The following is a 72,089-nucleotide window of genomic DNA, read 5'->3' as shown; positions in this document are numbered from 1 at the left end:
ATCAAATGTCTAAAAGCCAAAGCCTGTTTTTTTCTTAACACCGACTATAGTGTGCCACTCACCTCAGCCTCGAATATCAGATCTTGGTACGGTTAATCCCATAATGTTGTAGATTCTCTATTGCTCAGAATCTATGAATCAAGAGCTAAAAGGGTCTAAAAAGAATTTCAGTTTGATGCAGTTGTAGGGTGAATTCTCCAACCCGTGCTATGCCCAGGGTAAAATCCATTGGTCATCAGTGAAGGTTTTTGGCACTTTGTGATGTGGGGATATAATCAGTTCCCATAAGTAAAGACTAAGGTTCAATATCTTCTACTGCATTATCCCTGAAGCAAAAACTGGTGCTTTTTTCTGCATTTTGTGTTGAACAACTCTGAGTACACAGGCAGTGCCTAACAATTAAACTTATAAGAAATACTTGATTTAAACCTTACCATATCCCAGATAAATATACACAGTAGGAAGCAGGGGAGAATTTAGACTGGAATTAACATGAGGACCCTCTAAGACAACAGTTAGCTACATCACAGAGTGACCCTCTACAGCACAGAAATGCCCATCATATCATTTAGACAAAACCCTTTAAATTATGCTGTGGCGGACAATCTCTCTGGTGGATCACAAGTCCCATCTTCAGGTTTTGCATCTTTGATAATAAACACGTCCAGCGTGAAAAAGCTGTGCACCTTTGGGTATGCATGTAATGAATGGCAGACAAATTAGAATTAAAAAATAAGTACCCCAAATCTCTCAGTAAACCACAGAAACTCACAGACACTTTTTAATAAACAGGTCTTTTGTAGTTGTATGTTGCTGTAGAAGGAAACTACTCATGTCATCAGAATTTATAAATGCAGTGTTCAGAAATGGGTTGTAAGATTTTAGATAATTTTTGCATCTCAGAGGAAAAAAAATTCTTTGAAACTAACCCACAACTTAGTCTTACCCTGATATTCATATTTTATCGACGATCTCACTTGACGTACATGTTTTTGCTTGGGATTTTGACAAAGATAGTTATCATTTCTGCAGCAGGCTTTGTAGACCTTAGTGGGTTTAATCTCAGTTTGACATCTTGTGCATTGAGCACATCTTTCTCTTTTTGGGTCTGAAAATCAACGTGTTTCGGAAGCAAGGCTCTAAACAACGTGGATATTTGGGGGCCAAATGAAACTCTATTAATTATCGAGAGGTTAACCTGAAGTACAGTTTGCCTCTATAGTTTTAGGGGAGCATTAGGCATAACAAAGCAGTTAAACCCTATCATATAACACTATGAAACTACTGTTGTGGTAGAGAATATTGATAAGACTTCACTGCTGTACTTTATACTTCAATAACTAATTTCCAAACATCTCATAATTATGAGGGAAGGCTGATTAATCCTTGCAATGCTCCCAGCAGATAAGAAACGTACTAGTACCTGTTCAGAGAAGGCAAAAACAAGACATTTCATGCAGGATTTTCAGAGTGAAGGAAGACACTGTACCATTGTGTTGGGCTGGGACCGATGATCCTGTGCTTCCTGGGTGTTAGACAGTGGCCTGGAGAGGACATGGAGTCTCCCACACTACAGATCACCCCCAGGGACCCTACAGGCATTTTTCCTAGGTCTTTTCTTTGCACAGATGGGGATCAGGCAACTCGACTCAGCTCCTCTGGGAGCACCACTCTTGTCCTCCGTCCTTCTCATGGACATTTACTGCTGTTTTGACTGCAAAAGGCTGCATCCCAAATTCTGCTCCAGCTTGTCTGCTGTTGAAGGCTGTGGGAATGGAGGTGCTGAGCACCCACCAGGCATCTCTGAGAGCTAAGGCCGCAGTCAGACTGTGTACAGTGGCAAGTAGTAACAGCCTCCACAGTTTGGTGCTTAATATATTAAAGAGGATATTTAGAATTGTTCTAAACACACCAGTGGAAAATGTTGACATTTGTTTGATATACTGGAAGGTCTAATTAAAAAATAACAAATGAGAAACAAACCAAAAGCAGTTCTGTCTTTGAAAGCCAAACATTCTGGCTGAGAGCTGAAGGAAATATTTTTTTCAGGAAAAAGTACTTAGCCTTTTTTTTTTTTTTTAAGAAAGGAGGTGCTTCCCTTTAAAGATATTGTTTGACTGTAAGCATGTTTGCACATCAAAACATTTTTCAACAGAAAAAAAAATTGCCTATTCAAATTGCAGCTTAGTAAAGTGTTTCATCTGCAGAGTCACAAGTTCCAAAGCCAGAAGGGACTATTATAATCGTAAAGTTTGACCCCTCTCAGAGCATGGCCTCTCACCTCTTCATGCTTGCATCATAACTTCTGGCTGGCCTCCAGCGTGGGTGGTCAGTCCCCTTGACCTTTCTGTATGTCCAAATCCTCACATGGCCAAAAGCTACCCGAGGTACGTCAGGGAGGGAGCCCCACCGGGAGGTGACCCTTGCTTGGTGGGATCCTACCTCTCTCTCCTCTGGGGGATGTGGTTGGGGTAGGTGGGTTGCAGCCTCCTAGGATGCCTTATGCTCAGCAGTCCCTGCTGATCATGCTCTCGTTTGCATAGCTTACCCAAAACCCATGCGTCAGAGAACATACAAATAAAGGGCCTTTTTTAAAGCTCATTGATACCTATGTAAAGTGCCCCATTGCCTTCAAAAGATCCAGCCCATAGGAAAGGCTTTCCAATAGGCAAGCGTGTTTTTACTGTTTCAATAGATAGCTGTGGGATGTACATTAATGAAAGAAATGTCTGTATAGCAGACATTTGGTTTTAAAGTGGCAGAGAATATTTGTGGGCAGGTTTACATTTTCAGTGCTAAATAGCCTCCTCGTATCCTGGCTGTATGAGGATTAAAACTCTCAGACATAAGCTTTGTCAAGTGCAGGGGACAGCATAAATGACTGTTGATTCATATTCTTTTAGGCCTATAAAGTTATAACTATGTAATATGAACACAGGCTCTTTAGGGTAGTTTAGAGCCAAACTGGAATCATTCCAGCCTGCACCGAAGGATTTAATGGCATAGTTTTTATTTTCTGCTTAGTGCAGTGTACCATTAATTGAAGGTAATTGTCAAGAGGAGACTGGCTTTCAAAAACTACATAGCTCTCAACTGTTCTGGTGCAGAATGGATGCCCTGAGTTTAGGATCACATTTCCCCAGTGTTCTACATTGCATTTGTCTTGTCACACAATTGTGTGATTGTGTTCGACTAAATAGTTATTCCATGCTATTACAGCATTTCAAATTGGGGACTCAAGTAACACTGCAGGGAAAGACAGAGGGAGAGGGGGAGACAGGTTTACACTGGGACGAGGACTTGCCCGCTTGAGCTAAACAAAACCCTGAAAGGTATCACAGGTCTAAAGCATTTAATGGAGCAGTGCATTTGAATTGCCAAAGGAGGAAGCCTCGCAGAGGGAGAGAAGCAGCTTGTGGCGGTGTATGTTAAAGGGAAGAATTAGCTTGTTAGTAAAGCTATTCTGCAGTCACAAAATGTGCTGTGAGACCTAGCAGTGCTTTCCAGCTCCCAGGAGGACCCCTGAGCATGAGCTATTCCCCTGCGTCCCCTGCTTTTCCTTGCATCAGGACAGGAAAAAGTCATGGTGAGCCCTACCAGGTCCTCCAGCTTGGACAATCAGGAGATAAGGACTACAAGGCAATATAGACACAAAGCTGCACTACTGATCCCAACCCTACTGTTGTATTTGAAGGAATTGCCATAAAAGATCATTTTGTTAAATGCAATAATATTGCTATTTATTATCTCTATGGCAGTAATTCGCAAGAACCTCAGACCTGGTCCAAGTCCCGCATTGTGCTAGGCACTGCACAAATAAAGGACAAAAGCCCTTGTCACAGCCTGAAGGTCATTTGTGTCACAGGGTGTAACTTGGCCCTGAACCTAGAACTTAATTAGAATTGATGTTGATGAGCTGTGAGGCAGGATGGAATCCAGTCCATCCTTCCATAGCTGCACTGGCTTTGCAATGCGAAAACCCAAGATGAGCCAAAAGTGATTAAGAAATTATTTTTGAAACTGGAGTCAGCACATGTAACCGCAGCTAGACAACAGGGAACAGTAGATCTGCAGTGTAAGGAGGTTTGAGTCTTACATCGCTACTTGAAAAGTAAAGTTCCCCTGTGAAAGTCCCTCCTGATTTTATCTGCAAACTGAGCAGCAGCATCAGCTGAGAGGCTGAGGAGTGTGACCAGCCATGGAGGAAGATCTCATTTCTTGTCTCCTTTTTCTTAGAAGTCATTTACTTGGGTTTTGTAAAAAGCATTTGGGTTTGCAGGACATTCTTTGGATGAATATGGGATGGTCATTTGATTAAAGGTATAATAAATGCACCTGTGGCAGTAGAAATGCCATATATCACGGTTTCACTGAAAAATGTGAGTGACCCCTGGCATAAGTCTTTCTGTGTGAACTTCATAGGTGGTCTCTGTGCTTCTGCACGTACAGGCAGCTAAATTCTGGCCAGGATCAAAATGGAAATTCCAGTTAATGTTTTCAAACGCTACCATAGTAAGTGAGTGCTTTTTAAAAGTCCAGACTTCTTGAGCATATAGGGGAACAGTGTTTGTGAGGGCGTATGTGTGTGTGTATACATATATATATATGTATGTATATATATAAATATAATTAGCTTGCAATGGACTCATACATAGATGCTGCATAGTCTGTAATTCATTAGCAATTAGCTTCCCAAAGTTTCCAACCCATGGAAGATAGAAATAATGCTTTACCTGATCAGAGCTATTGGGAATGGAAAGAAAGTTCTTTTATATGTTTTTGAAAGGAAGAAAAAATCAAGTTTACTGGGTGAAATAGAAGAATTCCCTGTGGTGATTTTGTTGTTCCCTTCACTGGACTCAGGTTCTCACTCTTATTATGAAAATGTCTGAAATGCTGTCCCAGTGTGGCCCAAAACCTGTTACCTGATCAAGTACGGAGAATCCCTGCATGCAAACGAATGTCTGCTACGACACAGTTTAATCACATATCCCTCACAAACGCAGAACACTCATTAGCTTCAGAAGGGTTTTGACAGTATTGGACAGCTGTTGAACTCAGTGGAGCAGAGTTTTAAATGGTCTTTTAGGTCCTCAAACTACAGCCCTGAGTCACTTTTAATTTTATCTGACCTTAATAGTCATAGTCACGCAGGACTTGCCGTTGACTTCACCACGATTGTTCATACAAGTATGTGCACTCTTACGTGAGCAGAGGCCTTGAGACCAAACTGAGGGTTCAGGGGGGCTGAACACAGCACAGAGCTTATTAAAATCAACAGAAAAGAACATTTCTGTATGTCTCTGTGTGTGCTTGCATGCACAGGAAATAGCGTGTTGGTTTGTGTGTGCATATGTGTATTTATTTACATATAAAACTGACATCTCCAATATATTTACTTTAGACATGTCCTCTACTATTGTGAAAACATGTGGGGAAAATTATAGCTCGCAAACTGTTCTGACCACTTCTTCTCATGATGCTGAAGAGCTGTGAGTGAAAACAGAAGAGCCCACCTGTATAATAAATTATTTAATAGAGCTTCATAAATCATCAGTGATTGGAAGAAGTTGAACTAATTCTGGTGTATGTTTTAATGAATAACAAAAGCAAATCTCCATCTCCTTTGGTGCCCCCCAACCAAAACAAATGGTGCCAACCAGTAGCTTTTAGTAATGTTTACAGTTGGCTATCTTTTGGGCTCTTTGAGTGATTAATCAGAGATATAGGAATAGTAAACACAGTGCTATTAGCTTGTCTTCACTGTATTCTGATATAGACCAAGCTTTGCAAAACCTAAAGGACATGAAACTCCTAAAAGTTCAGTGTTTTGGAATTTAAGTCATTGAGGAAAGTAATAGCTCTAATGCACTTTGCTACTTGCCATGTACTTTTCTGGAAAACATATTGATAGACTGGGAAAATTCTTGAATAAAAAGATGTTGCAAGAGTTCCTACTGGGGAAGAAAAAGGTCAGAAAGGAAGAGGATTCTTTTGTAAGGATAATAATCACCCTAAGCTTTTGTTCCTATAATTGGGAGAAAAAAATCGAGGTAAAATGATTTAGTATAATGTTGCAATTGTATTCTGAAATTCTTGTCTGCTGGCTGAAACAGTAGTGAGTTTATAAAAATTACAGGCTTTGAAAATAAGAACTCGCTTGTATGTTTTTCTAGATGATTAATTTAGTGCTTCTGAAGAAACTACAATTTATTCACAGATTATGTAGTTTATTTACAGAATGTTTTCATTTTTGTAACCTACCAGTCTCTTACTCCGAAGAGCAATAATGGAAATGTAAAAGTAAAAAGAAACAGTTAAAATGAATGGAACAGAATCAGAAAAGATGTCAGCAAAAATACAGAATTAAAAAAAAAAACAACAGAGAAAGTGCACATTTTCAGTTACCTTGTTTAGCTGGAAATAAACGAATAAAAAATACTCTTTCAATTATAATTCTTTATGAAACAAAGTGAAGAAATCTAGAGATTTGTGCTGATATTCTAGCTTTGCTGAGGTTTCCTTTCAAGTCAGCGTTGTGTCGCTCGATGCATTCAAATATGAACTGAATTTTTTGGAGTAATGACTAGATGTCTTTCTTTTCTGTCTGTGCCCAGTAAAGTAGAATTCTGGTTTAGTGCATTATTATATCATCTGGGGCCTCTGGATACTGCCATAATGCAAATAATATTGTGCCTAAATGGCGAGATCAGAAAAGTCCTTCCTCCTCCCCTGTAAGCCATATACCCCAAACCCCAGATTATTGTTTATGCCCCATATAAGCACATGGTAAAGCTAAAATTTCCTTTAACATCTCCTGCAGTATATTAGTAAGCACGAATAATTATCACACTGGTAAACTGGAAGAGGTTTAATCCAGAAAAGAAAGATATCAGGATGGAATTGGAACAGAGGAGAAAATAGTGGAGTAAAAACAGTATAATGCTATAATTTGTAAGTAAATAAATTATGCTCCAGAACTTAACAGTGATCTTACTGGTCTAGGTAAAAGCCTAGACTATGCACATATTTTAGTATTTTGCAAGTTGTAGCCTAACATTCCCAATACGGTTGGCAGCGGGAATATAAGAAACAAACTTCAAAAGCATTGCCAAATTTGTCTGTGAATTTAATGAAGTGCGGGGAAACCGTAGCGATGGAAAAACTGACTCAACAACTAACAAAATCAACAAGAGCGACAAAAATAAATAAATATCTAGATGTAGGGTTTCCGTTTGCTTCATTCTCAGAAAAGACGGAACATCCGTGCTAACACAGAATTTCTTTGAATTTTTATGTGAGGTATATTGTAGGGCTGATCCATAGTCAGTCGGCATAACTGGGAACTTTTCCATTGTTTTTCACAGTTTTTGGACAAAGTCTTAAATGGTCAGGTGCAAATTTAGGATAAAACATTGCTCAGGCAAACTTTCTGGTGTCCAAGAGAGGAGCTGACAAAGTGGAAAGGTTACCTGCTAAGAAAGAGTCTAGCTAGCCAAAAAAGGGATATATTTTTTTATGGAAAATATCATGAAAATGGTCCCTGGACAGTTTTTCAAGCAGCTCTAAAGAACAGTAATTAAGTCTGTGCAGGGTTTCCAATGAAATATATCTTTAAAAAGAAAATAAAAAGCATCTGGTACATTTCTGAAATTAAAGTCATATTTGAAGAAAAAGTGGCTATGAATCAGGGCTTGTTCTCAACTTAATGTGAATATATGACTCCCATTGGTGACAAAAGGAACTTCACGTGCACACCAGAAGGAAATCTATGGCTATTCCTGCCCAAAATATCAAATGGCCCCTCTGAATCCGTGGAACAGGAATGCATACTAAGAAAAAAAAATGTCTCTTTCTGATATTATTAGCTCAAAAATATCAGCAATTTCTAAGGCAAATTTTCTGAGGTCCTTTTAGTTAGATTATTATTAATAATGACTTGATTTAGTAGAGTACCTGAAATGTGAATTACCCTGTAATAAAAAGTACACTGAGAGAAATAACTGAAGAGTATCAGTCTTGAAGAGTGTCGTAATATCTCATTGAATGGAGTTGATCAGTTTTTATTCACCTACCACAATTGCTACTAAAAATATGTTTGAAATGTCATGTCATCTATTATTCCATTAGTGGCCACAAGTCTGAATTCAGTATTCAAAATCCTACATTAAACTTGCATTTAGAAGCTGCTATACTAAACTAGCATAAGAAAATACTGATTCTACAAAGTGTGTGCAGAGTGAGTTCCACAAATAGTTACTTGTTCAACACACAGTTGAAAGCTTCCATAACATGATTCATTATTAGAAAAACTCTCTAGTGCATTGAGAACCTGATTTTAATCTCATGCAGAGCAGTGCAGAACAGGGCTAACCCTTCTAAAATCAATGGACTTATATCGGTGTGAAGATGAAATTGGATCCATCCATTACAAATGAACTGCCTGCCTCCCCCACCAACTTCTGAGTAAAAAATCTCATGTGTTCTTTCCGTTCTTCATTTGGAAAGAAACAAAAAACACATTTCCAAATTTTCCTCTAATTCACATTCAGACTATCTTTATGTTTCAAAAGATAGTTAAAAAAAATAAAAACAAAAACTTTCAATAGTTCCATCCTCTGTAAAGATGCCTAAGAACCACTCTGGAAATTCAATTAAAATTGCATCTCAACCCAAACCATCACCTCAATATGATCTTAAACCCAATCATAAAACAGTTGTTTCCAGATATTGTTTCTTCATTGTTTTTCTAAAAAATAATACAAATCTGACACATTTTGTAATTATTTTTACACTCTGCTACTTACTATGGGGAGATAATGCAAGGAAGGTGAGCAAGGGGGAGATGAACATTATCAATATATGTTCTAGTCATTCACAGACTATACTTAGTGTAGAAGACACTATCTTTCTTGACCTTTTTCATACTTTTTAATACTTTTTTACCAAGGACCGTGCTTTCAGTCATAACTGAGTCTCATATCTACCACAAAAGTCTCTTTCCTGAAATGTCCAGCGTCTCTGCTGGGAGTTCAAAAGGATGGCAAAAACCATTTCATAAGGGAAACTGCGTGGAGACTCACTGCTTGAGAAGGAGGAAAGATGATCACTCATAAAAACACAGGTAGGAAGTGACAGGAAAGATATCAGATCCAGACGTCTTCCATGAATAGAGGTTACCAAAGCAAACACACCAAAAAAAAAAAAAAAAAAGAGGAAATCATTGACTTTTAGTCAATCAGGACAGAACTGACTGCAGTCAGAGCCTGAACTGCCGTGACGCACAGAGCTAGGCAGGAGAGCTGCAGAGGGCCAAATGCCAGCAAAAACACGGGATATGTTTGACTTCATTAAGGTTAAGCAGACTTCACACCCTCCCTCCCTGCGGCTGCTCCACCGATCCTGGTGTAACTACATATGCGCAACTGCAGCTTCTACGGCTGCTACTGGATCTCTGAATTTCTCCTCCTGCTTTGACTGTCCCCTTCCACCCACCTCACCCCCCTCCCAGCCTTACTCCCTCTGGTGCATCTCTTGCAAAAAAAAATCCCTTTTTAGGCTTCGTGACAGCTCCCCACCGTGTCTGTACAGCGGAAATCTCACCCCCAACTCCATGTACACAGCCAGACTGGGGCTTTTAAGATGCCTTAATAGCACAAATGAGTTAAAAGGGTAATAAGAGGCCAGGCCAGGGCGAGGATTTCACCTAAAGATATTAACATCCAGAAGGACTATTATCATCCCTCCAGCTGAACTTCTGCCTAGTCCTGACTATGGAATTTCACCAGTAATAAGTTTACTGAGCCCCCCTTGAATTGTCCTGAAAGTTGAGGGTATTTTTCACAATGGCATTTAGTCCTGATTTTAAAAGTGCAAATGGATGAGACTCTACTCCTCTTGATAAGCTGCAAAAATGATTAATTACTCACACTTAAAAAAAAAACGCGCACACACACACACACCCTCACATGGTTTGTTGGAGGTATTTTGGAGGTCAGAATCTCGTCTGAGGTCATTTCAATGGAACTCCCTTAATCCTAAGAAGCATTTCTGGATTATTTTAAACCTCTCTGTTGCAGAATCCAGGTTGTATCTCATTCTTAAATTCCTTCTCAAAGGCATCATTATTTTGATGATATAGAGTTTAAGTTTCAAGTTATGTGACTACAGTTTTATATAATCAACGCTAAACATTGACCTATCAGTTACATACCTCCTTTCTTTACCACACAGCATGTTTTATTAAAGTTACAATATTATTAATGTATTTATAACCATACATTAATATTACCCTTGTTTCTAATGTTTCCACATTAGTTAGCGCAGAGGAGGTACAACTGAGCCAAGGTCTCAAAAAAAAAAAAAAAAAGAAAAAAAAAAGAAATGTTAAGTAAAAAGAATTTCAATACAGCCACCCTGCAATATCGAGAAATCTGAAGCTGGAAAACTTTACTGAAACTGATTCATATACGAAAATATGTACGCCAGAAGGTATAACTGTTTGATAGAAAGAGAAGACATTTTATCTTCTCTGTAGCAACACTTTTAACCCAGTTGTTGATTCATGCTTTTCTATGTGTGCATTTAAGATTCTAATCCTTCAAAGTGGATCGCAACCATCAGAGAGAATTGTATGAAATGCACGAAGTCCTATTCCAGTTACGTACTATGCATGAGCATAGTCATAAAAAAGAGAGTGTAGAAGTATATGATAGATACATAGATAAACAGACAGATAAAAAGTGTATTCTCATTTGCAGAAGTCTAAATAAGTGCATTATTTACTTCTCTTTTACTTATTCAGATATCTATTTCCAGAGCAAAAATGTAGAAAAATCATTTACTTTGAGAATTCAACTCTTTCTCAAATTTGTCCAATGAGTCAAAACTTGCCAAAGGGTTCAAAAAGTTACCATGAACATCTCACAGACACGTATGAACACAGCAAAGGTTCACAAAATCCGCATGTCCTTACAAAATGAGACTAAAAATGTGCACATTTGTAAATATTTCTACAGAGCCAGACTCAGGTGTGGATCCAGTGCAGATCAAGGAGAGTTTCATGCCAAAGGCTCCATGTGATATGGTTTTTGATCCTGCAGTTAGAGATGTGGACACAACTGCGCAGCCTTTTCTTTCTCTCATCATTTGGATCTGCCTGTACTTTCTTCCTCCCTCTTGTAGTACTGGACATTGTTTTTGTTCCCCAGCTCGGAGCTCCAGAAATGAGATGTTGTATTACAAGGATGCTGTCATATTTATCAAACTTCTCAACCTAGAATCACAGAATCTTCGAATCATTCAGGTTGAAAGGGACCTTATGAAGTCTCTAGTTCAATCTCCTGCTTCCAGGGTAGATCAGGTTGTTTAGGAACTTGCCCAGAGAATTTTCGAAAAACTCCAAGGATGGAGATCCCACAACCTCTCCAGGAAAATTATTCCAGTGGCTAAGAGATTCCATGGTGTGGATATTTTCCTTATGTTAGAATTTCCTTGTTGCATCTTGTGACTGTTGGCTCTTCTGTTGTGCATCTCTGACAAGGGTCTGGCTCCTTCTTTCTATAAACCCCTTTAAGTAGTGGAAGATGGCTCTACATAGCCTTCCCTTCTTCTAAACAAATGCAGTTCCCCTAGCCTTTTCCTCTCTTCTTCCCCAATTGTTGTGCAAGAATCCATGTGTTGAGCTACAAAACAGAAAAGTGTAGCCAGTGTATCGCATCACATCACATCATCACATCACATCACATCACATCACATCACATCACATCACATCACAGAGGTTTACCTGACCACGTGCTAAGTGGCTATCTGGGGCACCTGGTCCTGTGATACAGGAGGAAATGACATGATGCTGCACCTGGGGAATGTGCTTTCTACTGTGGATTTTCCAAGTGCAGGATCCCACCTATGTGATGTTGCACCTCTCCTTGCAGCGCAGTACCCAGCCTTTATGCCTCTTATCGACTCCAAGTGCCAAGCAGAGCTCATTACCAGGCTACAAATCAGGCCAAAAGCTGTGTCATGGAGATGAGAGAAGTCCACTTATAGGCAAATGTTAGACAGGGAGGCTCATACGCAGTCTGTGAGACCGGACGAGTTCACTTCAAAAACATGTTAGCCTGTGTAAACCAGAGTAATTCCTATGCTCATGCTGATCTTCACCAGAAGACAACCTGTCCCATTCTGGCTAAGTCATCAACCTTTCATGACATTCTCTTTGAAACAAGTGAAGAAAGTACAGTTTCAATTCTGTGAAGTTGTTCAGAGAAGTTCAAAAAAGTAGGAATAGCTCTAGTCACTCCAAAGCTGCTGGTAGCTCGGTGACAGCTGCTTAGCTAATCCTTTCTCCTCATTCTCAGTGACGAGATCATGAGAAAAGACAAGCCACAAACACACAAAATCACTCTTCCTGAATGCAGCTGCGTGACTTTGAAGATGCGTGCAAACTTACACATGCAAAAGTTACGTACCTAAGTCTGAGCTGATCACTCCAAGACCCTTTAATATCAGATGAGGGACAGAGCAGCACATACAGAGAGTGATTCAGCTCATTGTAAAATAGGCATCTGAGATCGATCAGATAATTTCCCCTCTGTTAGTGCCTCTTCCTCTCCACTGGGAGAGCTTGATGTGATTAAAACAAGTACAGAGACTAACTTTCAGATATTTAAAGTGGTTGTGAGATTCTCCCCATACTAAGATATGATCTGCATCACAAAGAAGTTCAAGAATTCTTGAGTCAGAAGGATTGATCTCTGCACGCCATCAAAGACACAGCCTGGATAGTACCTGATCTCACCAACAAAAGACCAACAGAAGCTTCTCCCAACACTGCACATTTGCTGCAGACCTTTTACTGAATGTCCATATTAAGCCAGATTTTGTATCCAAGAAAACTCCCATACATTTTGAAGGAAGCCCATCTGTGATTCAAGGTTAACGAGAAATAAACGTCTCCATGAAAAGAATAAAATAAGGAAGTGTTTGAAGCAAATTGGGGGCAAAGCAATAATTGTATAGCTAAAGTCTGTAAGTTTTCAACAACTTGCTGAAAACTCTGCCCTTTCTTCCAGCAGCTGGAAGATAGCTTAAAAAACCAACAACCCAAATAGGACAGTTCTGACTTGATGTTGAGGTCGGCTTTGAAAAAACAGAAGCTTTGACTATTTCAGAAAAACTCCTGAAACTTGAAGGCTTTGCCTCAGCCTGAATCCCTGAGCCATTCAAGGTTCATCACTCACTGAGCTGAACTGACTAATCACCAGCCCTTGGACACACTAGTCTAGGATCTTTCTCTCTCCTTTAAAGACATCTCCAGCATCATATTATTGTGGCTTGGAAGAAGAGAGTTAAACCTACTCAAAGGCAGCCCTGTCACTGCTAAGTTCAGAACTTTGCAGAGCAAGTTCATAAATCAAGAGGTGACAGTAAATTTTTAATAGTGTATAAACTCATGCATGAGTAAGAGCCTAGTTTATTTTACGGGTATGATGATAGCTGCGAAGAATGCTGCAGAGTGATATGGATAACATGGTGGTGCACCTGTAAACTGCAAGTCTGAAAGAAAGAACTGTTTGCACTTCATCATTCCAGGAAGAAAAAATACCAAGTCCTCCTGCTATAACACACCCTAAATGGAGCCTTGCTGTCCCGAAGAAAAAAAAAGAAAAAACATACAAAGTGTACCTTGTCAATCTTATTGTCAATGATTATGTACTTCCATGGTATGTGGAAACTTCATAGAGCAATTGCATCCATTGTGACTTTGTAATTACAGTATTAGGAGGTCACAGACAGAGGAACTTTGCCCACTCTATTGATTTTTAAGACTAGCCTGAAGAGCATATAGATTTGCACTGAACTTGTAACTTTTCAATAAGTACACGAAGTGCAGTCTGCTCGGGAGACTAATATTGATAGGTGATGTTCATAGTAGCAATGGGCCAGATTCTTGTCTCTAATTCTCTTTCAGTATAAATCTGCATTATCACCCTAAAAGAGAGTGTCTTTGGGGAAATTAGTAATTAGGGAAAAGTCCTAAAGACTGGAGAAAAAGGTAAAAATTATTTTTGAATAGCTTGAATAACTTAGCAATCAAAACCAATCCTACTGAATACCTGGAAAGAGGATTGGATTGTTTCTATAGCCCATAATTTTTTATTTTTGGAACCAGCTATTCTACAGCAAAAATTCAATCATGGACAATGATGTAATAGAATAGCTGATCAATTTTTTTAAAGTTCTATAGTGCATTTTCACTAGAGAAGAAAATGTGAGAAAGAAAGATTTTTTTATCAAGTGAGTAACAAAATTGGTTGAGCTATTGAACTGAATAAGACTGAACCGATGTTATTGAAGTAGATAAGGGCTGTGCGCACAGAGCATGGTGGATCTCTACGGCACCAGTGTTAGTGAGAATAATGGGAAACCCTCAGCTATTCTACAGAGTATATATTTTTTATCATAAGTTTATTCATAGAGCTTCTTGATGGTTGGTTTGGTGGTTGATGCACAATAGACCGATTTACTGTAAAATGTAAATAATGTAAAAAAAAGATAACTTTTGGGGGGCCAAGCGTCAAGGTAAATTTAAATTTTATTTGTAAAAATATCCAGAGGAAAACTTTAAAAAAATCATCTGGGAGTGCACAGAACTTTCCACTTTTGTCAGATTTTTGTGTATGTTGTCTTTAATACATGTGAAGAAAAATTACAGAAAAAGATAGATTTGGAAACAACATTTCTATAGAAAATATTGGAAGGTAGTGTTTTAATATTAACCATATTTCAGGGTTTTCTTATTGAATGAACAATATGACAAACTGTAGATGACACCATTAAACATTTTGGTGAAACTGACTGCTTTTTTCACTGAAAAAATGTTTTTTGCTGCCAAATTAACCCCATTCTATTAGACACTCCAAAACTTCAAAAAAGCAAGATAATGTAAACATCTCGCAACATCCCAAGATCTGTTGAGAAACTTTCAATAGCCTTTGAGACAAATTCTCAATACACTTGTGAAAATCTAGAAAAAAACTTGTAAACCAGTGAAACTAGAGGCAATTTGCCTTTATTTTCCTATTGTTTACCCATTCTGATGTGTTCACATTCTAGGAGACATGATCTGCATCTTTTGCCTGCTTAAAATCTGACCTAACCTGTCCCATAGAAATGAATTCTTACGTTGTTTTTAAAGGATGAATTATTTCATAGAACAGAAAAAACACATGAAGAAAATATAATTTGCTTCTCTAGGAGAGCAGAATATAAAAGAGAACCTTTAATTGCTGCAATGGACAGGACTCATTTACGGTAGGGCTACTAAGCACTGCTCTATATAATATAATGGGGACCTTAAATAAGGGTAAGTGTAATTAACATATAACATTAGTAAGAGTCAATTCTCCTTCTCTTCTTGAGGCTGATTGGCATTATTATTATTTTATTTTTTAATTTCCTGGTGATATGTCCTTCTTTACCAGCCTTCTCATATAACTGAGATAAGCAGTTGCACATTTTGATTTGAAAGCAAGATGAACAGCAATTAAGTGATTTGAAAATGAAAAGAGCTTAATCAAGAGGGAGCTTATAAAATATGAAGCTGTGCAGAACCTCCATCTGCCTTTGAGAAACACCTTCCTTCAAAATCTCTCCTAGCAAAACACGATGGCCTGATCCTGCTCTCAGTTTAATCCAAGGGCAAAGCCTCCACTGGTGTCTCTAATGTGAGACCTCAACACATTATTTCTTCAGGGGGATGAAAGACATTTTTTTTAATGTATATTTTTAAGCTGGGAGTAGCAAAGGTGCTCAAGACATTTTGAATCCACAAGTAAATTTGGTCTACAGGGACATCTAGGTGCACCGGGTTGCACACAGAGTTGGTTACACCATTGACACCAAGCTCACTCCGTGCCCTCCTCCAGCCTTCAATCCTGAGCACAGCATTTTTCCCACCCTGCCACCCAACCTGTCCCACACCAGCCTGCTCTGTAATGTACAGAGAGCGCAGCCTGGGTAGGAAGGGTCACACAGGAAGAGACTGTGATGCTGTGAAGCCACCAAGTGCATGACATCTCCTGGACTTCACGTTCAAAGGAGACATGCTAGAAGGCTTTCTTGCCTGCTGCTGCCAAGTGCCATAACTTTCCTCCATCATCTGAGCTTATCATTTCACTACAGAAGCTGATGCTGGAGCTCATACACTAACAGATAAGAAGCTTGGTGACATCTATGAGAGGTGACCATTTACCAAGGGGATCAAGCTGCTACATCTCTCCAGAGAACAGGTAAAAGGTGCGATAGAGATAAGCACAATGAGCCAGACACAGGCAGAACTTGTTTTTCTTCTTGTGTTGTTTGCCTTTGTTACCTTGGAAAGGAGGAACACATACGAAAACAATGCAGGGGAAGAGAACATAGGAAAGGTATTAGTTTTGCCTGGTACTAATTGCACAGGTCTATTCCAGTACCATAACGAAGAAGGCTTCAGCAGGACTCTGCAGCCCAGTGGGTACAGCACTCAAAGGGCAGAGAGGAAGCTGGATTCTGATTCTCACATCAAGGTTTGTTTATCCCATGCTTATAATTTTGAAACAAAAGATAAGCCTGAGGGGGGTCCAAAACCCAAGACTATTTCCTTCTATATGAACATCTTGACAACAAGACTGTAGACACATATGGTTGTGGGGGTCCCCATGGCATGAATCTTCAAATCTGGCATCCACAGTGAAGAAACACATTGCTTTTTTTTGTTTGGTTGTTTTTTTAAATTCTAAAATAGTCTTCTAGCTGGTGATTAGAGAGTGCCCCTGGACCAGAGATGATGTAAGTTTGAAGACCCTTTGCATAAAGAGGGAATGAAATTTGGGTTGTCCACATCCTGGACAAACAATCCTGCATACATAATGCCTGAATAAAGGAGAAAAGAACAAGGTCTTGTTTTTCCTTTCCAACTAATATACATATGTACATTTGTATAGTGAGATACAGATTGTCATGGTCATTTTTCTATACAGATTATGGTAATGATTAAATGAGCATGGATACGGACAACAGAAAATGATAACAAGTAGGGGAAATTCCACCCTATTCTGTATCTCTATCTCTTCTGTGAACATTACTTTGTTATCTGCAATATGCAAGTCTTTTGAATAGGTGCTATTAATTTAATATGCATTTATTCTTTCTGATCTTCCTTTAATTTTAAATTAAGTGAAGTCAGTGATCAAAGAAAGGCCAGAATAATATCCCTGTAGGTTGATATATTTTTTTTCTTTTTTTGGTCCACAGAAAGCAATGAGAAGTAGCAGTGTCTGTTTTTTTCTGGGCCAGTTCTGGAAATTATATGTACCTAGGTGACAATGTGGCCTGCAGTAACACTGAAGCACATGGGAGTCACCCAGATAAACAATTACCAAGTAGAGCAAAGGCCTACGATCAAGCACTAAACATACTTATTTATCATTTATGTTTCAGCAGTTGCTAAGAGCCACAAGCTTATTGCTCTAAGCCATTAAACTTGGAGCAGAAAGGCGATCCCTGCCCCAAAGAATTTACAGTAATGGGTTGTTTAATTCTGTGTAACTTAATCTCATTACGAGTGAAAGATGTTTGCTCACACACCCAGACAGAATTCAACAGAATATTTAACTATGCTCTGCAAGAATCATGTCCGGGACTAGAACAGCCCGAAAGCTACCGAGTTCTTCGTCATCCTGTGGAAACCAAAGTAATGCCTGGTGCAGAATTGTTTTTTGCAAATCAAAGACTACTCAGGAAGAACTGGGCTGAGACCTTACCCGTTCATTTCACAGAAGTCATCGCTAAAGCAAATCGTTTTCAGCCAGACCTTTTAGCACGTCTACAGTTTTATCAGAAAGATTAGTTCTGCAGAGAGAGGGTACAGCTTTTATCAGTCTATGCACGATATTTGGAAAAAAACAAACAAGCTCTGGGGCATACAGGACCTTCATCCAGCCAAAGGACTTGTGCATCAGAAAGCTAGGGGATTTTTTCCGCTTTTTTTGTTTTTTTTTTCCAGATAACTCCATCACCTCTTCCTTCAAAACTTGCCTTACACCCATAGACAAATCCCGCCAGTTGTTTACATGGGCTGCAGGATGCCCACACTCAGGAGACAGTGCCAGACTGAATCACCCCTTTGAAGAGCGAGGTGCCTCCTCGAGGCCGGGAGTCAGGCTCCGGGCTGCGGGGACAAGAAGTGAGTTTAGACATTTCCTGAAGGCTTTCCCTGCTCAGTCTGGTGGCTTCTTGGTTTGCTCTTCACCAGGAAGTTCAAGAGACTAAATACCCAGCTCTAAGGGTTGAATTTTTGGCTCTGGAACAGTTGAGGAGCAGCAGCCAAAGGAACTTCTTATCAATTAGGACAGTTTACAAGGTACCAACTTTTCACTGCCTGAAGCATTCAATAGGTAAATTTAAAAGCCAGAAAACAGATAAAGCTTTTTTATTCTTCCTTTTTGGGAAATGTCATAGAGGATATTAAAATCTTTGAACACTTTTTCTCTCCATTTTGAGTATGTGAAATATATATTAACCAACCATGTCCCAGAACCTGTTCCAGTTTTGATAAGTTGTCATGGTGAATGAAAAAAAAAAATTGTTGCTGAAAGCCTAATTGGCTTTAATGACTAACAGAAAGCCTAATGTCAAAATGTCCGTTTACGCCCTTAAAATCATCAATTCCTAGCCAGTCTTCACTGCTTAGTTTATGATCTATAAGGCTCAGAATGAGCTGTTGCAACAGTGGACTGGCCACATCTGTATTAGATAGTGTTCAGCCCGTGTCTCCTCTTGGCCCTGTAATACCGCTACCTCTATCATCACTTTTTTTTCCAGTTTATAATGCCTAAAATAATGAGAAAATTGTTCTGAGAAAAAAATGCTTAATGAGAAATTTGGGGTTTATTTTTTTTTCTTAAAGAGTTCTTTTTTTCTTTTTTAATAGTGTGACATTGAGGATATAGATTGCATGCCTTGGAGTGTTTCTTAGGGATAGAGGATAGTGTTTCAGAGCACAGGGTCTTCTCTGTTGAAGAACTGGGAAGGCAGAGAGAGACCTACTTTCAGTGTGGCCACCTCGACCTCCTCCATACAGAATAAAAAAAGCCACCCAGAAAGTGATCGTTCCCCAGAACTATGCCCAGGTCTTTTTTTATATGGAATTAGCAAACCAGCAGAAAAGCAGCGTGGACAGTCAGTTCTTTCACAGTGCAGACGGAGCCATTGGGAGTCGTAGCTACTCTTTGAGTACTATTGTGCTTTTCATCTGAGGCCACTGAGAAGCTTAGCAGGAAATTGAATTTTGTAACATCCATTTTGCACAATGGGCAGACCTTAAGTGTCACTGGTTTTGCACAGGTATGTAAAACAATTATTTTCCTCCTCACTGAAATGCAGCTATTTCTGGGGCAGAATGTGGGAGTTGCTCATTTCACTGGTAAATTAAGATGAGAAGTGCAGATTACTTTACCATTTGCAACCACGGGAAGGATGACCTGGGCAAGTACAAATTCAAGCACGAATTTCCGTTTCTGGAAAGCATTATCACCACTTGGAAAACTTTGTGGGTGAAATCCCACAGGGTGTACAGATAAACATCACGTCCTGATATCAGTGGAAATTATCCCCAGTATCAACAATAAGAGTAATTACTTATGGGGAGAGTCATCTCACCTAAATTTAGTTATCTACGAGTCTGGCATCTAATCTAGGCAAACCACCTAGACTCCCTCTGTAATCAGCAGACAGAAATAGGCACCGAGGGAGAGAGACTCATTCCATCCCAAGATAAATGTCCCAAGACAGGTACACTGAATCACCTTCCAGAGGTGCCTATCTCTCTTTATTGACTACAGAAGGAGCACAGATAATTAGCCATGACTAGACACCTAATTTTTAGACACCTAGACACCTAAACTTTAGCAAGATGAATCAGAGCCCAGTGATTACCGCTAGCTAAACTTCCTCCTAGCCATTCATCAGTGAGAGGATGTCTGATGCCTGAAACATAAAGCTTGGATCTTTTCCAAACCCTTTTCTTTTTTCCTTTTCATTTGGAATTTATTATTCTTATGGAGTGCTGCTTTATCTCATATTGCCTCACATTGCAATCTCATATTGCGTATGAGGATATTCTGGTAACGGTTTCACTTGTGCAGTTTGTTACTATTAGACTGCACACAAACTGCTGGTTTTATTGAAACACCTGAAACAATGTGCTTTCAGAATGGAAAATGGCAACATGTGATAAATACATATTTTTAAACATTATAATAGCATCGTCTGCGTTCTATTTGCTTTTCTCCTAAATCTGGTGTAATTTTATGTACAGCTTCTATTTCCTAAAGGATTTAAAAAATTACATCTTTTTAAGAAGATCTGTGCCTACAAATAAATCCAGCTTCATTTTATTGCAGTGCTTGATAAAATTTGTATAAGTTACAGCCTAATAAAAGGTAGGGGAACAAACTTTTCAAGCCACATTATCTATTCCCCCCTCCCCCCCCAGTGGAGATATAAAATTATATTTGTTCTGGTTCTTTTTATGTGGTTCATCAGATTAAGAAATTTTATTAGACCTCCTACTTTGGGCTTGTAACAATAAGATCCTTCCCATGCCAATAAGTGAGGCTTAAAGAAGTTCTGATGCGCTTATAAGCAATGTGAAAAATATAGGCTGGAAAGGCATCCTCATTTATTTAAGCACATACTTAGTACAAGATTAAAGTTATTTGCTTACATGCTGTCCTTAATATGGATAGGCTTAAAGGCATTTCCATGTATTTTCCTGAATGGGAAGCACATTCTCAGATGTGCAATGAATTTTCATTATTATTTATTTGATGTTAAGAATATTAACATTAGATGTGCTAATGCACACCAACGGTGATAGCCCCTGTCAAGTAAAGTTCATAGGCTACGATGTAAGGGCAAAACACTTGAAAAATGGTCTGAGTAAAAAAAAAAAAATTGTACTTTTTGGTTGAAATTTCTATATAAAGTTTCACTCAATGTTGCAGAAGTGAACGCAGTGCAGTTGTTATTTCAGATTCTGGCACATTTTGTCTCATTCCTGGCTATACTTAGGAAAGCAGATTTTTAGGTAGGGTCATGTATGTCCTTCGGAATCAGAACTTCTCCAAGCTTCAGTTATTGGCATAGGAAGGCTCTTGCTCTTACAGGCCTAAACTTGGTTGGTTCTTCCAAGTATCATGAAAGGAAGTGATATTTTTTAAAGGAAACCTGGACAAGCAAAGAGAAGCAAGGAGAGGTGTAGGACTTGATCGTGTGAGCTGGCTGCTCGGTTCCCGATTACAGGTGCTGAGGGATCAAGTTAATATTTTTCTGATAGCCAATATCCTCAAAATCATGTAATCCTCTGGAGTACTTGTAAATACAGATCTCAAGATCCATTAGGCCAAGTCACATACAAAGGGCCACATCAATTGTGTAATACATTCAAAATTATCACAGATCTTTGGGAATTAGTTTCTGCTTTGTCAGCTCTGAAAACAGGAGTGAAACCAAACCGTGAAGTCATTTCAATAAAGGAAGATGAACTTCTGTAACGGACAGGTGGGTATGATTTTTGTGTTTCTGAAAGGCCTCGATCTTTTTCTTCCACGGGGAAAAAAAAAAAAGGTAGTTTTGTGCTTAAGGCACTGAATTAAGTCTAAGCAGTGCTGGACTCTGTTCACAGCTTTACTTTGGTATGAGACTGGGAAAGTCTTTCACATCTCAAACCTGCAGCGATACTTATGTTCATACTTTGAGCCAACCAGCCCAAAGCTCCCCTTGGCCATCCCAATTAGTGAATTAGTCGGGTGCATCCACATCCGCAGGACCGAGACCTTAGTTTCTCTGTGTCTCATTTCCACATGTGCAATTTAGATATAAAATACTTCTCTCTTTTCCCACCTCTATTCGCTCTATATATTTTAATAAAACCTGCGAAACAGCCCTTCGGTTCTGCTCTGCTTCACCTGAAACACTGTGTTCAGTATTGAGGAAAACTGTTTAAAAAAAGGAACAGGAGAGGAGAGCACTAAGAGGAGCCGGAAAAAAAAAAAAGAAAAGACATAACTCTGGGGAGAAGAAAGAAGAAATTGGGTTTGCCTAAGGCTGAGAAAGGAAGAAATATGATATCAGTCATCTGCTGTGTAAAAAGGTAGCTGGAAAAGGTAATCTGTTCTCCCTGCCCGCTCGTCAGCAGGACAAGGAGTGACGGTCGCACCATGTCACCCTCAATGTCCCCTCCAGCCCTCTTGTTTATGATTTCTCAGACTGCAAGTTTTGTTTGGATACAGGATGTTATCGCAGCGGGTCTCAAACTTAGTGCTCACCTCCAGCGCTGCTACAATATGGAAAATCTGGGCATAAACAAGCATCTTTGTGTTGAAGTTGCTTTTGGCCAGAGTTAATAAGAAGTCAGCCATCAAAGAGCAAGAATACTTACAAGTTTTGAGTTGAGAAAGTGCAGCAGCAAGCTTTTGGGGGGATTTCACAATACCGATTTCTTGGTTTGAAGCAAAATATATTTACAAGAGCATCTGTTGGTGTGAGTCTCTTAAATATAGCATATAGTCTGTGTTACTGCTTCATCATCATGTATAATTGGCAATAAACCTATTTAGAATTCAAGACGCATAAAACCGAAAGTCTTTGAAGGGAATAGCTGCTGAGATTATATTTATTGTGCTTTCCCACAATATTTTTCTATGCATAATGTGATAAAACTCCAAGGTGGTTGTAGGCAAAGCTAAAATATTCACAAGTATGCAGTTATTATGAATTTAGACAGGTTGTAAGACATTTTGATATAAAACCTTTAATGAATGGCAGTAAACATATTCTACATTACTTTATTAAAATGCCTATTAAAACATACACATCTGCAGAATGATCACTGGTTGTGTTTATTGGTTAGTAAAAGCCCATGAAGAAAACAGCATGAAAATAAATATTCTTTTTCTGCACTACGATGATAAGAATTAAGGCATGCATTTAAAGTTCATATTATTTCCAGTGTGTTCACAGTACATCCAGATAATCAGATATTCAAAGGCGCATTCCCAGTCAATTCCAGTATGTCCCAACTCACGGAAAAGCAAGTTGTATGGATGATAGTTCTGTATGCCATGGTGATTTTTGAGATTCCAGAAAACCTGCTCCCCTCCAAAAAAAACAACCAAGCAAAACAGAAAATATCCAACAAATACATTTTGGCTAACTTAGTGTTTTTCAAATAAAATATGTCTATATTTTATTTTATTTTTCTAAAAATTTTCTTAGCTAAAATTTAAAAGAAAAAGTCATCTGAGCAGGGGATTTTTTTTTTTTAATTTCCCAGAGTAAATATTGACAGTTTGGAAAAAAAAAATCAAATTATGAGTTGGAAACAGGTAGAAACTTATTCCCTCCTAGTACAAGTTTTATTTTCTTCACAAAGTCCTGGCCAATGCTAACGACAAACACAAAGCCAGGACTTTTCTGTAACAGCTAGTAGTGGTTGCATAGCTCAATAGTCTGCTTTTTATAGGGAGATATTGCAAATCTTAGGTAGGCTGGATATTCTGTTTCTCCTCTAGGCAGCAGACAGTGCCTGTTCTGCTAGTGGAATACCGCTGTTCACCGCCTCCATGCGAGGGATCCACGCCTCAGCGTGAAATAAGTGTCCTCCAGGCTAGCAGCAAGAATAGCACTATTGTGCCACAAATGCACATAAAAAGTTGCTCTAGCTGGAGGCGGGTGACGGACTAGCACATGGTGCCCTGTGACTGAAGAGCTGGAGGGGATGGGAGAAAGGCACAGTGTGGCACAGCCAACACCTCCTTTGGGACAGCAAGCGTCAACGCCTGGAGCTGTTGGGTGGAGGTCTGACAGAAAAAGAGAAGTGACCTTCAGACGCTGGTGCCTTCCCGATGGACGTAGCCTCAGCAGTTATTTGCCCTAAAAATACCATTTTGATATGGGTCTGGCTTTGAAAAACTGCATGTGCTCGTGAGTGCAGCCCACCCTGGTGTACACCATGGGCTGCACCACGGGATCTCCATCCTCGGCCCCACCGTAACTAGTACCCATGTTCCCCTTCCCTCACTAAAGAAGGGATTTTGCCCTTGATATTTGAGTCTTACAGTCCTCAGGAGAAGCCATAACATTTTGATGGAGAAACTGAGTCCCAAAACACTTAATTAACTTCAGGAGATGCTTACAAAGCTGGTCACTGAACCTGACCACCCGTCTTTTCCTTTAACCAGCGACATGGATATGACCAGTACCACGCTAAAAGAACAATACTTCACATACTGAGAGAGGGTTTTTTTTTTTTATTTTTCTTTGCCATGGTTACACAATGCCACATTCCTACCTGACTGTTGGAAGCATTTTCTCATTCAGAAATGATTTTTTGGATAGTGTACAACAGCAACATAGCCTACAAAACTCCTCTTTATACAGCACTGCTGTTGCTATAAGAACTGTTTATACAAATAAGTAACATACCCCACAGTGTAATATCTTTCACTTGCTTAATGTACTTTTTTGACACATGATGAGAAACTGCAAGCCCTAATCCCCCAGCCTAGGTCAAAATGACTGAGCAATGTACCATCCAAATGAAAGACTGTCATTGTTCTTGCTGGAAACAGACACACTTATTTTCACGTCTGGCAATAATATTGTTTTAAAGCAAACTGTGAAGAAATTATGCAAGTTGAGTCAAATGCTTGAATATGCATTCAAACATCCTATTAATAGGCTTGGATGAGCATGCATATTTAAGAAAAAAAATTGCTTTATAAGGTTTTTTTTTTTTTTCCAGGAACTGTTTTCCCTAGGCCTGGTCTACTTGATATGTCCTTGTTTACTGTCCAAAACTTAATACGCTGTTATAACCCCTCTGACATCACTGATAAATGCGTCGTGGGATGCCAGGTGAGTAAAGAAGGAAGAGTGGAAAGGGGAAGGGAAATAAAGAAGCCAGAATGCCATGTCACTCTGCCTGGTACACTGGGGGTTCAGCAGACATGCTGCCAGGGGTGTTTGGTTCTTACTGCATGACAAAAAGGGGCATTATCTGGAAGGGTCTGAAATAAAAATACATGATGAGTTTGTGGATGTTTCCAGGGAATTTCTCAGAACAGATCAAATCCATCAATATTCTTTTAGACCCCCGCACACCCCACCCTCAACAGCTGTTGCGTCCTACTGAATTTACGTTAAAGCAGAAAACTTCCTAGGAAGTTTTCTTGTTCCAGGAAGGGGGAAGAAGAGCAAACTCTTCCCCGTGTCCACATCAGTTACATATTTCCCCTCTTCTTTCCTCCCTTCCCCTTCCCCCCTGCTCTCCAGCCCTGCTGCTCAAAGGAGAAAGTAACAGAGATATTTGAGATTATAAAGGGTTTTGGATGAGTGAACCTGGAGTGAGCAAAGCTCTTAGAAAAGAATTTAAAGGATCACAGTGGCATGCAGTCATGTTATATAAACATATTCTGAATGGTACCATCATACGCCCAGCCCTGGCGCCACAATTGCATTAAGTGAAATTTTATACAGAAATTGTGAAAGTGCACTGGGGTTGGTTGATTTTCTGCTCTTTCTGTTCCCTTTCAGACGTGAAGCAAGAAGCCAAGGTGCTGGAGAAGAATGTGGACAGTGCCAAGAGGTTTCTGACCTAATCTAAGCAAAAGGTTTTCTTTCCTTTTCTTTTTTCTTTTTTCATCTTTCCCTCTCTGGTTTGGTTTCATCCAAAGAGTTCAACGCTGTCACTGTAGTCAGAAATGAACACCTGGAATTGACTGTCACTGGGATTTTAAATTTTCAAACACCAAAGGAAAGACAGGGAAAAAAATGGAATAAGGCCATGGCATAAAAGCTATACGGTAACTTCCTGAAATATCTAATGAATATTTTCCCCGCATACGCTGACATTTAGAAGTATGTGTGTGCAAGGGGGGAAAGTTACAATACTTTTTAGGGATTGTTTATTCTTGGCAAAATCAGTTCATTAAAATGAGGTTCTGATTAAAATGAAAGGGTCTGGCTCATTTGAAATATTAATTTAGGCCTTGAATTCTGCAATCTGCCTGCGAGGGTCTCTTTGCAACGTCAGGGCTATGTTTGTTAAGTAGTAAAGCATCGTTGCAAGTAAAGCCAACTTTTTCGCTTTTAATGTTGTCCGATCTCTTTCACGGAGCTAGCTCAGGTCTGTTGACCTTTTGGGGCAAACTGCGAAGCCTCTCTATTACTTGGACTAAGGGTGAGAATATGGCTTATGCTTGAAGGGGGAAGGGAAATGGGAAAATCTGTAGTTATTTGGGGTCCAGGGTAGATTTATTTGGAGGTTATCTTTCCTAGCAAAGCTGTTACTTTCCCTTGGTACTACCTCTTGTAGGATATCCCCCCACAGACCTCTCTTATTCCAACAGTCACTAGCAATAAGACAAGAGATTGTCCCAGTATTATTCAGCCACTTCTGAACTACATTGAACTACTAAAAAGAAAAAAAAAAGGTTTTGATATGATTTCTGTGACTTTTTCTTTTCCCCCAAAAAAACATTTAAATTCTGGATTATAGATTAAATTTTCTGTCCCTGAGATATGAGAAATTCTGAGTTAAACCCTTTTCCTCTCCTTCTCCACACACACACAGAGGCATACACACGAGCAAAAATCAAAAGGAAAAAGAAAATATTCCTCCATTATTCTTCCCACGTGCTGTAAGTATAAATATTAACCTATGTTCTTGTTTAACTGAGGAATTGGATGCTATGACAGAACAGGTCCCAGAAAGAACAAAAAAATCCAGCAGGGAGCATCTCTGTCAGGATTAACATGAGGACTTGTTCTCCAGAACCCTTAACTGGACAGAGAGTGGGAAATCCTTCCACTGAAATCCCATACAAGGCATTATAGACACTCAGAGCAGAAACAGATTCTTTCTTCCTTTTAGCATCTATGCATGGACTTAAAACTCCATCAGCCTTGTCAAACACTGCCTGTTTTCCTACAAAATGAGCAAAAGGGTTCTGAAAATTCCACACAAATCCCGTTATTTTACTGGCTGTAGCGACATGAAACCAAGTAGCGGAGACTCTTACTTTTCTTCGGGCCACTCCAAGTATGCTGGTGGCACAGTGTGTTTCAGGTCTCTGGAGGATGCCCTGCTGTTTATAGTCTCGCCAAACAATATCTGCTGCTGGCAGTATAACACTGCAGATCCCTTTGGGAAGGGGGAAGCTATCAAATTGAGTCAGTTTTCATTTGTTCTACTGTGTTTGCTGGCCCCTTGCTTCCTCTGAGCCAGAGGAAGCTTAGGTATTAAAATGTTTAATATTACTCCTATTTCTCATTCGCCTCCTGACCTGAGAAACTCAGATATGGAGTTTGACTCAGACTGTAAGTAGATGCTGGCGCACACTAGGGAACTGGCTCTCCAGAAGCAGGGATTGGCACACGCTAAAAGCTGGTATCTCCACAACATTCACAAAATGGGATTTTTTTTCCAAGCAGTCACTGGGTTAAAACAAGGAGTTGTTGAAACCTTCCTTCTCCAACTCTGTGAGTGCCCTACCAGAGCTCTAGTAAGGATGCTGTGACAAGGATCCTTGTCCCATGTCCCTTTGTGGGTGGGAATCCCACCAGATGCTGCTGGACACAAACTAAGCAGGCAGCAAGCCATGCCGCCTCTACTGCGGACTGTCTCCCTGCATTATACACCCACAACATCCACCTCCACAGTTCCTCTTCTCCTTTCAGCTTCTCCATCCTTGCTGCCAGCACCCCATACTCACTGCAAGCCCAGCTAGCTGCTGCCAGGACGTAGGTGCAGGCTGAGTTAGAGGTGCACAGAAATGACATTTTCTACAGGTCTAGCTCTAACAGCTAGGTATCTTGCCCTCCTGGCTCAAAGCATCTTTTGTTGTTGTTGTTGTTGTTGTTGTTGTTGTTGTTGTTGTCCCCCTCTCTCCCCCCACAGAGTGGAAGATCTTCAGAAGATGTGGAGACCAACTCCCCACTCACCCAGGAGTCTGAGCCTGCACAGTAGGCACTCTGCTTTCTGCTTTTGGTGGGAGAGGGCCACAGAGGGAATGGAAATAGGACAGAACATTCCCAGGAATTGTTGGAAACTTAAAGGTGATCTTCCAAATCCTGAATGGCGCTAACTCTACTGAGTTACGGTATTACTGCCATCACAAACAGAAAGCAGCTGCCCCCCCATTTAAGGTGAAGCCCAACACATTAGGCATGATCTGAAAACACCCGCAGGATCAAGGCTATCAAAGAAGAGAAGGTGTAGGGCAAGTTTCAGTTCAAGCGTAAGACGCACACAGGTAACTTTCTATATGAGGTGTCTACATGTATGCTGGAACTCTATACTGCCATTAGAGTCAAGAGGTATGTAGGACTCAGCTGCCCACACATTGACCTTTGTGGCATTTGAGATGCCTTGGGGTCCTGAGAATATACCTAGGGTACTGAACATGCCTTATGTCTTAGTACGCCGTATGCCTTATGGTACTGAGTTGGCAGATGTGACAAGGACATATGGAAGACAAGAGCCTATCTGGAGTGGGAGCTGGACACCAGGTGGGGTGCCTTGAAGCAACTCCAAGTGGCACTAGATACCTCTGTGCAGGCAAGTGAGTTAGGCCCTTATCATAGTCAGCGGAGCCTAGAGAGGAGGTCACTTCCATCTAAAATAGACACAAAGATTCGGTTAATTAAATTGCCCTCCAGGCTCCACTCAGTTATCCAGTTATCTGCATCTACATTATCAGCATCTAGTTATCGTAACACTTACATTTAAGTGTCTCAGTCCCAAACCAAATTCTGACCCCATTTTTTTGGTTGAACTGAGCTATGGGTTCTGTCCTGTGAGCCCATGTCAAGACAGCAGTGCTCTGGGACATGGAAGGAAGAGAAACTTTCAGCTGAAAAGTGGAGGTGCCTCTAGGAGTTAGGGCTACCTTTTTACTAGTAAATTAGACAGTGCCAGAGAGTGTTGCCAGGCACAGGACTGTGGTCATCCACACCATTACAGTGTTAGAAGGTCACGGGTTAGGCCTGGGGCCAACTAGCACTTTCCCCAACAATTACTAGGCACAGTTTGGTTATTAACACAGGCCAGGGACCATTCCCAATAAGCAGTTTGGATGCAGCCAGTCTGTTTTGCAGGATGAGAGTCTGAAAACACGGATGTGAGCCAGGCCATTTTCATTTGCCACAGAGCCAAAGAATGGTGCTGTAACACATCTACTTTGCTCCTATAGCTCTGACCTATGTGTCATAAGGTTAAGGGCCAGCTGGGTAGGATTTTTGTGATTGCAATTTTGGATTTAGGTTCCAAAATCTCAGCTTGCTTATTTCCAGCCCTTAGTCCCTTACTAGAGCTGGAAAATAAAACTATTTTTGATAGTTAGAGTTTTAAAATACAATTAAATGTCTAACACAAAATATTTGCCTGATTTATTTCAGGGAACATCACCTAAAAATGCCATTAAGTCATTTAAAATCTCTGCGATCTGGAGTTGTTTCTCATAGAGGTGTTGGAGTCAATAGAAAGACCTTCTCTGCTTGGCTGCCCCTTCCAATTGCACCTTTTCCTGCAAGTGCCCAGAGAGCGTTCTTCAGTGACTTTTCCGAGGGGTAGGCACCTTGCAGCCCACAAATCAGGTGGCAGGTTCAGGAATCTTTGCCAATAAGCAGATCAGCCAAACTTGGGTCAACTGTGATATTGCTTATGCGTAGCTATACCCAAACACCTGGTTGGAAATTAAAATCTCCTCTGAGCTTGCAGAGGTGCTCATTCCTGCTCCAAATGAATTTCGAGGGAAAGTTATGGCTGTATCCTCCTCAGCTTGGTATCCCATGCACCAGTTCTGAGCCTGAGACAGGAGAGAGCAAAGCCCCCCTCCTAGTCTAGCTCAGCTCACCTGCTCAGCCTCAATAAAAAATGTATTCTCTTATCTATATTTCCCTTCTGAGAATGTTTATACTTATTTTCTTTATACAAAACATCTCCACTCAGTACATACTTGCATTCCATCCCTGTTGCTGTGGATCTTTCCTTCTATCACAGTGCAGGTATTTGGCAAAACAAGATAACAGCGGGGAGCTTTGTTACAATCCAAAAGCTAAACCTGAAAAATCTGTAAGCGGGAGTGTTTTTCTGATGGAAAGTGAGGCACCAGCTGCTTCTCGGGGGAAAAACCTTTCCTTGAACCAGTACCACTGTGCTTGTATTATGTGGTTCTTCTCCTTATATCTCTTTTAATTTTCATTTACATCAAGATTGTTTTCTTAGAGTTGTTTCACATAGCGAAGAGGAAGGAAAGCATGAATAGACTATTGACTGTTCTAGCTTCATATATAATGCATATGGCACCCTTATCTGCAGAAAATATTATCTTTATAGCAGAATATATTTTAGAGGTCAGAACATTCAGTTTGTTTTGGCAAAGAAGAGGATTTAGGATGACTGGCCTCATATAACACAGTATCATAAGAGTCAGGACACTTGGGTTCTATTTTCCCCTCTTCCTACATTACCTTAGGAATTCACAGAGCTTTTCTGTGCTTATGTATGTTAAATTTCTACCTCCAGAACGGTAGCAAGATAGCACACATAGCAGGATAAGTCCCTCCATACAACACCATTTCAGCGCCTCTGCTCTAATTTTAAGGTAGAAAAGACAGAGGGAGTATTTATGAGCCTCACGGCGCAGCCATTTTATCTCAGCCCCTTAGTTCCTTCTTCCAACCATCCTGCCGACACGTTAACTTCTTCTAGCTGCCTTTTAGGGGTGGGAACAGACTAACCATTGCACTGCTGCCTGTGTCACATCTCTTGCTGCAGCCACATTTGGGCTTCATTCAGAAGAGAAGGAGAACAGCAGAGAAAGCACCGTGCTTACCTTGCAAAGGGGTTGTTCCTTCTGCCAGCGAGGTAAGGCTCCGCGTTTGCATGGTACAAGGGTAACGGGGGAGGCTCAGGTAATCCCACTGCTTCCCTCCCCCAGGTGGCATCCCCAGACTTGCCCACCTCCCCGGACACGTCAGTACTTTGTCACTTAAATTCTGTCAAATGCTTTGAAATCATCAGATGGAAGATAGTGATAACACTGTTCTGGGTTTGCAGGAGTACAAAGAAGTAGGCTTCACTTCACAGAAGTTGCGTAGATTTGTTCACTCTTTTCCATTCACTGGAAATTTCTGCACTCCATGGAGTAGCAACTGGTTTGATTGTCTGCTGAGAGATGTTGAGCCAAACATCTCCTCAAGAGAACACTCCTTAGTACCATTATTATTTATGCTATACATATAAATATACATGAACAAAGGCAGAAGTGAGAGGAGAAAAAACCCTGCTCCTTCCTGCTTTCCTCCTCACATACATTGCCATGAAAGCACCAAATGAGAGAAGAAGGGAGAGAAATTTTCAGAGGTCCAAGTGAGACTGAAGTCCCACCATGAGAAGCAGAAGCAAGTCCTGGATGATCTAGCTCACAGCCCAAACAGGAGCACCATCATGCATGAAGGGAACTCCAGAGTTTTGCAGTGACACATGCTGTGTGGATCTGCTGGAGAAGGCTGTCAATCATTCCTGAAATGCAATTTGAGTAACCTGAACTCCTACTCAAGCCTCTAAAACACACAACCACAGCCACTATTAGTACTGACAAGAAGATTTACGGTTTGGTTGATATAGAAAAACGATCACTCTACATTTCTCTTACATGTTGAAATACAGTCCTTCAGATCAAACCAGTACGGTTATTGACACTAAGCTGCTTAGACGTGCAGGAGATACAAACTTTTAGTAAAAGGTATAGGCATAACTACATACAGATGAAGGATAAATTTGCTATATCTACTCACCTGATATACAGGATATGCAATTTAGCAGATTTACATAAATCTTCAGTACCTTGGTGATCTTCAGTGGGGTGCTCACTTTTAACTGCTGGAACACAGATTCAGATATCCTGTTTTCCTGCAGAACAGGAACTTTGACACTGGCAAATGAAGGAAAGTGAAAGCACATGGTGGGAGCCATTCGAGCTCCTTCTTCAAGAGTTTCACATGCCATTTTGCGCAACGTGGTGTATTCCAAGGACAAAAGCAAAAAGCTCTTCAGAAATAGCTTCATGAGCTGAAGATAAAAGTAACCCCTGCCAGGGATGGTTTAGCAGTATGCATATATGGGGCAGGAATTTCAGAGGAAGGGAAATACCCCTCCACCCCATCCTGAGTTTTCAATACTACTTTGTAGTTCTGCCCACTTTTGAAATAGCTTAAAAGAAATGGAAGTAGTTGGAATGTTTTTACACAAGAAATACTTCCTTTTGTATAATTAAAATTATTGTGCTTGGCTCCTAGAGTGAGAGGCTCATAAATTTGTTTCCAGTAGCAATCAGTGAAGTTAGTACCCATCCTATCAAACCAAGTTAACTCATGTTCATTTTGGGCCTCATCCAGAGCTCATTGATGTCAGAGGAAAGAAACTATTGACTTAAATAGGCTTTGGAGTAGACTCTACAAGCTGAGGAGAATAGATAATCTGGTTCTCTCTGAAGCAAATAAAAGGGACATCCAATGAAAATAAAAAGGGGGAAATTCAAAATAATAATAAAAAAATACAGAGATCCTTTTTTGGAGTGTTCAACCAGGCTGTTGAACTTACTGCCACAAAACCTGGCTCAGGCCAGAACCATGACAAAGGGACAGGGCATTTTGCATGACCCAAAGTTGTGGTAGGGAGAGATAATAAACCTCATTCTTCAAAGGGTGACCTACATGGCTACTAGAAACCTGGATGAGGAGAAAGCAACTTACTTTTCAAATCTGGCACTGTAGGATTTGTATACGTTTCTCTGGTTTAATATTTGACCACTGATGCAGGCAAAGTATTAGACCAGATGAACCTTAGGCTTTATGTGTTGTGGCAACACTTATGATATCAGGTGTTGAAGCTGTCCAGTTAAAAATAGAGATTAAAAAGAGGATATGGGTAAAGGATACTGAATGATACAGAGGTTTAGGGAGTTTATAAAGAATGCAGAATATTGACTGGTGGTTCTGGCCCAGCTCAATGAATTATCGAAAGCTACAAGGACCTCTGAAATGAGCTCGGGACTCAGCAGGTTTCCCATGGGAACATGCATTTGCAATGCAAATTCTTTACCTAAGCCCCACAACCTGATTGCCATATCCAAGCATTAGAATCATGAATAAATCCCCTTTCCCCTCCTTTTACAAATAAAGAAACTATAAGAAATAACAAATTTGAGGTCTTTTTTTTTAATTTGCCTCATGGTTTGAGGAATTAGAGTACCACTGGCATTCTAAAAGCTCCAACTCTGAAAGCTTCCAAGTGTGAGAAATGATTTTATTGTTTAAAGCAAGCATAGGAATACTCACATCCCTACACATTTTCACTTTTGTTTTCCTGTTTAGCTCGTCTACATCACATTTCCTTATTCTTTCTTTGGTTTATTTCCTCCAACCCCTACTGTTCATGTTGTCCATGTCATCCTTGAACTTCTTCACCAGAGTGAAATCAAAGGCAAAACGCCTATTGAATTCAAGAGGGCCAAGTTTGTGTCACTGACAATTGGATTTACTTCCTACTTTGTAACTTCTTATTAAAGTTAAATCGTTCTGTGAAATTCTCTGCTCTGGAAATTTCAACATTAACAGTCATGGATTTCCTCAGGAAAGGTCAGGGTGCCTAGCTCCCCTGCATGGATCCCCATTCAATGTCAAACAGTTACTACTGGATATACGTCACTGTCTCATTCACATCACAGTTGTAGCTACAGTGACATTGTATGATATTGTACATGTGACATTGAATAATATTTTTCACATCCCACCACATTTTTGCTTTGCTAAGTTCTTTTCATGTCAAGGTCATGTTTTGCATCCTGGCTCTCTGTTCTATCAGTTTTAAAGTGATGCAAAGGTCTATGCCATATAATGAACAATTCTTCTAGTAGCCCGAAAGATCAATTCAAAACTGATGGACTAAATAGCTGGCATGAAAGTCCAGTCTTCCAACCAAAAAACTGCAAAATATCTGTTCAGTGATCTGATACGTCGCTTAACTTTTCCATGCCTTGATATTTCCAGTTCTGAAATGAGGTAACACTCTTATCTTTTTGAGGGCAAAATGAGACTACTTCTTCTGTTGACAGATTATTCTGGGGACTTCAGCCAATACAAAGCTTTACTAAAACATTCCAGTGAAAATATGGTTAGAGGAAAAACAATGCAGACAGAAAAGAAAGAGATGGGATTAAAAAGGGTCTAACCTCAACTGCCCAATGTAAATATTTAATTTCTGTGTTGTGAGATTAAATCCTTAATTTGTGTTCACTGATCTAGTGCAAAGGATGGGGGTGTGGGAAGGCATATAATGTTTTTTGTTTCTGTATGCATTTTTAATGCAACAGTTCCTTAGCTGTGCATGTACATAACCAAAGCAACTCCCTTTCCTATTAAAATTTTAAAGGACACTGGTTGCTTTAAAGGTATCAAGGGTGTGCAGGCAAACAATAAGACTAATAAAAAAAGTAACTCCAGGCAAACAACCCTCCCCCTTTAAAACAAAGAAACAAGAACAAAATAAAACTCCAGACCCTGCCCCATAGTATCCTCCAAAAATCCCAAATGACCCAAAGGTTTGGAGCTGGGAAAGTGTAGTAGGAATCTTGAAATATTAACTTTTCAGCCAAAGAGTATTCTGTACATTCAGGAAGAGATATATCCTGTACAGAGAGAAGCAAAAGGCCTTACACTACCTATGGAAACATTATTTTGAGAGGAATTTTATTCTCTTGCTTTATTCAGAATTTGTTCAGAATCACACAGAAAAATCAATAATTAAAACACTAGATGGAAAAAAAAACCATTATCTTTCGGTAGTATAAAAAGAAAAAAAAAATTAAAATGCACCTTTTCCTAAACAAAGACAAGCATTAAGACTTGACCATTGATATTAATTCCATCTCACCAGGCTATCTCAGATCTGAGCGGAAAGAAATATCTTCCTGATGTCTCTGGGTAGTGAAGCTGTATTTACAATTTAATGCCAGGCGTTGTATGGCACTGAAGAGATGTGGTATATTTCCCATACCTGCCATAACATTCATGTTTGCATGGTAGTAAGACATTAGCTCTATTGCTGCTTCAATCTTTATTTGTAAAAGATGCACTTTTTTCCAGAGAGTTTCCACCATAATAAAAGTGCCAACCCAGTTGATCACTAGTCGTTTGTCAAATGGTTGGAATAGATTTTTAGGCATGTGCCCAGACTGCACTGGCATATAATCAACATCTGGATTGATATTCTATTTCCTGGGTTCTCTTTTTAGAATAGGTGTATCTTCATGATCTCTGTTTATATTTAGGTAGAAGATCAAGCTGAGTTCTCCTATCTTTATTTAGCTAAAAGTTAAGCGTTTAGGAAAAGATTTCTCTGAGCAAATGTCAAAGTCTCCAAAGTCAGTGCCTCTATCTGAGCTAGTCCTCCTTAGTTTCCTCCTTAGTTTCCTCTGTGGAGAAAACGCTGTCTCATCCTGAAACAGATGTCTAAAATAAGCATGAATCACGCTTGTGCTCTCCATTGACTGTAAAGGGAAAGGAGAAGGGTTAGTTCAGATGTACTCTTCTCACCGTAGATGAGTTGAAACTCACTCTACGTTAATCACCTGGCCTACTACCTCTGTAAATACAGGAAAGACATGGGAGGACAACCGGACTGTTTATTTTAACCTCAAGTAGGTGGGATGAATTGTCTTCTGAAGCTGCTGACCTCTCTTCACAGAGAGAGCTTTGATGACTAACCTTTAGATGGGTAAAGTTAGACGAGATAAATCCCAGCCACAATATATAGCAAAAGAAGTCTGTGACCCCAAACTGGACTTCTGGCTTTTACAGCAAAACAAATAATGGCGACAACATAGACTTACCAACACAATTCAACAGAGGCCTAAAGCATAAAAAAGCTGAAAACATAAAATTCTTCAGGCCGAATACACCCCTCCAGCTTCTATTGATATTAATGTTTTTTTCTGCACCAGGCCAGAAGAGAAAAATTTGGGTTGTATTTGCCAGCCAGCGTCCAGACAAGCCAGAGATCAATCAGTGCAAATCCTATCTCGTAATCACAATTTGTGAATTTACTGTTCAGAGCACACATTTCTGGATTTCTTTCACTTCAAATAAGTGCATCAGAGACACTAGCATATACAATACCAGATGACTCTAACCTAGAGTTTGTTCTAAGGTTACTCAGATGCACCCATCTCTTATCAATAAAATCACTAAAAACCAAGATTATCAGCAGATATAGTAACGTTAACATCCGCATCTACCTCAACTCATCTTACAACCCAAATGTCAGAACACCTAAAAAAGCTCAGCTCCACAGGCAACTTCCTTTCAATGCCAATGCACAGCTGACCACAAAAGTCACCAAAAATGCATCCTAGCTTCACATCCAGAGCTGTTCTTTTTGTTAATCACTTTATTTGCAGAAATAAGGAGAATGTCTGAGCAAACAGCACAAAGTTGAGGAGAAAACCAGTGCTGCCATCCTCTCTGCTCAGCAAGTTGCATGAGAAAATAAAAGAACGTCAGAGTCATCTTCATCAGGGCATCAGATTCCTACACGTGATATTAGAGCCATTTTAGCCCCTGCTACTGCCCTGCTCAAGTGTATTGAGGATTATAGTTGGCTGTGGAAAGTGAGGTGCATGCTGCCTCCTTCAGAAGGTGACTCAAATTATGCAAAGTGAATGGCATCTCAGAAACACCTTCAGGAAGAGTCTATCGATAATGGGAGAAGTCTAAGGAGAGGCAGGCTGCTTAAAATGCATAAGTAATAAAAAAGAAACTTAATAAAATAAATGAAAGAATCCTCTGCCCCCCAAAATCTTTCAAAACCAGTAATTTTATTGGTTGTATGTTATAACAGTAAGAGAAGAGGAAAACAAGGCTTTTCAAGTGATCCTTTAATCTAAACAAAAAAATCACCCAAGCCGATTTCTTAATATTTTTCTCTCCATCTCTCCTTCTCTTGTCCTCTCCTTCAACACTCCTGACTGTTTCTAGGTACATTCATGTACTCATGAACAGAATTTATGCCTTTCAGTATATGCAGGAAAGACAGAGAAATTCCATTCTTTGGTTAAGCTTAGTAAATGAGTTATTAAAAAAACAAATCAAATTTGCTACCATGGAAGCTAAGATGAAGCATCCAATAAATGCTATGAAAGAAGGGCTTTTAGGTTCAAAAAGCCAGCCAGTACTTTAAGAAGATAGTTTGACACTATTTCCACAAGTTCAAGCATTATTCAAAACGCTTCGCAAGATCTAGATAAGTAAAATTACTTAAACACTGAACATGGAGCATTTCAATCCATAACCCCTAGAGTGGGATGCAGACATTTGTATGTCTGTATGTGAAGAGACACCCTCACTCTTTCAGGATTCCCGGCTTTCTCCTGATAATGGCTTAGATGTTTTAAACGGGAAGCGAGATAGAGCATTTAAAACAGAGAAGGAAGGACAGCACCCATATACCTTCAGTAGGGTCATGTCAGACCATTTATCCAGGACATGGGAGACCAAGTTCACCATTCCCTTCTGTGTTCTCAGACACACATCGTTTAAGAAAGGGCTCTGCTTGCAAAGCTATGGGGTAGTTGATGCTGGATTGAGTGATGGAGGGCATGAGGTATCCTTCTTTAGAAATTGCCCCTGCAGAGAAGAATCCAGGATTCATAGTGCAACAACACAAGGGCATGATTTAAGAGTCTAGAGATTACGTGGCTTGCCTGTGATCAGGAAACAGCTTAGATGTTGGTGCATACTCCAAGGCCGATTTCTGTGCTTTTCACATTTAACAGTCATTATACAGTATGCAAAAAGCAGTCTCTAACACATGGGGCTGGCATGTAAGATTCTTCTTATCCAAATGAGCCCTTAATCAGTAAAGAGCAATGTTTCCTTTTAGGCTCTCTTGCTGAGTAAATGGTGAACCCTTTCTTGGACGTCTTTAAGTGGGGAGTACAAAGCACCTCAGACTCACTAAATAGCCAAAGGTTAATACCTTTCCCAGGAAGATGGAAGCTTAAGTTGTGCTTCGGAAGGAATAGGACACACACTTCCTATGTTCCTCAGCAGTGCTCTAAACACTGTGCTACTGTGAAGGTAAACTTGCCTGCTTGGTAAATAAGAGTTAGTATAAGTATACAATCCAACGGGGATTATAGGCCAGGCAGTGAGAAGTGAATAAGTTCTACATTGCCTAAATCCTAGGTGGATAAACCATCTTTACCTTTATGCATCTGCCACTACATAACTGGGGGGGTTCTCCTCCACCGTCAAGTAAGGTTGATTTGGGGTCCTGACTGGATGGTGATGTCTCCTTACAGCACTAAGTAAATCAGCTTGAGGCATAGAAGTAGTGGGATTTAAGACAAAAAATCAATGTTAGATAATGTCTTCTGTAGGCAACTGCCCAGTCCTTTGTGCTGGCTGGTTGTTCCAGATCCCATTCTGTCGCAGCACTTCATTCAGGGCATACAAGGTTTATACATGACATATATTAGTCACAGGGCTTAATGCAGCCCCCAAAAGTTCTCAGACGTTAAAGTACTAAAAGAATACAGGCACTATATAGATATAATAAATGGGATTATACTTAGGCTGGGATCTGCATGAGACAGTAACAGAGACTAGTTTGATTTCACGAGAGCCTGTCCCGATTCCCATTTATGTTAATGCAGAGACTCTATAACACAAGTGGAAATAGAAAGAGGCTGCTGGTGTGGAAACAGAGAGGCCTGAAGGCAATTTGTTTAAAGCTTCTGCCTGATTGTGAATTAATGCTGTAGAGGACTGAATGCACGTGTAGTTTCAGGACAGATGCAGAGGAAGAAGTTGATTCCAGTCAATGTTAAGCAGCAAGCATTCTGGAAAATGAGCCTCCAAATATTTTTCCTGCTGTTGTGGGCTGAGTTAAACTGATATGCAGAGGGAGAGGACATTGCATTACTCTTGGAAAATGAGAAGCACATGGGAAATAAAATTGTCAGGGTTTTGCCTGGAATTGAAAATTGTTGAAGGTTGAAGTCTTTAATGTAGGGGGTTTATCAACAGAAGCAGAATCTGTGGTTTTTATCTGACTAGCAGTGAGGTCTGCAAAAGGTACTTCCTGCTGATGAAATTATATAGCTAGAGATTTTGGTCCAGATTTTGTACTCAGGAAGCCCTTGAAAACTTGTTTGCCTCTGTCAAGCGGTAGGAATTAATAGATTTAAAATTAACTACTGACATATTTTTGAGGCAGCCCAAAGTGTAACAGCAATGATCCCAGTGCAAGTGGAAGGGAGAAGTGTCCTTCTGTGTCATGGTGGGCAGGACAGCTGGCGGGGTTGCAAGCAACAACCAGCAAAGCAGCATTTTACATAGGCCGGACAGCGATCCGCGTTCCAGGATGGAGAGCTGTTCTTTGGGCCATGATGTCCTTATTATGCAAAGGGATGGGCCACAGAGTACAACTCACTGTGACCAAGATTTTCCAATATCATTCTTGACTTTGGGTGTTCAAAACGTGGTGTCTCCAAAGCACCTGATTATCAGACTCTCTGGGGACCAAAATGCAGGGAAATCAATCCCCTTTTACAACAAATTAACAGATGCATTCAGTAATGGAGGAGCCCAAAATCACACAGACTGTGAGGAAATATCCTAATCTGTATTTTGAGGGCTAAGGTGATACAGGTTATATTACTCTTAGCTAAGGTGATGCAGGTTTCATTACTGTTACTCAATGACCAAAGGACTATGAGTAACTTAAACTGTGTAACTTAAGTATGGTGGGGGGGAGGATCATTGCTGTATAAGAAAGGACAAGATTTAATTATAATACATGGATTGGAAATAAGAACTAAACACAATGAAAAGCTATGACCCTGCAGTCTGATGTGGACAGGCAGTCCCAGGACCCACTACCTCTATGGAGATTGGTACAGATATCTCCTCTCCTGGCGTGTGTCTTAGTAGGGTCTCAAGACTAGCAATTAATATGAGAGGGTAGGAAACAGAAGATCTAAGGAGGGGAAAAAGGATTAACACAAAATGCCACTCCTGGGATTCAAAAAGTAGCCCCCCTCCTGCTTCATGGGTGGCATAAAAGCAGCTTGAGAAACATGAAGGAGACATTTGCTAAAATGTAATCCTAATACTGGATGGAATTTTTCAGTCCCTACGATAACTCGAGTTGGTAAGAGTTCAGATCAGAGTTTCTGCTTCCATGTAATTGCTTTGCCTTTGTGAACAGTACAAATGTTTCTACAACAAGCAGCTCTATGAAGAAGTAGTCCTCCTTTAGGGCATATTCCTGTCCTGATGAAATCAATGAGAGCTTTCCTATTAACTGTTTTGGGAGCAGGATATGGCCCATAATCTGATTAACAGATGCTTTGAGTCTGTGTAGACTGGCTTTTCAAAGACATACACAGATAAAAGAGTCTTAATTTCATGTCACACTTATCTTTGTTGTAGCATAAAAGTCTGTAAAATGTTACCTTAGTTCTAATTCACAATACAGCTGTTTTACTTATGCTCAAGATTTTTCATCCTGCCCAGGAGGCGGATAATCTAATCATATATGTAATTCCACACATGTGTTGCAGCCTTCAGGGAAACGACAATTTGGGACTGGATGTTGGACCTCCGTATTGACAGAGTGGTGGACCAGTACCATCTCTTCATCCTGACACTCTTGCTATTCTCTCTAGATTTAGCCAGTCCTGCTGAGAAGGGGAAAATTAGGTGAAGGTGGTTTATCTGTTTGGGCTTAAGGCAGTGAGAGAGAGAAATCCTTGGTGGGGAGGCAGACCATCAGGCCTCCATCAGATGTCCTACATCAAGATGAACCACCTTGACACCGTGTGGCAGCAGTCCTTAAACAGTTGAGGTTGCCCAGCCCTTCTCCTGGAAACCAGGCACGGAGAAGGGAGAGAGGTCTACAGTTGGATCAGGATGCGGCGGGGACCCATGCCCCATCCTGGGAACAAAAGCTTCTGTGTGCCTCCGTTTAACGGCAACTACAGAACACCTAATTCCAGCAGCTCTAGAGATGCCGCTCTCCTACCAATAGAAAGTGCCTAAGTAGATTATGTAGCTAAAAGATCACTTTAAACTTTCAGAAATCCATACTGATCCAGAAAGGGTGATCCATCTGTCCCTTTGTAATTGTCCCCCCATTTCCTCCTTCCCCAGTCACTCATTTAGTTAACATTCATGTGCACATACAGCAAGTCAGGCCTAGGAACTGAGCTGGCGGAAAACTAACTCTTTTTATTAACTGGGTTAGTCTGTGCTTAGTTACCTAACGTAGGTAGCGGAAATATCTCTGCTGCACCTTCTCCTCCCCTCACCTGCAGTTCTAAACAGTTATCGTACATTCTGTGAAAAGACCACAAAACTGGGATTTATCTTGATAATGATGGATATGTTGAGACTTGACAAATGTGAGGTCAGTTGTTCTCCTCTTGCCACTTTGCTCCCTAACACTTCAAATGGAGCAGGAAAACTCCCTCTCGAATTCTTTACAGGCATGAAAACACCTGTATGGTGGAAGTTTGAACTTTATTTTGTTAGGAAAAAGCTAGGGCTAAGCAAAAGTCTTTCTCTGAAGAATGCTTTTATGTTAACAGAGTTTTATTTCCTTGAGTTTGAAATGGGAAATGTTATTATGTATTAAAAGTTACATTTGTTAACAATTTTATTTGGTTCTTTCATTTATTGAAACGTCATCTTTCTCTACAAAAGCACCCAGTTTGGTCAACAGAAAAGAATATAGATGTTTTAGTAAGAACTGCCAGCTTCTGAGATATATTATTCTTTAATTGCAATACTGGTATTTTCTAAAAAAAACTGTTAATGGAGCCATGTGATTTCTTGATAATATCAGTTTCTTTCCTTTCTTTTTTTCTTAAATGTCTGGTCTTCTTACTTCAACTCCTTAAAGCCATGAAAAAACCTTGAAGATTGTAGTACCCAAAATATCAATCTTCCAATAGTAAAAAGAAGCCTCCTAAAGGGAATGCTAAACATATTGGATAGAAAACATTATGTCCTAAATATGTCCTTTGCATGATATTTCAGGGAAATCAACAATTGTATGTTCTGATAGTGGCAATATAATAAAACTATTTCAAAATGGTTACATAATTTATGAATTTTTTCTTTTAAGATTAATATGCAAATATTGAAGGGCCAGGTTGAAAAAGCCTTACGATTTATTGCAATGCTAGGATCTTTCCCCCCCCCCCCCATCTTTCCCATCCCAGCACATTTTTAAAGGATATCAGTTTGCGGGAATTGAAGCATTCAGCTTCATAAAGTTTCGTCAAAGTGGCTAGAACCACAGTCATTTCTTGAGAGGTGATCTTAGCTCTTCTCTTTTCTTCTTTTTTTTTTTTTTTCCACCCTGCTTCATGCTTCTACACACAGCTGCAGCTCTTTAAAAGCTCTTTTCCCTTCTGTGAAAGATGCTGAAATCCCAGAGTGGAGAGAGGCACAAATGTTGATGCCTCTTGTGTCTAGGCACAGGCACATCTTCCTAGTTGCCAGCCAGGCATGTCAAAGAGCCCAGCTTGCCCCGCAGTACATTAAAGAGCACTTTCCAAAGCATAAAAATGTCAGTCCCATTTCCTTAGAGCTGAAATTTTTCTCTATTGGAGTAAATTGATTCAGCACAGAAACCATGCCTCTTACCTTTCAGGAGTCTGTCTAATCCTGACAGGTCTCAGACCCCAGTTCTCCACTTGCAGCTGCAGAGTTTTTCTATTTCCTCTCTCTCCTTACACTCCTGCTCTCATCCACAGTCCAGCAGGCCTGGATCTCAGTCGCGATCCCTTTCACTGCAACTAGAAACATGGGAGAAATAAAGAAGTGAGACAATTTAGCGTATGAAAGAAATACAAGTAAACTTTCAAATTAGAGGTTGATTAATTCCAGTTAACTTGCATGTACCCCTTTATGGCATTATGACTTTGGACTAGGGATTTCTTCCCATCATTGGGAAGTGTTTGAGATTGAGATGAAGGTGACTATGTCTTCTTTAAGCCCTTAAGTGGCTGTACTAACAGCCGGCACCCCATTTTTACCCCCGCAAAACCCTTTTGCATACATTTCTCCCATTCCTTCTCCCTACCCAAGAAGTCTACATGTATTCGGAACTGCAGCAGGGCCCACCACCTACAAAGTGATGTGGAAAGGGCTGTTATTGTCCCAAGGACAGATGCAAACTGAAGCTGATATTTGACAGGATTAAAGTCTCCAGACACTGCCCATGCGTGGTAGTAGAGAACTCCAAAATGTTTTTCATACACCTGCAGGGGTTGTGTCTCCTGGCAGTCTTTGGATCAAAGTCCTGTGTGGTTCCTCCTGTGCCATCTCCTCATGGCAGTCAGCCAGTTTCAAAACAAACATGGGATGTCTTGCTGCTTCCTGCCAGATTATCTCGTTATCTCTGGGTTCTGCAGCAGTGGTGGGCAAAACAATTCCTATATCTGCTCTGCCTAATCACAAGAGGTTGGGTTTTCAAAATTACTCAGTGTTGAGCTAACTCTGCTCTCACTGACGTTAGTGATAGTCCAATTGCCAACTGCGGTGGGAAGAGAAATATTTCTTTGGTGTCCATCTGCATGCAGAGAGTTATCAGGCAGATGGACTGATAGGAATTTGTACTCCTAAATCCCAAAATGTGATCCTAAAAACTGCTTCCTAACACTAGGGGTCACTCAGCCTCACCTCACTCTTTTACTTTAAATTCTCCAGGCACTTCAGATGGCTCATGCCCAGAACTGCTCTTCTCCCAGCAAGACCTGGTAGAACCACACTGGCTTGTGACTAGACAGCTTCTCAATCCATGAGTTGCCCTTCTGCCTAAGTCTCACGAAGAGGCCAACCTGGCAAGCATTGTCAGAACATTCCTGACATGAATCAACAGGCTTGAAAGCCCTGGAAGAAGGAGCGATGACTACCACTTTGTGACTGCCAGAGTTACCCTTGCTTTTATATGGTAACCTTTAGGCTAGATTGCTTGCCTAAGCACTGGAAAACCTAAGTGTTCATTTCCTACTTTTGCTTGATACTGCTTCCATCTCCCAGGAAATTTGTCTGTAATCACCAGGCCAGAAGGTGTTTGGCAGAGGAATAAACTACCCTTCCTGTCGATGCTGAGCAACTTCTGCAGCAGACAGTTCAAGCTTTAAGAAAAAACATCATCCAAGTGCAGGAATTGGGGCATTTACTTGGGGCAGGCCTGGTCATGTTCCAAGGTCTCCTTCTAATGTTGCCTACGGCATTTTGCATTAATGATAATTTCCTTAGAATACAGAAACTGTCCAGGCTACATGATCCCACCTTCTTGCAGTGTTGTAATTATTAAGCTACAGAATTAGGCTCTGTCTGTTTTGTTCTCCATTTTTTCATTCTCCCCAACACTTTTTAACTGTATTTTTCCCCCCTTCTCTCCCTCTCTCTGTACAGTCTAACCGCTTCCATAAGATTCCAGAGTGCTTTCACACTATTGCCTGTAGCTTGTAGTTGGAGTCTTCTCATGAAGTGATGGACATGGCAATTTGAATGACTTCAGAAAGAGAGGGGGAAGAAGGGATTAATAATTTAAATAACAAGATTTGTCCAGTTTTTTGAAAGAAAAGAAATAGTCACAAGCATTTAAGAGAAGGTCTAAACCTCGTTCCTGCCTCACTCAGTGGTCTGAGAGGTGGCTCCGGGTTCAGCATTTTCTGTTGCCTATTTGTAGGGAGCAAGCTGGTTGGTTTGGACCCATTTCCAAGGCTCTGGGCTCTGGGCACAGGAGCTGTCTAGCATTGGGCACTGGAGCCTGTGCCATTAGGTATTATCAGCGGAGTTAATTTCACCTAACAAGACATCTTTAGTGTAGACTTCTTCATTTGAGCTAGTTTCCTTAGACTCCACTCATAAGTAATGGAGATAACTGAGGCATGATTTGTCCGATTTATTTTTGTAGCTACATTAGGATGTGAAAAATTGTGCCCTAAAATTGCTTTCTTTTTTTCTCCATTTGACTGAGGCTGCTGAGGGAGACTAGCTCAACTGCACTACTGATGTCTAAGGCTACGTGCAGAGAATCTCACCATCCATCCTTCATGGGACCTTATTTTCTAGCGCTATTTGAAATGACCCAACACAATCAAACCAAGTACCTCTGAAGTGAGAAAAAAATTGTATTCAGAAAGAGATCAAACTCTCTACTTTGGAGTAATTTCTAGTAGCTAAGTGCATTTTCTTATTTTCTTATAGAAAGTTTTCAAAAAAGATAAATGTCCAGCCAATAGTTTTCATTCTTGCTGCTTCTGTCAGTGTGAGACTGAGGCATGATTAAGACTGATGGCTGTCTTCACATAAGATCTGGTATTGCATCTACTGAACCCTTGCCTAGAGGAGGACGGAGCTCAAAACAGGCTGACAGCCTCCGAGCTGAATGATACGTCTGGAGGAATGCTGACGCATGCTACAGTAATTCGGAAGAATGTGGAAGCAATCTCCGGAACACGAGAATTCGGTGACTGGCTGCAGTTAGCAAGTGATTGGGAACATGATCTAAAACTCCAGCCTCTCATTTATCTCGGGCTAGCTGTTGACAAAACAGTTTTGCAACTTTATAGAATGCAGGCATGTTGCATAGGCATTTATGCAGGAATTTCCTGGCACTAGCCCCTGGACAACCTCATGGTTAAACAGTTAAAGGAAGCTAGGCAGAGAAAGGACTAGTGTTTGCTATTGTTTGCCAAATGTGTATATATATGTGTGTGTATATACACACACACACACACACACATACACACACACACACATATAATATATATATAGTATATAAATATTAATCTTAGGGAGAAACTGATAGTCTTGTGTCAAGTTAGCTACATATACCACAGTACGGCATTTCCAGTGATGTGGCATTTGACCCAAGACATCCCTGCTAACAACATCGGCTGCATGACCATTATGGGTGTCTGCAAAAGTTAGCACTGTTTGGTCAAGTGTCTTACGGCATTTGAGATCTACTGATTAGCAAAGGCAAAGCTGCTGGCCTGAGGAAGGAGAAGGTCAAGAGCCTCACAGCATCACCCTTGAAGGGCTCTCGCTCTGGGTCATGCACTCTGCTGCCTCACTGCTCGCCCACGCTGAGGCCACATCTGGAGCTGGAGGTTAGACCTTGGGATCCTGCAGCCAGATCTCTTGTTGATCTTCTGGTTTACTGACATTTAGGTGAGTCACTACTTGACAAGCTGCATTTTCAGCAGAGCTCAGCGTCAGATTTTTCAAGCTCATAGCTGGGGTTGTGTTTTTTTAAGAGCTCCACACCTGTAGTTCACCCAGCATTTAAAAAACTTGGTCTCTGCCTTATTTTACTCCCATGTAAAAGAGAGGGAGGAATCCCTACCTCCAGGTTAAATGTGGAGGGGAAAGTCTAATTATGAAAGGGAGAATACTGCAGACCGCTCCTTTTTAACCAGAAAACGTGAGTTCATTTTCCATTGTGTCTTTTGTTCTCAGAGATTTACCAAGGGTTTGGGTTTTTTTGTTTTGTTTTGTTTTATAATAATATCAGCAATATGCAAAAAAAGTCAAGAAATGCAAGGGCTGTTCTAACCAGTACCAGGCAGCTATTCCTATTTGCACAGGAGAGGAGTAAATCTTGTAGAGCTTCTTCATACAAAATATAAATGACAGCTTTGTGCTAATCACTTCCTCCAGAACCAGGCTTCAGCTCAACTGGGAAAATTTGGATTTTTCTCTCACGAATGTAAAGTACTTTTGAAGCTTGGGTCCTTAAGATGAGTATCTGATCTGGTAGATGGCAGAGCTGGAATCCAAGAACCCCTGAATTCAACCTGAATTTAGCTGTTAGCAATTTCCATTGAATTCCCTGACTTGGGTCAGCTAACTTCTCTGACTAAACAAAATAAATCTCTCTAAAGTCAGAGGAAAATTTTAAACTGTGCTTAATAGTAAATCCACCCATCAACACTGATTTCAACAACAATACAAATACTTAAAAGTCAAAGGTTCCAAGTAAAACTTGCTGAAAACTCATGTTTCCAAAATAATTATGATTAAGTATTTCCACAGAAAGCAAGAGTGCAAAGTAGAACCTTAAGTGAGTCATTCATGTAATAGCTTTCTTTGCATGGACTCTTATTCCAAATACCAGCAACCATTGACATTTATTTATGCAGCAAATGGCTAGTTTTGAATAAAGATGGTGAATGTGGCTGCTGTTTATTTATATTGGCACAGGCTGATTGGATAAGGATTTGGGGGACAGGACGGATGCACAAGACAACAAGGGGAAGAGACCCAACCTGCATCTTTGCAGGCTACTGCATCGGCAGGTCGCCCGTTCAGCGATGTCCCTGTTCTAACACTGACACAGAACCTGTCATTCAAACACAAATCTAGCAGGCTGCTGTCTCAAAGGGGACTTTCCCTCCACTCCCAAAACAGTGTCAGAGAATCAGCTGGCTTCCTGGGATGTGAACGCCAAGGCAGTGGGTTTTGTTCTTTGAAAGATGTGGTTCGGATTTGACGTCGTTTTTCAGATGAGGCTGAATTAGCTCAGCCAGTGGCACTATGGGCTGTCCCTTGTGTGACCTCTTCCAGGATCACAGGATAATTCAGGTTGGCGTCCAGCCTCCTGCTTGAAGCAGGGCCAGCTGTGACCCTGCTTTATCTGTGCTATTGCCAAGTTCTGAAAGTACAAAAATCACCATACATTTTCATTATAAAACATTCCTATTTTTTCAGTGCTGATCTTTGGGTTCATGCAAAATTATGAACTTCACAGGAATGTCATTTGCTTAAGCAAATGAAAACCAATGATATTAACATCTTGTTGTCAAAACTTGACACAAGTTGAGCAACTCTTCACAAATTCTGATGACACCAATTGTTTTTGAAGTTCCTTCACAAGTCCTTCACCCTCTGAAGTTGGTTTTAGTCTGGAGAGCAACATCTGCTGCTGGAGAGCGACAAACCCTTGTTTGAGGAGCTATTTCTGCGTGATTCTTCATGTACCCAAAGGTTTCCCTTCCACTCAAATGTAATCCTTGTTCACACCACAGGATTCCATGATTTTGGGAGTGGCTAGTCCTCATGCAGAAATACATGAGTTTGATCACATCTAAAATCTAAAATAACCAGTTCTTTAGGTATCCGAGCTCTTGCCTTTACCTCCGTAGATCCTATATTTAGTCTTGATCAATGATACAAAGGGTGACATTGCAAAAATCTCCAAGCCCTTCCCATGCACTGAGGGTCATTCTCATTCAGAGCCATGCTTATCTGTTGGGACATACCATCAAAAAGAGGCGGATACTCTTACTTACTGAAAGACTTCACAATACCATAGGTCACAGTTTAATAAGTAGTAAGGTCCAAGTTATTACCATAAGCAAAACTATTACGATAAGCATGAAGTTAGAAACTCGCTTGAGGCTTTTTCTCCTTTTTGGCGAAAGAAGTGAAGCCTTGGAAGCCCAGTTGCACTTAGTCCATAGCTAAAACCACGTCTTTCTGCACCACAGCCACGTCAGGCCGAGATCAGTGTCTGATTATGCTACAGTGTGCTATATACCACAGACAGCCTTGCCTTAAAAAGCTTGCGGTCCAAAAAGGAGCTAACGGTGCAAGTAAGCAAGTCCTACAAAGCATGGGAGAGAAAACAGAATAAAAATAGTCTGTGCCATATCCCTTGTCCTAAAACTAGAACCATTGAGCGCACTGGACCCCAAACTACATTGCAGACTATAAGGGTAATCTCAATTAACTCTATCTTTGCACCAAAGGAAAGGGTGTGCGTTTTTTGTGCTTGTTTGTTTGTTTGTTTCCAAATTACATGCACTGACATCTGTACTATCCTTCCATGGCTGAACGAGCTCGTAGGCTGAGCAATTTTTAACTTACTTTGATTTTTTGTAAAGAAACCTCACACATGTTCAATATGAGATAGTTATTTCCTTTCCTCTTTCATGTTTTGTCAACAGAATTGTAATTCAGTGTCTGATTTGTTATTTTGTGCAATATTCTGAAACCGTTACCATTACCAAACCATTAAGCAGTCTGCAAGTTATCAACTACTCAATAATTCTCCCCATTTTTTTTTCCTCCCGCTAACAGGTTATCATCTTGCTATGCTCTGTGCTTTAGATTCAGTCATCGCTGGAGCACAAGGAAAGCCTGCAGCAACCAAGCAGGGCATTCCTTCCATCTGTATTTAACAGTTAATTGCAAACCTGTTCCTTGAAGTACTGCCACAATTCCTTGCTTCATTGCAAAGTCTTTGATATCAACCTACTGCTTTTGGAAAGATTACAACTTGTGCACTCGGCTACTCTGGTCAGATGTGCACAAGAACATCAAGTATGAAAGTAAAATTGCTTTCTGCGCGGCATGTGAACCCAACAAACCTCTCAATTGCCATGTTAGATATGCTTCAAACCAGCGCAAACCTGCAGGGGAGCCTGTTCGGGGAGAACGGAAATTTCCAACAAGGAGGCTGACTTTCTGGGTGGGGGCGGAGGGGAGAAAAGTAGGGGGAGCCGCAATTCAGGGCAGATTCACATATCTTGCCAGCACTATACTCATATCAAATAAAAAGCTGTCCCCACCCTGCTGATATCTTAGCATCAAATATTGCTCTCATTTCCGGTACTGTAAATCCAGATTAACACAGTCCATTCATCAGGAGGATTTTAATCAAGATTAATAACTTCTCTCAAGCAAGAGATGTGACACGCGCTGAATGGGAGCTTAAAACAACACTTTCTAGCTAAGTAGCTCAAACTAATACCCTGTCAATAGCAAGTTAAACTCAGATCACCCAGAATACACAGAACAAACAGCTATCCCTAAATTACACACAGGAGTAGATGCACTGAAGGATATGAAGTATTATAAGATTTGCTGTATTATATTAATATTCGGAGTCCACTAAAGAGACGAGAAAGTATTTCTCCTTAGCATAGTCACATTTATGTGATTTCATTGTCCTCAATACCTCTAGCACTTCACTAATATTTTAGTGGTGTCCATGTCGATATTAATGCACTGGCCCAAATGTATCTATAGTCTGACATTATAGAGTCATGTGCATAAACTAACTAGATATTGATTTGCTCTTTCTTTTGTGGAAAAGGAGTTTGAGCAGAGTGGGGTCAGGAAATGCTGACTGTATCAGGAGTTTTCAGATATCTTTGGCTCCAGGCAGTCTTACCTTATACCTGGGTATGATCCAGAAATTGCTTTGGTTGTGGATGAAGATCCACTTCATCCATGCTTATTTTTTTAAATCAGTCCATGCTGATTTTTTTAAACCTATCTACTATTTTGAATATGATTTAACTATGAGGATCTGGTTATAAGTTTGTAACCCCTCAATATGACTTTTTTGTTTTCATGTAACACTACTTTTTTGTGCAGACTGAGAAAATATTTATCCATCCACATAGTTTAGCTTGCTATCCCTTCTGCTCAACATATATGTCTACACAATAGGGGCCACGATAGGTTGCTTGTTCCTGGCTAGATGCGCAAAAGCCAGCTTCACCCTGGAAGCTGTTATCATGATGCTTCTCCCTTTCCAATATACCCTGTCCTGCCCTAAACACATAGCCATCACCTACAGGGTATATTGGCAGGGTTAGGAAGGAAAAGCCATCGACTTGGGAGCTGTCAGTGTGTTGATGGGTTACAGGTGTTTCCAAGTTGTCAGACAAGTCTCTTCCCTCCTTGTAACGGACATCAGGGATTAGATGAAGGCGTTCTGGGTTGAGGCTCAGAAGAGGAAGAGCAGGAAAAATTCTAGTAGATTGTAGGAGCAGCAACAAGAAAGACTGTCCTCAAACATCTACACTAAAAGAGCAAATGGCAGATCAAAATGGCCAACAGCAGCCATATTTTACAAATCTGAAGCACAGAAGGGGCCACTGTAATCATCTTGCCCCAGTGTAGTGCAGTAGGAGACCAAAGAACTCCAGCAAGGAGTGCTGTCCACCAAGCATGTGGATTATGATTTCTGCCTCCGTTTCAGCTTCTTTTTCAGAAACTCATCTGATGGAAAGATGTCACATAATGGAGAATTCATTATATTAAGAAAAAATGTTTCGTTGGTTTGCTATTTTCATCACTGTAAAAATATTTCTACTTTGTCTTTATGTACCTGCAGGGTCTAATCACTGGTTGATCACAGATATATTGACTCTTCTTCATGCATGTGCAGACCACTCTCAAGCCCTGCTAAAATTTGTCCTGAATGAACTCCTTGATTGAGCTTTGAAATCTCTTACTAAAAGGCTTGGTTTTGGTTTTGACCCTGAAAATGCAAATTACTCTGTATTCAATACTTTCAAATTTGTCAACATCCTTTTTTCAGGGAAGGATACCAAAATTGCACGTGCTGTTTCAGTACTGGTCTCAATGATGTCGTACACCAGAATAGCATCACCTTCTACACAAACTTGATATATGCAGGCTTATACATGCCAGCATTGCATCTTGTGCTTACCGATAGAATCACATGGCATTTTGCAGAAAACAGTCTTACACACAAAATAATCTTCATGGTGCTAGGAGATCTTTTCTAAATCACCACTCTCCAGAATGTGCATGGATTTCATGTTTGTGTATTGATGATGCTGTGTGTACATGTATATCCATTAAACCCCATAGCTATGGTTCCTGGAGCCCATATTTATATACTCTGTCTGTTGTCTGTTAACCAGGATGGCTTGCTAAGGCAAAGGAGCCTTTTCTGAGGTGTTTAAATGCTACTAAGTAATTGTTTTACTAATACCTTGTGAAAAGGAGCTGAGTAATAAACCTGTATGCTTCCTGTGCTTCTACTGATAGAAGCTTACATCACTTGAAAAACTCCGAAAGTTGCTTTCCTCATACACATGAATATTTCTTTAAACATACAGGCTTCCAACAGGTGCTTTTGTAAAACTGTTGTAAAACAAAGCTGATCTCTGCAAACAGTATTTCAAATCCAGCTGAGTAATTTTTGCTGTGTTCGGGGCTATATTTACACGACTAGTGGTACTTGCTGCAGTGCAAGCAAAGGATAATATTTCTTCTTTGCTTCTTGTTCTCATGTATGAAACCACAAATTGGAGAAACACCAAAGAATGTTTTCACAGGGTTGCATGCACATTAATCATTTTAGAGACTTCAAACAAATACATGCACAAAGTTATAAAACTGAGAATAAAGAGACCTGAACTAAAACCTTGGAACTGAAAAACCTCAAGTGTTGAGAGTACTTTACATTAAAAACTGGATCCAGATCTGAAATTTTCAAATGGCATCGTTCTGGCTTCCTAGCAAGCAGAATCTAAATCCCAGTAACAAGTTAAGCCTGAATTTAGGGAAGTTCAAATGCCACTTTTAATTCTGGGGGTTTGGCTCATTTCTAAAATGTATAAACACCAAGAGGGATACCACAGGTAAAAGAATTTTACCTTTGACTTTAACAGGAGCAGGTTTGTTGCCAGAACACCTTTATCATTGGCAGTATTACAGACAACGCAAATTCAAACCAACTTAATCAGTCTTGTGTTTGGAAGTTTAACTTAATATCATATGTTCTTGGGCTTGCCTTTTGTCTCAGGGTAGAGAAAGAAAGAGATCTCTTCTCTTACTCCTCACAGAAGAATGGGTTGTTTCTACAGAACAATTGACTTTCCACTTTTCCACATCAGGACCTTATTCTCTTTATTGCCTAGTTTACCGTACAAAGTCACAAACACATTCATTTCTCTTTTGCTAGCAATTAGTTCTTCAATACACGGGCAGATGTTACTTTTTAACTGTAGCCTAAATATAAGAGCTCCTATTTGCCATAAGATGTAATAGATCATGTTCCACATACAATTTTCAAATGACTTCAAGCCTTAATCATAATAAAGACTCAAGAGTTAACATTCCTTTCATCTACAGATTATTACTGAACATTTCTAATAATCTAGTTAAGTTGTATGAAAAGCACATAAAGAGACATGAAACAGATTTTGCTTCTCATTTTCTTCAATACCAAGGGAAAGAAAAAGACAAATCCAACAACAACAAAATTTCTCTTTCCCTTCTTGCTTTAACACAGTGAATAATTTTCTTTAAAAGGAAATATGTTGCAAGCAGCTAGAAAAGCTATTAGATGTTACTCTAGCTTTCTATGTTACCTGTGAAATACCACACAAGAGATTTTAATCTTTGTTTCAGTGTTTTTTTTCCTCCTAAATTCATTCATTTAAATGGAACCATAATTCTTTTGAACCAAAGAAAGAAAACTACAGCTACAGCTTACTTCTTAAAGGCTCATTATATGCCTTTACATAATCAACTGTACATTTGAAAGATATGGCTTGATTGACAGAATGGTGATATACCTTGATAATTACATTATACCAAGCAATAATTACCATTGTCAATGATACCTTCACATCTGGCCCCAAGGACAGGTAGGAGAGAAAACAGGGAAATGTGAACCAGGTGTGAGGGAGAGGAAGGGCGATGGGTGAAAAGTGATTCCTGGCCAGGTGGGAGTTTCTCTGAAGAGCTCTGGGGAGGTTTGGACAAGGGCTAGGAGAGGCTGGGCTGCTGGGATGACATGTGGATGGAGGGATGAAATATGTATGTCCATGGGGGTGGGATGGGACAGCGAAGGTAGAGAGGCCATATCTGAGAGAATGTATCAAGGGTGTCACAGAGGGAGGGTAAATTTTTTCTCTTAAATAATTTTTGTCTACTTATTCCTCTTCATTAGTCTTCCCTCTCATGTTTTTATGTTGAATAAATAAAAAGCATTTTCTTTCTCAGTCTGGGTCTCTTTCCTACCACTTTTCACAACCTATCACCTTTCTTCCCTAACCCTCAGAACTTTATTTCTCAGTAGACCTTTTTTGTTTCTTCCGAAGAGTAGTGCTTGTAAGTTTTTATTCTAAGCTAAAGCTACAGCAATGTTTGTCCCTCCTTGAGTGTTCAGTTTTGATTAAATTAGGTGACATGGCCTAACAGTTTGGATCTTGACTGCCAAATTAAGAAACTTGGTTTCCATGAGTTGAGACACATGGGTCCATGAGAAGTGTAGTCATGCCAAAGAACCATGAAGAAACCCTGGGCATGACTCTTCGAAGCTATAATTTCCTTTACATTGCAACAGCACAACTAATCGCAACTTACAGCCATAGTGACACAGAAGGAAACATTTCAATATTTCTAACTTAAATGTTCCTGGGATTTTTCATTCCCTACAAGTGTGACATTTAGTCCCAAACCAAACTGAAAATAAGTGCTAAAAGAGTGAAAAATTCTCTTCATGGAAGTTCCAGCTTTGGTTCTGATAATCTATATTTGATTGGAGCCACTGGACATTTCTGTGCTATTTATCATTGCTTGTATTCAAGGCACCTTTTCCAAATAGCCATAAAAATATTCAGCATCTACTATTTAAAACTTGTATCATGTTCTAACTAATATAACTACGTGTCTATGTAACTGTAACTATATAACTGTGTCATGTAACTAATAGTTAGTTCTTTTAAATTGTACACATATGTAAAAATGGTACTGATATTTAAAAAAATCGAAGTGTTTCTCCCATCTTCACTGATTTTACAGAGAGTCACCACAGAGATTTAATTCAAACCTTTGTGAGGAATAAGAGAGATAAATTGAAACTATTATCACTCTCATGTAAAATTTAAATGGGAAAACGTCTCAGAACTCTCAAAAAGACCTGAAAGGAAACACATTTGAAGACATGATGGTTAGGTCACAACTGATCAGTTTCTACTGTAGAAGGGATCAAAATAGGGAAATAGTTATTCATTTTTCATATCAGCTTAATTATGTCATTTTGACTCTGGGTTACTTCTGGCCTGTGGAAATCTGAATGTTAGGAAAAAAAAAAAAAAGACTCAAGCTTGTACTCTGACTGGTCTGTTAACTTCCTTTTGCCTCAGTTTCCCCATTTGTAAAATGGGCATAATATGGCTCATGGCTACACAGGGATTAGTTTGGAGAAAGCTTTTGAGAATAAAGAACACTTACTACTTTCTTCCAAATAGCTGTAAGAGCTGTCATTTAGGGATCTTGATGTGCTTTTTAAGCACCTGCCTAAATCCTCTGCCCTCCTCATCCTCTGCCCCATGAGCTAAGTTTTGTTGCTGCCAGCTCACGTTACGACCAGCTGAACTTCTGTGTAACAACTATCTCCTAAAAGAGGATTGCTTCTTTTTGACCAATCCAACCTGCTTAAATTAAGAGAAGTGGTTAAAAACAAGTGCTTGCTGGGACTGAAGTTGAAGGCCAGATTCTGCCCATCCTTTGGAAAGAGCAGCTCTTAGGAAATGAGGCAAGCCGTTGCCGCTCTAACCCAGAGCCGGCTCCGCATCAGCCCCTCTCATTTCCCCGCCAACCTGCCACTCAACAAACAGCATTTCTCCATAGCTTTGCTCCACTGATTGGAAAGGCTGCTGGTTAATGGCCTTTCATTACAAACTTCCTTTTAGTGCGCAGCCCAGCAATTAGGCCCCAGCCATGCTTCACGACCCCTGGCTGTCTCCCCGCGAGCTTTGATCAGAACTTTGTTCACTGACACACATCTAATAACCCGCGGTGGCACCAACTAAGCTATCAAGTCCTAATTTATGCCTCATCCCGCATCCTAAGCCAAATAGGGGGTGTAATTAGCTATTATACCAGCGAGAAGTTTGACCTGACCTCCCATTTGGAACTCATGCAGGGAAAAGAAAAGAAAGAGGAAAAGCTACTGAAAATGCATTTTGTGGGTCTCTGTAAAAAAGGAAGATCCAGCCACCAGTAGTAGCCCCTTCTCAAAGAAGCCTGCGTTGCTATTCAGATTTCAACAGATCACATAACGCTGTCAAAGTGCTGTAGTAGAAATCAGCACTTGCGTTCCCCTTATCTCAAGGTATCGTTCTAATTTTGGCAGCTCCTCTAAGATCACAGCGTTGTCTCAGGCTATGCACATGAGTAGAGTTAGACGTATGTAAAATGCTAAGAAACCCAACAGTTTGCTATCTACACACAAGAGATATGATGGACCTGGGTTTCAGGGTTACTTTTTATGTATTGTTTCTGATTTTTTGAAGTGACATACAAATGAGTGGCAGAAGCCATGAGAACTGCAACAAAAGAAGTTTTATTTCATGTTACACCATTTTTTCCAGACTGAAATGAAATGTTTCATTTCTGAGCCCTTAGAAAGAATGTTTATTCCACTTAAAAAAATGTATTTTAAAATGAAACATCACCTCAAATCACTTTGAAAACATCCAAATAAAAAATATTTACATTTTTTCCAAAATCCCTTTCCCATTTTTCTACTTCCTCTTTTTTTTTTTTCTTCTCAGTTGAAACAATTGTGTTCAATCATTGTAAATTCACAAAACTTTTCAGCCAGCCAAAAGTCATCATTCTGGTGGGAAAAATTTTTATTTGCACCAGCTATTCAATTCTGTGCTGCCACCTTTCAAAGGGCAGGCAAAAGGCAGAGAGGAAACAGAGCCTGGGAGAAACAACTTGGCCTTTCTGAAACCAAGACTGCAGTAAGGTGGTGTGGAGCACAGTCATATTTGGCATACACCTGCTGAAAATGCAGAGAGAGACCCTTTGTATGAGCAGGGGAGGGTGTCTGGCTAGCCAGAGCTGGTGAAAGGTTTGGGACGTCTCTTCTCCCAGCAGAAGTAGGATGAACGCTCTATAAACACCCACCGTTGTCATTCCTCTATCACCAGTCCAGATGCCGGCCCCCGTATCCCTCCCGTGTGCATCTAGGGAAGCCGCAGGTCCATCTCCTGCTCTTCGCAATGGGTACATCCGCACAGAGCTCTTCTGTTTGTACATAAGGATCATCACAGTTCTCCAAGTACCCAGGAAGAGAAACATGACGTGCTGCCTCCAATGTTGGACCCTTCAAGCAAGCTCCTTTCAGTAGCTGTGAGCCTACTGCGGGATTTCCGATATGGGAACATGAAGGTAGGAAACTGTTGGCTATGTTCTTCATTTCTTTAAATACAGAGAAGAAATTAGAAACAAGGAGCATCATCAGGCACCAGCTGGCAAGGTGGTTATGCTCAGCTAACTAGCAAGCTCTCAAGGTTCAGTGCTGTGTTGTTTCAGCAAATTTGCAGATAACAGCTGATTTTAAAAAAAATGCAGGCAGACCAAGCTGTTAAGCAGTTTAGTTGACTGCTTCTCTGCCAGATGATAAAGGAATGAAAAAAGCTTTCTTACATGTTTTCACATCCCAAAAGTCTTGTCACAACAGTTATCTTTCCATCTCCTCAGCCGGCTTGGAGAAACCACAGGGGTTTTCTGCTCTAGGATATTCTAAAATAATCTAAGTTACCATATCTCTGATACACAGAGGCTTCTAATGTGGCATGCCTTCTTTTAAAGCATCAATTCATACTTTGCTGGCATTTTTAGAAGCATATTTTAAAGTTAAGTTTTGAATATTCTTACATTCTAAGGAGGTCAGAATGAAAAACTAGCAAAAAGAATGAAAAAGAAACCGTGGGCATGAATGTGAAAAGTGTTTTACCTTTCTATGACTGATATTTGTCTGTGGTGCTATATTTCTAAGTTTTGTTCTTGCCTGAAATAACCCTAATGTTCAGATGTGCACCTTTATATAACAAGAAGACATCAGATTTTAGAGTTCAAACCTGGGATTATCTGTGAAAAACCATCAAGGTTACGGCCTCATAGTCCCAAGTGACCAAGTCACCATGTGACTTAATATAAAGACACATTTCCAGTTAAAACTGGTCTCATACACTCCCTGTGAACTTTTCAGACAGAAATCTTTGAACATCTACCAGGACCTCAGTGGCTGCAAATGCCAGCGGTGTCTCACGGCTCAGGACATGCAAAACCCAGAGATGCTGTTCCTGATGGATTTATACTGAGGAATATGTTGATGTTTTTTGTTGCAAAAGCTCTGGCCACCTAAAATCCAAACTATGTCCACAGAGAGTTGAGACTCAGATAAATATCTCCCTTCTTACATTAATCAATACAGCGTTATTGGAGGAGGTCAAAGATTCCAGATAAAAGGATTCTTCTGGCTTGCTTGAGAGGAATTCAGTCATGCAATGCCCCCATCAGGATCAGGCAGCATATCTTCAAGGAATACCACTGCCGGAGTGGGCAGACTCACTGTCCCTTGACAGCAGGAGCATTTCTCTCTCAAGGGAGATTCGACAGTCCAAATGAGGGCCAGGTTCATCAGAGGTTAACAGAACACTGTTAGGGTGGGACCATAAATTTTAGAAGTCTGGGTTAGACCAGTGTTATTTGTTAAGTACTAATTTACTCTGGAAAGGAAGATGTGGCACCTGCATCATCCTATATCTTAGCTTTGGAGAGGAGAAGACTAATGAGGGGCAGTGGAGAAACCTTTGGCCCATTATGCAGAGGCAAATGGAGCAGATCATAGAATAAAAAGCATCTCTTTTAAACAACGTGGGCCTGAAATGATTATTTGACATCACACCTGCAAGAAAGCATTAAGTCAGTGCTGATAAAATATACTACTAATACAAAGAGCAGAGGAGAGGTGAATAACAAAAAGGGCAAATTATGTTCTTGATCCCAGATGATCTGAACTGTTTAACCTGGACTTCAGCAAGCAGGACATGTTACACTTTAACCAGAAATCTGCTGATGGACAAGAAGAGGGATAGTTATTCTACCAGACAAGGGTATAACACGGTTCGAAAGGTGGAAGTGGAAGCTAAATAAACACAGGCTGGAACAAATTAGGGTAATTCACTACTGGAACAATCAGATCAACAGTATCTGTTGTAAAGTCAGGGTCTAGTGTAAGCAACCTAGTGCACTCAAAGAAGGAATTACTTTATCATTCAGGAGGTCAAACAAGATGACACTATGGGCCTTTTGGCTTTAAAAATCTATGAGTCGATATCATTACAATAATGCCAAGGGTTCAATGAATATGATGACCAGCAATTCTCATATTTCTAGCTTGAGATGAGCTGGTAGTGCTTCTTTACTGAGAAAGCAGCTATTAGGCTCTTAGATTGGCAATTTATGTTAGCATTGTAAAGGAACCGTTTACATTGGTAGCCTTTCACAGAAGAAATAAGCTTTCTTAATGCAGACCATTGCAATACAACATGCATTAATATTGTCTCAAAGACTGCAAGGCCTACTAAGAAACAACCTTGCACCAAATAATACTGAACTGTGGGCAGCTTCCTAAGAATTGCGAAGCTTGGGTTTAAAAATTTCTCCTGCCAAGTCCTAGAAGGAGAAAATCATTGACTTAAGTGGAATAGGTATGTTTTATAGAAATAAGCAAATAAATAAATAAATAAATAAATAAAACTAAGAAATAGCCACTGTAAAATTGATTAAATGATTTTTTTTAAACAGCATATGATTAACTCATAGAATGTGTTGCCATGGGATGTAACTGGAACAAATGTCTTAGACACACATTAAAGATTGCACGCCCATTTGAATAAAGATCTGAATGTGAAGCTTTATTGCTTAGATAAAAGTGACAGTATCTGTTAATTTCCAAATTTGGAGTCATAAACTGTTGATTAACTGGTGGTCCAGAGAAATTTCCCTTTATTAGAGCATTTGATTAGGCAAACTTAGTTCATTAAGACATCCTTTTTGTGAAGCTTTAATTATTATCTCCTGATGGATGCAGAATACCTGGTTCCCCTTGCTCTGCTGGGAGATGACAATTACTACTTTCTGTTCCACTAGGACAGATATTAGTGTGATTTTCACCGGTCTATTCAGAGACTAATTCTTTGCTTGGAATGGCTTAATCTCCAAGGATGTTGCCCCAGGCCAAAGGTACAAAGCAAACACTTCTGAAGCAATTGTTTCCCTCAAGACAATTCTGTTTCATTATGCAGACTACAGGTTGACCTGAGATACATGAAAAAGATCTAGATTCAAGGCAGGATCTAACCTGCAACTGCTAAAACTATTCAAAAATGTCCAAACTCCATATCCAGTGTAACTATTGCAGAAAAAGATTTTAAGACAACAAAGGTTTTAGGAGATCAGAGTCAAATTTTCATTTTGCATTGCATTCTGACAATAAAATAGGTTTGCATGTTTGCCTGTGCCCTGAGTCCTAATTTCTTCCTAGCTATTGAAGGACAAGTTGCTTATGTATGGTGATTACAGCTCTCGAAACAATCTGCTTTAAACAGAAATCACCATATAATATTAATTATAGGCTGGTTCCTGCCGCCTTGTAATCAAAATCCTGGGAGAGTATATATTGTGAATTGTGTGCCTTATATTTTAAAGATATTTAGTTTCAATATTGGCATGATTGTGTTTCAGGGAAGACCTTCGCTTACTATTTCCTAATAATGTCTTAAACACTCTACTGTCATAAGCCAGCCTCCTCCCTTTTTCTGTTATTTGCCTTCAGGTATTTTCTATCAAATTTATTCATATCCTGCACACATTTTTAGCACTGTACCCACTATTTAAAAAAAAATAAAATAAAAAAAAATCACAGAGGCAATCCATCCTCTAAAAAGAATCTATTTTTTCAAGAAATGTATGAGGCTGAGTCAATTTTTTTCCCCTGGAAAATATTTAAATTTAAAATTTCTTGATTTTTAAGAGGATAATTCCAAATGAAACATCAGTTTTTAATCTGTTATTTCACAGTATTCAGTTTAGTGTCATTTTTGTTTTGTCACRTTTCAAGAAAACTGAGGTTAAAATAGCAGAATTTCCTGGCGGAGAGCTGTTCTGTTTCCTAGAGGAGAGAGCAGCTTTTCTAAGATGGAATGGCTAAAAAGGCACTTTCTTGGAGGAAACAAATTCTGTTCTAATAGGACTACATTTTTTCAGTATTTCCTAACAACCAGATATTCCATGAAGCTTTAATCAGATATTCCAATGAAGTTTAGTCTGCTGTTTCCCAGTGAAACACTACATTCCAGGCACAGCCAGGTTTTTCATTTGAGGCACAACTTTCTTTAGAAAATTAGGCTTCTGCCTATGGTTGTCTTGAAGTGGGATCCACATGCTTTAACTTCTCTCTGGGCGACTGTCCTCCAGGAAAGGTCTTCCCCTTCCACCCACCTTGAGCTGTCTGAAAGTTTGGTTCAGCTTTGGTGACGTGTCAATCCAATTTGGTCAATCCAGGTGTCCTCCATTTTTTCCAGATGAAACAGAAGCCTTAAGGGAGGGAAGTGCCACAGTGCCTTTCTGATCCTCTATTACCTATATATGTGTAGCTCCGTTGTCTTCACTGTAGCAATTTTTAGGATAGAGTTGCAGAAGTAATGAGGAAGATGTACCTAGTGTGTGAAATTCCCACACGTCAGCTACATCCTGATCCCTGCCTGCAATGCATGCAGAAAAAAAATGTGAAGCAGCTTAGCTCTCCATGAAAGAGAGACGAGTTACCTTGCCTAAGCAGTGGGATAAATGCATGTTGGTGTGTAGATGCTGTGGAGGAGTTATGCACTGTGGATTTATGTTCACTCTGCTTGTCTGCAAGCCCATACTCTGAGTCTGCACCAATGGAGCACTGGGTATTCTTGAGTAAAAGAGAGTATTCCTGATTGCCTAATAAAAATAACATATTCCTGAATACAAAACCACCAACAATAACATCTGACAGCAATTTTTTTTTTGAAATAGTCACAACAGGAAAAAATTGGTGACTTAGAGGATATAAACATTAATTTTGGAAACATTCTTTATCCACATATAGACTCAAGTCTTTTCTCCGGTTGCCACATTTCAGCTTGCCCAGAGAGCGAGAAGCAATCTTGCCGCTGATATTGAAATCCTGCTGCAGCCGAAAGGCCCTTGATGCGTGTGGAGGTGTGATTATCCGCAGGAAGGAGAGATCCCGTAGCTGTGGTCACGCGGAGCTGGCGTGCTGACTCCACAAAACCCTCCCTGTGAATTCGACAGCTGCGCTGTTTGCAGTTTCGGAAAGCCAAGCATCTTTCTGGGTATTAGTCCGGAGGCTGTTGAGCAAGAAAGAAGCTGCAGAGAGGTGGAAGAGGGATTAGCAAGCGCGCAGAGGTCACGCTATTAAACAATACGTAAACTTCACAGTTCAGGCCCTGCTCCAGTGAACAGGGTTAAGAGTTGAACGGAGCTATTTTCCTCAATCTACGGCTGTACTGGAGTCAGGATGGCAATAACACTGGGTAGCTGACAGCAAGACCCAATGATCATAAACTTATTTTTTAAATACCTATATGAGAGAAGCTGGTCCAAAAAAGAGCTCCTACCCTAAAGGAAGCAGGCGGACAAAGGTTGTGAGCATGGGCAGACACAGTCCGGCGCTTGCCAGGCTACTGGGGCTGAGCTCTGGGGAGGAAAAGGTAGGGCTAATGCTCTCCCTTTCTCTCCTCACCACTCCCTGTAAATCTGTGCTTGGTTAATTGAAGGTGTAGGCAGGCCAGTTTCGTTCTCCTGGCTGAAGACGTTTAAGGACTTACTGCTTGCTACTGCTTTTAGCTAGGGGCTGCTGTGCCGGCTGCTGAGTCACAGTATACGCGGGAGTTTCTTGTGCACTTCAGTGCAAATTAGTAATGGTTTAAGCGAAACCAACTGGGAGCTTAAATTCCAGCTGCTTCTGCCGTGACGATGCTCTTCATCTCACAGAGAAGGGACCCGAGGTGCAGAGGGCTCAGACGTGTCATCGTGCCACTGCCGTTTAATTAGGAGCGGGTAAAATGACGTGGCTTTGTATTTTGCATTTGTTGAAGGCTGGCAGCGTGGATATGGGCAGGGATGGTGAGCTCTGACTCATGATCTAAGTCAATTTTTTTTGCATTCAACAAGATTAATACATTCTACCCAAGCTAGTCACCCTCAACTCCCTTCATAGTCAATATAGGAATAGCTTCTGCTGCAGCATGGCCTACCTTGGCCCTCTGTTTCTGGGTAAGGTGAAACACAGCACTGATGTCTCAATATTTGGCCTCTGATTATGAAGGGAATCCAGCCACGACATTATAGCTACGACTCAGACAGCTCTGCTCACCTAGAGAGTCTCCTTCTTCTACCCTCTTCCCAGCGCATCTCTGGACACCTCGGTCTACCCCTGAGTGCAAAAACTTGGACCCGCAGCAGGGAGAATGCAGGAGCCTGCTGAAGCTTTTTCCTTCTCCAACCAATTTATTGCAGCCTGCATCCCTTCGCTGACCGAGCTGGATTAAGTCTCCATGACATGAAGTCAGGAATGTAGATTTATTCAAAACGGTGGCACACGTCCCGAGGAAGACAAATAGCCTTTTGTGAGATAATTTGCTAACACGCTGTTTCACCCTCGCATGTATCTGTCCTGTTATCGCGTGACTAATATGGACATAACCCTGCACACTTTTATCAGACATGCATATGTATGTCAGCCTGATTTGTGTCTCACTTGGATGGGTGAAAAAGCCAATGGACTTGTGCCCAAGCAAAACTAGCTGAACTGAGATCAAAATCTGGAGAGCTTTTTTAATTCGCCGCTCACGACTATTGGCAATAAGTGGCTTTATTTCACATGAACACTTGTAGAAAGGCTGTTTTCACTCAATCATTTCTCTTACGTATGAAGAAGAATTCAGAGAAGAAAAGTACTTGCCATTCACTATCAATATTACAGTCCTTTCTGTTAGTCATGTATTATTCTTTTCCTTAAAAGAATGATAGGCATCTGATCAGGAAGAAAATTGCCACGTGAGTAATCCTACACAGTGAGTAATGAACTGTGGACGTATCTTGCTCTTATACAGCATTTTAATGAATAAAACCTGAAGTAAATAATTTCCCCCACTGCAGACAGGGAAACTGAGGCAGGAAGCAAGGCAGTGGCTGTGGAGTACAAACACAACCCAGGTCAAGATCCCAATTCAGCAAACCATCTACTAAGCTTAAACAGCAGGCAAAGAGGCCTTTTAGTTTCCGTGGTAATATGAGATTCGTAAGATCTAAATTCTGGTTGCGTCTGTGCCGCAGATTTCCTGTGTACATGTGTTGTCTCTCCGTAAACTGCAGGCAGTAATATTGCCTTTACTAACTGCTGTTTGAACTGTAAGAGCATCAGGGAAGGCAGCAATTCTCATAGGACACGTTATTGCTCTTAACATAAAAGGTCCCTCCTCCTGGCTCTGCTCTCGGCATCAGCGGTGAGGCAGGAAGCTTCCAGACACGTTTGGGGTTGAAAATAAGTTCTGATTCCTCCAGGATATGTGACTTTCACAAAATCAGCCCTCTCGGAAACGCTTTCACTTTCTAGCCTAGACCTGAAAACTTCTCGTCGCGAGCTTTCTGACAGATACCTCTATAGGGTCTCTGTATAAGCAGCACACAAACTCCTCTGCGAGGTGAAGTTCAGCCAAAAAAAAAGCATTAACTCAAATCACAATCAATAGATAAAACAACCAACTCCAGTTGCATCGTAGATAGGATTTCCAAAAGTATCTACATCCCTTTCTTCAAGCAAAACGAAACAAAACAGAACAAGAAATCCCCCACACGTTTATCAGCGTTCGAGTCTCACTGGTGGGTATTTGGGTCGGCTGGCACTGGTTTTCTCCTCACCCGTGTGCCCAGGACAGGTAGGCTGGCGCTCGTGTTGCAGTACCACCCTTCAGAGGATGCTGACTTTCATTTTGCACTGGGGCAAAGCTGGGGTAGTTCCTCTGTATTTACCTTGTAGAAATTGATAGCAGAATTCTGTCCGGGTATTAACACCGTCTTTTAGCTTCCTAGAGTACAGGCGAAACTGTACAAACAACTCTCTCTTTATCAGATTAATAAATAGAAAAGCTAACACCATTAATGCACTACAAAAGAAAGAGATGTGTGATTAGAAAGCGAATCCTTGGTCAAAGTGATGCAACAGCTACTTAGAAGCACTATTATTTTTTTTTAAGTATTTTTAAAAAGATAAATCCATTGTGTTTTTTTAATAATACTTGCTGGGGAATAAGTCCAGTTTAAACAAATACTTTTGAAACTACCCTCCCGCAGAGACCCATGAGTCTTTGCTTTCCACTGGCAGAGCTGCAGTTAGCTAAAAAATACTCCACTCTGCCAGCTTTTTCCCATATCACAGAATGCTTTCATCAAAAAAACCTTGTAATGCAATTATATCAAGTTGCAATTATTTCATCCAGAAGAAGAAAGCAGTATAAAAATTCAGATCTATCAAAATATATTTTAGACTATGTTTCAAAATAATTTTAAAGTGCATTTATTTGATATTATAATGATTAAAAAAAAAGAAACAAAATCAAAACTGACACTAAATGCTTTGATTGGCCTGAAAACTCCTTTTATCACTATTTCATTCAAGTTTATGGAAAATTCTGAAAGAAAAAAAAATGTTTTGTTGCGATTCAGAACAAAGGCTGATTTCCCAATGCTGGAATTCCCCTGAGAGTGCAAACTGTGAGTGCTGGCCAGCTCTAATCACAGCTTTCTCACTCACTGACTCTGCAGCCAGTTTCGAAACTACATGACAGTCCAATGTAGATTAATTCTCGCTGTTTTACACAGATTCCTCTTGCACTGGGATGTCTCGTGTGGCCTTCGGTGGAAGACCCAAGCACATTTTGAAAGCACTCGAATCAAGGTCCTTCCCATTTTCGTTGCTTATTCCAAACTGCGTGACTCCACATACAGCCACATACTCAGTGGGCAGGTACCTTCTCTACCTGTAGTGACAATATTTTGGATGGGAGAGGTAGCGACGTTACAAAATAAAAGGATTGCAACATTTTCTTCCTATGAAAACAAGAGAAAAGTTTCAACATTAAAAAAAAACCTTATTTTTATATCTGCTTGTGTTCCAGTTGAAAGACAAAGCAAATCAAAATTTGTGTTTTTAATACCCAGCATATTTTAAGATCTAGTATGGCCCAGGTGGATTTTCCCTGGAATAGCTTGATGCTCACTCAGCAGTATAAATCAAATGCAACCTTTCCAGTGATCATTAGCCTCTGTTCACCTGCACTTCAATGGATATAAATCAAGGATAAGTCAAAAAAAAAAATTCATTGGCATTATGATTTGAGGAAGAAGTCCTTCTGGATCTGTATTACTGCATAATTTGGCAGCAGTGACTGCTTTGCCCATGGATGAAAAAATTTATTAGCCAGGCTGAGCCTGAGCAGAAGTGCTTGGTTTTGGTATAACATAAATCAGACAATGAGTCCTTCCAAAAAGCATTCACACTTTCCAGCTCCTCTACACTACTAGCTGACATGGGAGTTTTCACCATTCGTGATAAATCACTCCAGGAGGACAGTAAGAGGTCTGGGATGGGGCTAGTAGGGGAGGAAAATGCCAAGTAATAGCTGAATTACTGTGAAATAAGCACTTTTAGTGGCCTGGCTTTGATGTAGTGAATAGACTCAGGTGCAGAGAGGTGGATTTAATTATAATGCATGGCTTAAGGTGGACGTGGAGAACAGATTTGCTGTATGTACAGTAACTTCTGTTAGTTCAGCTCTGTTTCATTTTACTTTTAGCTTGTTTTTTGGCTCACCCATATATATACAGAGATTTAAGAGATCGACAAATCACACAAAAGCAGAAAAAGCTCATGCACAAAAATTTTTCACTTTCAAGGAACATGGTGTGTTTGCTCTTTTCTAAGACTAACTTTATTTCCACGATGCTGCTAGAAACTAAGTAGTGCAAAGTGTAGCTTGGGGAATTTCAGAGCACCTGGGACAAAAGTGTACAATCTTACCCAGGTGAGTTATTGTAAATTAATACATTTCTGGTCATCAGCTCCCTACTGTTGTGACCATGGATGAGCTCTAAGACCCTAATGTGCTGGGGAGTAACCTTACTTCACCTGTTTTTACATCCCATCTAATCTTCCTGAGACCTTCTGATAGCCAACAGCTATGATTCCTCTGGCCCATTCTACATGCTTATTTTACAAGATGAACTTTGCCCTCAAAGTGCTTATTATCCTCCACTGACTATCATGGAAACTTACCTCAGACATAGCTATTGATGGGTACGTAGAACATGAATGTGTTCTCAGTCCCTCCCAGCTGGTTCCCATTTAGCTACAAAAGCTGAAGCCTCACCAAAACCTGTTGTCCCTCAGGCCCCTTAGCTTGTGGTTATCTCCCTAACTGCAGAGACAGCAGAACAAAATGAGGATTAGATAACTGGGTGCCACAGCTTGGTGACCCTATCTGGTAGATTAAATCACCTTGCCATGAGGCTATGAAACAGCAGCATGAGCACGCAACCTGTTGTCTCTATGAAAGACAACATCTGGCAGACTGGTGAGACAGAGGACAGAAAGAGATGAGAAAAGCAACGTTACCAGTCTCATCTAAATCCAAAAGACTGAAGTCAGAATCCCATCTGGGAAGTAAAGCTGTTTTTCTTGATGTGGTCTAAAGTAGCTTTTGGATTACAGTAAATTGTACTGGGAAGCCACTGTCACTTCCAGCTGGACTGATGGAAAATCAGCTTAGCTTGGTGCAACCACTAAAACTCAAGGAAATCAGCACTGAAAAGTGCTTAGTGCAATTCTTAATTTTGTACTTGAAGCTGTTCTTGAAGAGTGAGATATGAACTCTAGCTTGGGGAAGAATGGATGGAGAGGAAAAGCCTATAGGTATATTTGGTTATGATATTTTGCAAAAGGCACATGCCTCAAAGCTGCTCTCAGTGTTAATTCTGCTTTGATAGATGCTCAGCGAAGGAGTACCTAGGATATGACCATATGCAACTTTAACTCTGACAACTTTTCTGTGTGTGGAAAATTCCCCTGGTTTTATGTTTTAAAGGAAAACAAAGGCTAAATTAGTCTCTGGGAGGATTGTTCTCTTTTGATAGAATTTATGAAGCCCTCTGAAGCAAGGATCTTTCCCTGTAGGCCTTTCCACATCTAACTACAGAGTGAGTGGGAGTGAATTATAGCTGTGCACTATAGGAAGTGGTTGAAGGAACTTCAGGAGACGAGGGAGAAACTTTTATCCAAACTGAGACCATAAACAAATATAATAATCTGGGAGATTCTATTACGGGGTCAACTGTACTTCAGCATGTCCCTATCACACTTCTGTTCCTCTGTCATCCCTGGTCTCTCATTTGTAAGGATCTACCTGACTCATTCAGCCTGTCTATCCCTATGTGACTGTGACCATTCTGAAGGTACACCAAGAATACAACTAATTTACATCAGGTCATCATGGTGTCCCATTGGAGCCTCTTGCCCAAGACAAAGCATTAAATGGAGAAAAAAGATGTCAAATGTTGTTTAAACTTAAGTTTTATATATGTGTGTGTGTGTGTGTGTGTGTTTGTATGTATGTACACATATATGCATATACACATATATACACACATGTGTTTGTATATGCCCACAATATGCATTATATAATACATATGCATGTATAATGCATATGCACATACACATTTATGCAATATATGTATATCTACACCAATATATGCATGAGTATATTACTGCATGACAGTCTGGCTATACATGTATGAATACATACAGATAAGTGTGAATGTATGCATGCATATATTTATGTTTGTGCACATATGGATATAGCAAATATGTATTTGCATCTCATACAGTGGCTGTAGGTTCATGCGGTAATGTCTGTTTCTCTGCAGTTATGTCAGCTCACGATCACATACGAGTGCTTGAAAACCCTGACCTGCTAGATGGTGTGCAAATCACAAACACACGTAAACACATATGGACAGATTTGCATGCAACAGTGTGTGATGCTGCCTAAATATTTACACATGCACATGCACGTCTCTGCATGTGTATTTGAAGCAAAATATTAATACTGTTTACATATTTGCTCACATCAGTTTTGTTTGCCAGAAAGCCTTCCTTGAAAGGCGAGATTATTAATTTTTTTCAGTGACAAAGCTGCAACAGAAGCTGTGAGATTTAAGCAAACATAAAAAAGTGTCATCTAATAGTCCATCAAATAGCTCTCGTTCACAGAGATAAACCTTTTATCTCTCTCTCCCAGATTCTAATCAAGGGTACAGTTTGCATGTTTCTTGTGTCACTGCAGCAACCAATTCAGCTGGGATTCCCTATGCCCTGGGAAATAAACTCTTTTTGACCCAAATGAGCATTTCAGTGTCTTGTTTTATCTTTTCACATTAACATTTTGGCTATTATTTGTTAGGCAAGACAGCAAGAGTGCATTTTCTCACCACAGAGATAGGTTGCAAGGCAGACTATATCTGCTTATTTGGAGGGTTTTGTACAGAGAAGAAAACCAAAACACTTTCTGGGAAATGTCATCATAGGGTGAAGTTTTCATTGTGATTAAAGACCATTTGAAATACCCTGGAATCTGAAGATTAAAGAATAAAGCCCCCAAACTTCTATTATTTAAAATTTCTGTTTATAGTTTCCACAGTATTTTGGATATCTAAATATAGTGATGATAGTCTAAAAGAAACTGTTAAGTTTCAAATTCTATCATTTGTTACAATAGTTGCTTTGTTGCATATTCAAATTGTGTATTTCTCATCTGGCTGTGCATAATTAGTCATCATTCCTGGTTTTGCACTCATAATAAACTGCTGACATTGAAGATCAAAATGAAGTGACAAATATATCATAGCTTAAACTTAAAGCTTAACTCTAAAAATATACCAATGAAATCTTCATGTGTTATTTTTATTGTGAGTCTTGTGATATATGATGATTGGCTCAATATTCTTGGATTCTAAAATTGTTTACAACGACTTTCATTCAGCTGATATTAATTTCTAGCTTTCATGTTGTTGGCAAGTAGTTTGAAAAAAGACTACCTTGGGCTACATATATATTAGTAAACTGAATAAGGCTAGAGAATGAGGCTTGAGCTTGTTCATGGATGATTTTCACCCAGGCAGCTACCTCTGTCTCACCCATTTCACTTGTTTGTGTGTACAGCCCTCAGTTTCAGAGCCTGGGAGACCAATAAATAACATTCCACATTTATTATTTTTAGTATTTATTTTCTCTTGAGATTGGAATCCCTGGACATGCAATATTGAGCAAAACCACTGCGAAGTTCTGGAGAAGAACGAGGGACTGGACATCACCTGCCTGGAGATTTCTCCAGCATAGGCATTTAGAGCTGATCGAGTTGCCCTCACCTCTGCTCCTAGCAATGGGAGAAAAAGGAACTTTTTGGCACGTGACCCTTGTGATGTATTTTCACATTTACTTTCGGATGAGATGATGGTTGGTGACACATCTTCTCTCCCACCTCCAGCTCAGGAAAGTTAAACCAGCCCAAGCTGGTTTTGGTATGGAGCAGGAGCTTCTTACCTTTCCTTACCACAAGAGGGGATTTCCCTTCTCCCCTCTCCAACTGATTGAAGAGGTTTTTTTAGTAATTTTCTTTTCCTTAAGCATTGTTCTTATTAAAAATAGTTCAGCACCTTAGGCCATAAAAGAAATTCTCTTCTGATGAGGCCTGCTGCCTCAGGCAATTAAATAAACAGCATCCGTTTGATGTAGCAAATGTGAAAGCTGCATGTTTACTTCTTCACTTTGATAAAAGTATATAATAGCAGCTACTTTTTTTTTTCCCAAGGTTCATGTTGTTGTAAAACAAACAGATGTTTGGGGGGGGGGGAAATGTATACATTATGAATGTTTAAAATACTCCCGGTTACCCTGATTAACAAGCATAACAAAGGGTGATAAAGAAACAGAAGACATCAGAAGTCACTAGCTTTGTTTTTGTTTTGTATTTTCTACTGTAAAATGTTTGGCATTGCCAAAAAATAAAACCTGCTTTGAAAACCAGACATCTGTTTTCAGGGCCTTTGAGACTGTAAGCGTGAAATGTAGGAAACATATAAGAAAAGACCCTAGCAAAGAGTCATTCCCCCCACAACAGAACATGAAAAGCTACAAGAAAATCAAATCAAAATAAATATGAGAAGCCATTTTATGGACCAAGGTTCCTCATTTAAACAAATAGTTTCTGTTGAAAATATATGAACCTCAGCTTTCAAATCTGAGCTTGCTCATAGTTGTATGCAAGCAATTTCTCAATGGTCTCCCAGGTCCACACCTCCTTATGAAGCTGCACAAAGTAGATAAATTTAAGTCTACGCCAGTGTAATCATGTTCTTACATCTATGTCCTATCAAAGCATCATGTAGCGGGGGATTAAGTGGAGCGATTAAGAGTTCTCACCTTATTTGCCCTCTCTTTCTCTCACACTCTGGGGAAGTAGAATTGAACAGCCAAGACCGAGTATCCCAGCACAAAATTTTGTTGCTTCCAACCTCACCCAGCATAACAAATCTCCTGTTAGAATTTAATATTGGAGCCCCACATGGGCCTGCAACTGGTGTGATTGATGTAGCTCCACTGACCATCACAGAAATCTGTTATCCGTTGAAAGGAATGCCTGTCGTGACCATGATGCCCATTTATTTCCTTTGCATAGTGTTCATGAGCACCGAGGTCACTCAGACCTCTGATGTATCTTCAAGGACCTTATACAAAATAACACTGACGTCCAAAGACTCCCACTGACACTGGATCAAGATCCAAGACAGTTTCACTCTCCTGTGACCTGTTATTGACATGCTTGTCGCACAGGTATTCACTTGGTCTTTTCCTAAGTAACTATTTTACTATATACAGACTCAAATTGTCAGATTACTTTCCCTGGAATTGTTTTTTTTACCTGATTTTCTGCCCTTGATTAGACCCAAGTCCCGCATGCATTTGCCAGCATGCAACTTTGCACACATTATACACATGGACAACCCCTTTTCATTCTACAGAATGAGCATACAGCTAAAGAAAGTTGTACATGTTTGCAGGACAGGGCGACAAGTCAGTTTTTCTTGAGATTAACAGTTCAGCACAATTATTTTCTTTAGCCATTACACTGTTTAAATGCATAATAAAT

Source organism: Apteryx rowi, unplaced genomic scaffold (genome assembly GCF_003343035.1).
Source record: "Apteryx rowi isolate R43461 unplaced genomic scaffold, aptRow1 scaffold_9, whole genome shotgun sequence".
Lineage (NCBI taxonomy): Eukaryota > Metazoa > Chordata > Aves > Apterygiformes > Apterygidae > Apteryx > Apteryx rowi.
The sequence above is the reverse complement of the archived record's forward strand: the minus strand, read 5'-3'. Positions refer to the sequence as shown.